Source organism: Hemitrygon akajei, chromosome 9, assembly GCF_048418815.1.
Source record: "Hemitrygon akajei chromosome 9, sHemAka1.3, whole genome shotgun sequence".
Taxonomy (NCBI): Eukaryota; Metazoa; Chordata; class Chondrichthyes; order Myliobatiformes; family Dasyatidae; genus Hemitrygon; species Hemitrygon akajei.
The window spans coordinates 178,680,152-178,752,240 of NC_133132.1; positions in this window are offsets into that span (position 1 = coordinate 178,680,152).

The window sequence follows — 72,089 nt, forward strand, 5'->3', positions numbered from 1 at the left end:
TATCTCCCCATTCGTAAACTCCACATTAACTCTGAACACCCCCTTCAGCACAGACACCTTCTTCCCTGAACCAAGTCTATTTTGGTAGCCGCCCCTAGCGCCTCTACAGTCGGGTTTCTCATAAATTCATCCACATCCATCTTTGCTGGTTTCCTGTCTGGCTACCTGCGTAACCAGATTTAAGTTTGGACTTACAGCCCGATTCACTGACCCTCCCCTTTGGTTTCAAATCCCGGGACGAGGCCCCACTTGTTACGTTCCCAGTAACCGGGTGACTTACCAGCAAAGATAGAGAGGTCCGCTGAAGTCTGATGATACTATTTTCAACGTTTTTATTTATAAAGGGGCACAAATGTATGGTTAATACAAAACATTCAGATCATATACATCGTCAAAATTCAATCTAAAGCACAGGTATAGTAATAATCAATCAGAAATAAGCTCTATCATTGTCTAGGGGAATACTGAGTCCAATGGAATATAAAAGTCACTCATAAATTTTCAGGCTTTTCCGTTTGGGAACCGCTGGCATTTCACGCGTTGGAGAGAGAGAGTGGTGAGAAAGAAGGAACACTTGCCCGTCGTCTTTACGAAGAAAATCCCTGTTGTTAGTTAAAACGTTTTTCCTTTGGTTTCAGCCACAGACTCCCGATCCGGAATCTAACGCACGTGGCTTCCTTCAAAATGGCTTCCCGCTCCGACGGGAAGCACTATCGTGTCTTCTTCGTGTGTCTCCTTGGTGCGTCTGAGGCCCCGCCTTGGCAGCCCACCTTTTATCTGGACTGGCAGGGTTGTAGATGTCAATCAGGGTGGGGGTGAGGCAATCTTTCCCCCATCACCCAGCCCACGTTGCCCTGAGGGTTTGCACGTAGTCCAGTCCCTTATTCCACAAAGGTGTCTCCCAAGACAATGGCTATGTCCATGGCTTTTGTCTGGCAGAGAGGCCAGCCCACATTCCAAACCGTAAGGCTTCTCTCTCTCTCTCGCGATTCTCACAAAGGAGGGGGCTGGGGTCATAACAATACAGAATGGGGAGCAGAATAATAAGTGTAATCCCTTCTGTCGGGGAAAATGTCCTTCCATATATCAATTAAACCAACATCCTCAAAAAGTGTATTAGCTTTCTAATGTAAAGATTTTGTTTCATAAGTTTTTCTATTGGAAGAGTCTAAGTTTGGTTGTAATTGTAAATGTAAGTCTCCCCCACATATCAGGAGACCTTTTGTTTCCGTTACCATAATATCAGTAATTTTCTGAAAGAAACCATTATCACTTCCCGGGGATGCATATATATTTAATAGAGTAACTGAATTTCTGTCTATCTTCCCCCTTACCAGAATATATCTGCCCTCTTTATCTCCCATTTTGAATACTTTTTCAAAATTTAGCTTACTTGAGTTAAGAATAGCAACTCCTCTCCTATGTCCTGATTTATATGAGGAGAAAAACAGATTAGTGAAACCCACTCTCTTTAGTTTTTTATGCTCATTATCACCTAAATGAGTTTCCTGTAAATATTCTACATGGGCTTGTTCTTTTTTCATTTTGGATAAAATTCTCTTACGTTTGATCGGATTTAATAGCCCATTAACATTAAAAGAAATGAATTTTACTTTGTCCTTAACCATCTGTATTTATCTGTCAATGTATCATTGAAATTAGAATAAAACTTAGTCAATCTACTCCCTGAACAAATAAGAACCAAGAAACACAAATAATAACAAAAATGGCAACGAACGTGTGATCTACTCCCTGAACAAATAAGAACCAAGAAACGCAAGTAATAACAAAAATGGCAATGAATGTGTGATTCCAATATAATAATAATATACAAAAATAAAGAGAAAACCCACCAAACCATTCCAAATGTACATAACATATGGAAATCAATAAGTGAAAAACAGAAAAATGCTGAATTAAAAGAAGAAATTGAAAGTCTAAGGAACATGAACAGGGTGCACATTGTCCCACTGGTAATATCTACAACTGGTATATTCAATTTAAAAATAAAACTGTAGTAATAATAAATAAATAAACAAACAATAAATATCCAGAAAATGAGATGAAGAGTCCTTGAAATTGAGTCCATAGATTGTTTGAACAGTTCAGTGATGGGGCAAGTGAGGTTATTTTGTCTAGTTCAGGAGCCTGATGGTTGAGTGGTGATCTTGAGCCTGGTGGTATGAGTCCTGAGGCTCCTAAAGGCAGCAGTGAGAAGAAAGCTTGTCCTGGGTGTTTGGGGTCCTGGATGATAAATAATGCTTTCCTGCGACAACACTCTGTGTAGATGTACTCAATGGTGAGGAGTATTTTACCTGTGATGGACATGGCCTTATTCATTATTTTTGTAGGATTTTCCATTTAAAGGTGTTGGTGTTTTTAAACCAGTTGTAATGCAGCCAATCAATATACTCCCCACCACACATCTATAGATGTTAATCAAAGTTTTAGATGTCATGCCAAATTCTTGCAAACTCCTAAGAAGAGGCTCTGCTGTGCTTTCGTCATAATGGTATTTATGTGCTGGGTCCAGGACAGACTGTTCAAAATAATAATACCGAGGAATATAAAGTTGTTCACCCTCTCTACCTCTGATAAGCCAATGAGGATTAGCTCATGGACCTCAGATTTCCTCCTCCTGAAGTCACTAATCAGCTTTTTGGTCTTACTGCCATTGAGTAAGAAGTTCTTGTGCCACCATTCAGCCAAATTTTCATACTCCCTCCTACATGCTGATTCATCTCCACCTTTGGTTCAGCCTATAACAGTGGTGTCGTTAGCAAACCAACAAGGAAGACTGCACTTACCTCAATGCTGAACTGACTACACAACCTACAGATACAATCTCAAAGACACAATAACTCATACTCTAAACATAGAAACAAAGAAAACCTACAGTACAATTCAGGCCCTTCAGCCCACAGAGTTGTGCCAAACATATCCTTACCTTAGAAATTACGAAGCTTATCCATAGCCCTCTATTCTTCCAAGCTCCATGTACCTGTCCAAAAGTCTCTTAAAAGACCCTATTGTATCTGCCTCCACCACCGTTGCCGGCAGCCCATTCCACACACTCACCACTCTCTGCATAAAAAACTTACCCCTGACATCTCCTCTGTACCTACTCCCCAGCACCTTAAACCTGTGTCCTCTTGTGGCAACCATTTCAGCCCTGGGAAAAAGCCTCTGACTATCCACATGATCAGTGTCTCTCATCATCTTATACACCTCTATCAGGTCACCCCTCATCCTCTGCCGTTCCAGGGAGAAAAGGCCAAGTTCACTCAACCTACTCTCATAAGGCATGCTCCCCAATCCAGCCAACATCCTTGTAAACCTCCTCTGCACCCTTTATAGAGCTTTCACGTCCTTCCTGTAATGAGGCGACCAGAACAGAGCACAGTACTCCGAGTGGGGTCTGACCAGGGTCCTATTTAGCTGCAACCTCTCGGAACCTCTTGGCGCCTAAATTCAATTCCACGATTGATGAACACCAATACACCTTATGTCTTCTTAAACAAAGAGGCAGCCTGCGCAGCTGCTTTGAGCATCCTATGGACTCAGACCCCAAGATCCCGATGAACCTCCACAGTGCCAAGAGCCTTACTATTAATACTATATTCAGCCATCATATTTGACCTACCAAAGTGAACCACTTTACATTTATCTGGGTTGAACAAAATCTGCCACTTCTCAGCCCAGTTTCGCATACTATCAATATCCCGCTGTAACTTCTGACAGGGTAAGCCAGTTCTGGATAAACAAAGCAATAACCCCTTGGATCCCATGCCTCCTTACTTTCTCAGTAAGCCTTACATGGGGTACCTTATCGAATGCTTTGCTGAAATCCATATACACTACATCTACTGCTCTTCCTTCATCAATAAGTTTAGTCACATCCACAAAAAATTCAGTCAGGCTCATAAGGCACGGCCTGCCCTTGACAAAGCAATGCTGACTATTCCTAATCATATTATAACCATATAACAATTACAGCACAGAAACAGGCAATCACGGCCCTTATAGTCCATGCCAAACGCTTACTCTCACCTAGTCCCACCTACCTGCAGTCAGACCGTAACTCTCCATTCCTTTCCTGTCCATATACCTATCCAATTTTTTTTTTAATGACAAAATTGAGCCTGTCTCTACCACTACTACTGGAAGCTCATTCCACACAGCTACCACTCTCTGAGTAAAGAAGTTCCCCCTTGTGTTACCCCTAAACTTTTGCCCTTTAACTCTCAATTCATGTCCTCTTCTTTGAATCTCCCCTACTCTCAATGGAAAAAGCCTATCCGCATCAACTCTATCTAGCCCCCTCATAATTTTAAATACCTCTATCAAGTCCCCCCTCAACCAACTACGCTCCAAAGAATAAATACCTAACTTGTTCAACCTTTCTCTGTAACTTAGGTGCTGAAACCCAGGTAACATTCTAGTAAATCTCCTCTGTACTCTCTCTATTTTGTTGACATCTGACCTATAATTCGGTGACCAGAACTGTACACAATACTCCAAATTTGGCCTCACCAATGCCTTGTACAATTTTAACATTACATCCCAACTCCTATACTCAATGCTCTGATTTATAAAGGCCAGCATACCAAAAGCTTTCTTCACCACCCTATCCACTTGAGATTCCACCTTCAGGGAACTATGCACCATTATTCTTAGACCACTCTATTCTACTGCATTCCTCAATGCCCTACCATTTACCATGCATGTCCTATTTGGATTAGTCCTACCAAAATGTAGCACCTCACACTTATCAGCATTAAACTCCATCTGCCATCTTTCAGCCCACTCTTCTAAATGGCCTAAATCTCTCTGCAAGCTTTGAAAACCTACTTCATTATCCACAACACCACCTATCTTAGTATCATCTGCATACTGACTAATCCAATTTACCACCCCATCATCCAGATCATTAATGTATTTGACAAACAACATTGGACCCAGTACAGATCGCTGAGGCACACCACTTGTCACTGGCCTCCAACCTGACAAACAGTTATCCACCACTACTCTCTGGCATCTCCCATCCAGCCACTGTTGAATCCATTTTACTACTTCAATATTAATGCCTAACAATTGAACCTTCCTAATTAACCTTCTGTGTGGAACCATGTCAAAGGCCTTACTGAAGTCCATATAGACAACATCCACTGCTTTACCCTCGTCAACTTTCCTCGTAACCACTTCAAAAAATTCAATAATATTTGTCAAACATGACCTTCCATGCACAACTCCATGCTGACTGTTCCTAATCAGACTCTGTCTATCCAGATAATTATATATACCATCTCTAAGAATACTTTCCATTAATTTACCCACCACTAACGTCAAACTTACAGGCCAATTATTTACTCTTAGAAACCTTTTTAAACAATGGAACCACATGAGCAATACTCCAATCCTCTGGCACCATCCCCATCTCTAATGACATTTGAAATATTTCTGTCAGAGCCCCTGCTATTTCTACAGTAACTTCCCTCAAGGTCCTAGGGAATATCCTGTCAGGGTCTAGAGATTTATCCACTTTTATATTCTTTAAAAGCGTTAATACTTCCTCTTCTTTAATCATCATAGTTTCCATAACTACCCTACTTGTTTCCCTTACCTTGCACAATTCAATATCCTTCTCCTTAGTGAATACCGAAGAAAATAAATTGTTCAAAATTTCCCCCATCTGTTTTGGCTCCGCATATAGCTGTCCACTCTGATTCTCTAAGGGATCAATTTTATCCCTCACTATCCATTTGCTATTAATACAACTGTAGCAACCCTTTGGATTTATTTTCACCTTACTTGCCAAAGCAACCTCAGATGTTATTTTAGCTTTTCTAATTTCTTTCTTAAGATTCTTTTTACATTCTTTATATTCCTCGAGCACCTCACTTACTCATCATTCCTCTTCAAATGTTCAAAAATCCTGCCTCTCAGGATCTTCTCCATCAACATACCAACCACTGAGGTAAGACTCCCTGGTCTATAATTTCCTGGGCTATCTTGACTCCCTTTCTTGAATATAGGAACAACATCCACAACCCTGCAATTCTCTGGAACCTCTCCCATCCCTATTGATGATGCAAAGATCATCACCAGAGGCTCAGCAATCTCCTCCTTCATCTCCCACAGTAGCCTGGGGTACATCTCATTTGGTCTCGGTGACTTATACAACTTGATGTTTTCCAAAATCTCCAGCATATCCCCTTTCTTAATATCTACATGCACAAGCTTTTCAGTCTGCTCCAAGTCTTCACTACAATCACCAAGATCCTTTTCCATAGTGAATACTGAAGTAAAGTATTCATTAGGTATCTTGGCTATTTCCTTTGGTTCCATACACACTTTCCCACTGTCGCACTTGATAGGTCCTATCTTTCATGTCTTATCCTCTTGCTCTTCACAATCTTGTAGAATACCTTAGGGTTTTCCATAAACCTGCCCGCCAAAGACTTCTCATGGACCCTTCTGCCTCTCCTAATGTCTTTTTTTAAGCTCCTTCCTGTTAGCCTTATACTCTTCTAGATCTCTAACATTGCCTAGCTCTCTAAAACTTTTGTAAGCTTTTCTTTTCTTCTTGACTGGATTTATTACAGCCTTTGTATACCACGGTTCCTGTAACCTAGCATTACTTCCCTGTCTCATTGGAATGTACCTGTGCGGAACTCCACACAAATATCCCCTGAACCTTTAACATATTTCTTCCGTACTTTTCCCTGAGAACATCTGTTTCCAATTTAAGCTTCTAATTTCCTGCCTGATATCCTCATAATACCCCTTACTCCAATTAAACACTTTTCTAACTTGTCTTTTCCTATCTCTCTCCAATGCTATCGTAAAGGAGATAGAATTATGATCACTATCTCCAAAATGCTCTCCCACTGAGAAATCTGACATCTGACCAGGATCATTTCCCAGTACCAAATCAAGTACAGTCTCTCTTCTTGTCTACAAATTGTATCAAGAAACCTTCCTGAACACACCTCACAAACTCTACTCCTTCTAAATTCCTTGCTCCAGGGAGATGCCAATCGATTTTATGCCAATTGATGGGAAATTAAAATCTCCCATCATGACAACTCTGTTATTATGGCACCTTTCCAAGATCTGTTTCCTTATCTGCTCCTCGATATCCCTGTTACTATTGGGCAGCCTACAAAAAACACCCAATAAAGTTATTGACCACTTCCTGTTCCTAACCTCCACCCACAGAGACTCCGTAGAAAAACCCTCCATGACATTCACCTTTTCTGTAGCCGTGACCCTATTGCTAATCAACAGTGCCACGCCCCCACCTCTTTTGCCTCCCTCCCCATCCTTTCCGAAACATCTAAAACCCAACACTTGAAGTAACCACTCCTGTCCTTGAGCCACCCAAGTCTCTGAAATGGCCACCACATCATAGCTCCAAGTACTAATCCACGCTCTAAACTCGTCCGCTTTGTCCAAAATACTCCTTGCATTAAAATACACACATCTCAAACCATCCATCTGAACACGTCCCTTCTCTATCACCTGCCTATCCTCCCTCACACACTGTCTCCAAGCTTTCTCTATTTGTGAGCCAACCACCTCTTCCTCAGTCTGTTCAGTTCTTTTCTCTTGGTATTATTTATTTAGATTTGAAAAATTGTTTATTATTTGCATGATTTGGCCTCTTTTGTACAATGGATATGCGTTAGCCTTTGTTAGAAGCATAGAAACATAGAAAACCTACAGCACAATACAGGCACTTCAGCCCACAAAGCTGTGCTGAACATGTCCTTACCTTAGAACTACCTCAACTTACCAATAGCCCTCAATTTTTCTAAGCTCCATGTACCCATCCAAGAGTCTGTTAAAAGACCCTATCATTTCTGCCTCCACCACTGCTGCTGGCAGCCCATTCCATGCACTCACCACTCTCTGCGTGAAAAACTTCCCCCTGACATCTCCTCTGTACCGACTTCCAAGCACCTTAAAACTATGCCCTCTTGTGCTAGCCATTTCAGCCCTGGGAAAAAGCCTCTGACTATCCATGTGATCAATGCCTCTCATTATCTTGTACACCTCTATCAGGTCACCTCTCATCCTCTGTAGCTCCAAGGAGAACAGGCCGAGTTCACTCAACCTACCAAAATGAACCACCTTGCATTTATCTGGGTTGAACTCCATCTGCCACTTCTCAGCCCATTTTTGCATCCAATCCATGTCCCGCTGTAACCTCTGACAACCTCCACACTATCCACAACATCCCAACCTTTGTGTCAGCATCAGATTTACTAACCCGTCCCTCCACTTCCTCATCCAGGTCATTTATAAAAATCACAAAGAGTATGGATCCTGAGAACAGGTCTCCATGCAGAACATGACACGTCTACTACAACTCTTTGCCTTCTGTGGGCAAGCCAGTTCTGGATCCGCAAAGCAATGTTCCCTTGGATCCCATGCCTCCTTACTTTCTCAATAAGCCTTGCATGGGGTACCTTCTGAAATGCCTTGCTAAAATCCATATACACTGCATCTACTACTCTACTTTCATCAATATGTTTAGTCACATCCTCAAAAAATTCAATCAGGTTCATAAGGCATGACCTGCCTTTGACAAAGCCATGCTGACTATTCCTAATCATATTTTCCTCTCCAAATGTTCATAAATCCTGCCTCTCAGGATCTTCTCCATCAACTTACCAACCACTGAAGTATGACTCAGTGGTCTATAATTTCCTGGGCTATCCCTGCTCCCTTTCTTGAATAAGGGAACAACATCCACAACCCTCCAATCCTCTGGAACTTCTCCTGTCCTCATTGAAGATGCAAAGATCATCGACAGAGCCTCAGCAATCTCCTCTCACACTTCCCACAGTAGCCTGGGGTACATCCCATCCAGTCCCAGTGTTATTCAAAAAGTTCCAGCACATCCTTTTCCTTAATATCTAGATGCTCAAGCTTTTTAGTCCGCTGCAACCCCAAGAATACCTTGGGGTTTTCCTTAATCCTGTCCTCCAAAGCCTTTTCATGGCCCCTTCTGGCTCTCCTAATTTCATTCTTAAGCTCTTTATAATCTTCTAGATCTCTATCATTACCTAGTTTTTTGAACCTTTCGTAAGCTCTTCTTTTCTTTGTGACTAGATTTACAACAGCCTTTATACACCATAGTTCCTTTACTATACCATCCTTTCCCTGTCTCATTGAAACATACCTGTGCAGAACCCCATGCAAAAATCCCCTGGACATTTACCACATTTCTTCCGTATATTTCCCTGAGAACATCTGTTTGCAATTTATGCTTCAATGTTCCTGCTTGATAGCCTCATATTTCCCCTTACTCCAATTAAACATTTCCCTAATTTGTCTATTCCTATCCCTCTCCAATGTTATGGTAAAGGAGATAGAATTGTGAATACTATCTCAAAAATGCTCTCCCACTGAGAGATCTGACACCCGATCAGGTTCATTTCCCAATACCAGATCAAGAACAGCCTCTCCCTTTGTAGGCTTATCCACATATTGTGTCAAGAAACCTTCCTGAACACACCTAACAAACTCTACCCCATCTAGACCCCTCACTCTAGGGATATGCCAATCAATATCTGGGAAATTAAAATCTTTCCCCGGAACAACCCTGTTATTATTACTCCTATCCAGAATCTGTCTCTCTATCTGTCTCTGCCATTAATGGGTGGTCTATAAAAACACCCAGTAGTTATTGACTTCTTCCTATTCCTAACTTCCACGCACAGTGACTCTGTGTTCACCCTTCCTTGACTTCCTTCTTTTCTGCAGCTGTGACACTATCTCTGATCAATAGCGCCACACTCCCACCTCTTTTATGCCTCCCTCCCTGTCCTTTCTGAAACATCTAAAGCCTCGCACTTCAAGTAGCCATTCCTGTCCCGCACCATCTAAGTCTCTCTTATGGCCATAACTTCATAGCTCCAAGTGCTGATCCATGCTCCAAGTTCATCTGCTTTATTCATAATACTCCTCACATTAAAATAGACACATCTCAAACCATCTGTCTTTCTCTGTTCACGAGCCAACCCCTCTTGCCTCCGTCACTTCAGTTCAGTTCCCACCTCCCAGCAATTCTCATTTAAACTCTCCCCAATAGCCTTAGCAAACCTCCACGCCAGGATATTGGTCCCGCTCAGATTCAAGTGCAACTCATCCTTTTTGTACAGGTCACACCTGCCCCAGATGTCCCAATGATAAAGAAATCTGAATCCCTGCCCCCTGCTCCAATCCCTCAGCCACGCATTTATCCTCTCCCTCATTCTATTCCTATACTCACTGTCACATGGCACAGTCAGTAATCCGGAGATTACTACCTTTGTCCTGCTTCTCAACTTCCTTCCTAACTCCCTGTCGACTGTTTTCAGGACCTCCTCCCTTTCACTACCTGTCTTTGATACCAATATGTACCACTACTTTTGGCTGTTCTCCTTCTCACTTCAGGATATCATGGACGCAATCAGAAACATCCTGGACCCTGGCACCTGGGAGGCAAACTACCATCCGTGTTTCTTTCCTGCCTCCACAGAATCGCCCGTGTAACCCCCTAACTATAGAGTCCCCATTCACTGCTGCCATCATCTTCCTTTCCCTACCCTTCTGAGCCACAGGACCAGACTGTGCCAGAGGCCGTTTCTTCCCGCAGCTAGGCCATTTCCCCCAACAGTACTCAAACAGGAGTACTTATTTTTAAGGGGGACAGCCACTGGGGTACTCTCTAGCATCTGCTTCTTATCTGTTTCCCCAGACCCCGGAGTGATTACCTGCCTGTAACTCTTCTCTATCACTTCCTCACTCTCCCTGACCAGATGAAGGTCATTGAACTGCATCTCCAGTTCCCTAACACCGTCTCTAAGGAGCTGCAGCTTGATGCACCTGGTGCAGATGTGGCCATCCGGGAGGCTGTTAGTCTCCAGAAACTCTCACATCTGATACTGAGCACAGAAAATGGGCTTCACTCACATTCTTTCTGCCTGTATTCTAACCAGATATCCTACCTCACATTGTCCCATTAATGCCGAAGCCCTGTTGAGCCAAAGCCTTCCTACTCTGCCTCCCACTCCTCTGACACCCGCTCTGTAAAGCTGTCTTCTTTTTAAATGCTTCCCACTGTTCTCACTGGCTGACCTCCACGTGCTTGCGCAGTTGTTCCCCGTTCAAACCGCTGAAGAAATAACTGTCACCTTTTCAACTCTGCTCGCTTTTAAACTCTTCCCGCTGTTCTCACTGCCTGACCTCCACGTGCTTGCGCAGTCATGCCCTGTTCAAACTACTGAAGAAATGACACGTTACATCTGTTTTTTTCATAAATTCTATTGTATTTCTTTATTAAGCATTGAATGCCTGCAAGAAAATGAATCCCAAGGTAATATATGGTGACAAAAAGGACGGGTTGCACTTGAATCCAAGGGTGGCATATACAGTGTTATGCAAAAGTTTGGGCACCCAGGTCAAAATTTCTGTTACTGTGAATAACTAAGTGAGTAAAAGATGACCTGATTTCCAGAAGGCATAAGGTTAAAAATGACACATTTCTTTAATACTTAAGCAAGAGTAGTTTTTTATTTCCATCTTTTTACAGTTTCAAAATAACAAAAAAGGAAAAGGGCCTGAAGCAAAAGTTTGGGCACCCTGCATGGTCAGTGCTTAGTAACACCCCCTTTGGCAAGTATCACAGCTTGTAAACGCTTTCTGTAGCCAGCTAAGAGTCTTTCAATTCTTGTTTGGGGGATTTTCGCCCATTCTTCCTTGCAAAAGGCTTCTAGTTCTGTGAGATTCTTGCATGCACTACTCTTTTGAGGTCTATCCACAGATTTTCGATGATGTTTAGGTCAGGGGACTGTGAGGGCCATGGCAAAACCTTCAGCTTGCGCCTCTTGAGGATTTTGACTGTGTTTAGGATCACTATCCTGTTGTAGAAGCCATCCTCTTTCCATCTTCAGCTTTTTTTACAGTGTGATGTTTGCTTCCAGAATTTGCTGGTATTTAATTGAATTCATTCTTCCCTCTAGCAGTGAAATGTTCCCTGTGCCGCTGGCTGCAACACAAGCCTAAAGCATGATCGATGCACTTCTGTGCTTAACAGTTGCAGAGGTGTTCTTTTCATGAAATTCTGCACCCTTTTTTCTACAAACATACCTTTGCTTATTGCGGCCAAAAGGTTCTATTTTAACTTCATCAGTCCACAGGACTTGTTTTCAAAATGCATCAGGCTTGTTTAGATGTTCCTTTGCAAACTTCTGATGCTGAATTTTGTGGTGAGGATACAGGAAAGGTTTTCTTCTGATGACTCTTCCATGAAGGTTATATTTATGCAGGTGTCGCTGCAATGTAGAACAGTGCACCACCACTCCAGAGTCTGCTAAATCTTCCTGAAGGTCTTTTGCAGTCAAACAGGGGTTTTGATTTGCCTTTCTAGCAATCCTACAAGCAGTCCTCTTGGAAAGTTTTCTTGGTCTTCCAGACCTCAACTTGACTTCCACCGTTTCTGTTAACTGCCATTTCTTAATTACATTGCGAACTGAGGAAACGGCTACTGAAAACATTTTGCTATCTTCTCATAGCCTTCTCCTGCTTTGTGGGCATCATTTATTTTAATTTCCAGTGTGCTAGGCAGCTGCTTAGAGGAGCCCATGGCAGCTGATCGTTGGGAAAAGGTTTGAGGAGTCCGGGTATTTATAAAGCTTTGAAATTTGCATCACCTGGCCTTTCCTAGCGATGACTGTGAACAAGCCATAGCCCTAACAAGCTAATTAAGGTCTGAGACCTTGGTAAAAGTTATCTGAGAGCTCAAATCTCTTGGGGTGCCCAAACTTTTGCATGGTGCTTCTTTCCTTTTTTTCACTCTAAAATTGTACAAAACAAAAATAATACACTAATCTTGCTTAAAATGTTGAAAAGAATATCTCATCTTTAACTTCATGACTTTTGGAGATCAGTTCATCTTCTACTCACTTAACTATTCACAGTAACAGAAATTTTGACCAAGAGTGCCCAAACTTTTGCATGCTACTGTAAGTACTTTGATAATAAATTTATTTTGAACTTTGAAAACGAGAGGGCAGCTTGATGAATGAATGGCTTCAGTGCCACAAATAATAAGGTAAGATACATACTGACACCCACTAATTGTTTGTCAGGTCAGAAAATGAGGAAATAGATGCTGTAATGATATCTGTAATATACCTAGTAATCAGGTTTTTTGAGAGAACAGTAGTTCTGATGACAGGCTATCAGCTTGAGACTATGATTCTGTTCCCCTCCACAGAAGTTGCCTGACCTGCTAAGTGCTCTGTTAAAACATAGAACATAGAACACAGAATACTACAGCACATTACAGGCCCTTCGGCCCATAATGTTGTGCTGACCCTCAAACCCTGCCTCCCATATAACCCCCTACCTTAAATTCCTCCATATACTGTCTAGTAGTCTCTTAAACTTCATTAGTGTATCTGCCTCCACCACTGACTCAGGCAGTGCATTCCACGCACCAACCACTCTCTGAGTGAAAAACCTTCCTCTAATATCCCCCTTGAACTTCCCTCCCCTTACCTTAAAGCCATGTCCTCTTGTACTGAGCAGTGGTGCCCTGGGGAAGAGGCGCTGGCTGTCCACTCCATCTATTCCTCTTAATATCTTGTACACCTCTATCATGTCTCCTCTCATCCTCCTTCTCTCCAAAGAATAAAGCCCTCGTTCCCTTAATCTCTGATCATAATCCATACTCTCTAAACCAGGCAGCATCCTGGTAAATCTCCTCTGTACCCTTTCCAATGCTTCCACATCCTTCCTATACTGAGGCAACCAGAACTGGACACAGTACTCCAAGTGTGGCCTAACTAGAGTTTTATAGAGCTGCATCATTACATCGCGTCTCTTAAACTCTATCCCTTGTCTTATGAAAGCTAACACCCCATAAGCTTTCTTAACTACCCTATCTACCTGTGAGGCAACTTCCAGGGATCTGTGGACATGTACTCCCAGATCCCTCTGCTCCTCCACACTACCAAGTATCCTGCCATTTACTTTATACTCTGCCTTGGAGTTTGTCCTTCCAAAGGAAGTTGAATTTCCCCATGGGGATGAATAAAGTATCTATCTATCTATCTATCAAAGTGTACCACCGGGCTGAAATCCATCTGCCACTTCTCAGCCCACTTCTGCATCCTATCAATGTCTCTCTGCAATCTTCGACAATCCTCTACACTATCGACAACACCACAAACCTTTGTGTTGTCTGCAAACTTGCCAACCCACCCTTCTACCCCCACCTCCAGGTCATTAATAAAAATCACAAGAAGTAGAGGTCCCAGAACAAATCCTTGTGGGACACCACTAGTCACAACCCTCCAATCTGAATGTACTCCCTCCACCATGACCCTCTGCCTTCTGCAGGCAAGCCAATTCTGAATCCACCTGGCCAAACTTCCCTGGATCCCATGCCTTCTGACTTTCTGAATAAGCCTACCATGTGGAACCTTGTCAAATGCCTTACTAAAATCCATGTAGATCACATCCACTGCACTACCCTCATCTATATGCCTGGTCACCTCCTCAAAGAACTCTATCAGGCTTGTTAGGCATGATCTGCCCTTCACAAAGCCATGCTAACTATCCCTGATCAGTCCATGATTCTCTAAATGCCTAAAGATCCTATCTCTAAGAATTTTTTTTCAACAGCTTTCCCACCACAGACGTAAGGCTCACTGGTCTATAATTACTTGGACTCTCCATACTACCTTTTTTGAACAAGGGGACAACATTCGCCTCCCTCCAGTCCTCTGGTATCATTCCCGTGGACAACGAGGACATAAAGATCCTAGCCAGAGGTTCAGCAATCTCTTCCCTTGCCTCGTGGAGCAGCCTGGGGAATATTCCATCAGGCCACAGGCACTTATCCATCCTAATGTATTTTAACAACTCCACCACCTCATCTCCCTTAATATCAACATGCTCCAGAACATCAACTTCACTCATATTGTCCTCACCATCATCAAGTTCCCTCTCAGTAGTGAATACCGAAGAGAAGTATTCATTGAGGACCTCGCTCACTTCCACAGCCTCCAGGCACATCTTCCCATTTTTATCTCTAATCGGTCCTACCTTCACTCCTGTCATCCTTTTGTTCTTCACATAATTGAAGAATGCCTTGGGGTTTTCCTTTACCCTACTCACCAAGGCCTTCTCATGCCCCCTTCTTGCTCTTCTCAGCCCCTTCTTAAGCTCCTTTCTTGCTACCCTATATTCCTCAATAGACCCATCTGATCCTTGTTTCCTAAACCTCATGTATGCTGTCTGCTTCCACCTGACTAGATTTTCCACTTCACTTGTCACCCATGGTTCTTTCACCCTACCATTCTTTATCTTCCTAACCGGGACAAATTTATCCCTAACATCCTGCAAGAGATCCTTAAACATTGACCACATGTCCATAGTACATTTCCCTGCAAAAACATCATCCAATTCACACCCGCAAGTTCTAGCCTTATAGCCTCATAATTTGCCCTTCTCCAATTAAAAATTTTCCTATCCTCTCTGATTCTATCCTTTTCCATGGTAATGCTAAAGGTCAGGGAGCGGTGATCACTGTCCCCCAGATGCTCACCCACTGACAGATCTGTGACCTGACCCAGTATGGCAATCCCCCTAGTTAGCCTGTCAACGTACTGTGACAGGAATCCATCCTGGATACACTTAACAAATTCTGCCCCATCTAAACTCTTGGAACTAATTAGGTGCTGATCAATATTCGGGAAGTTAAAGTCACCTATGATAAAAACCCTGTTATTTTTGCACCTTTCCAAAATCTTCCTCCCAATCTGCTCCTCGGTATCTCTGCTGCTACCAGGGGGCCTATAGAATACCCCCAATAGAGTAACTGCTCCATTCCTGTTCCTGACTTCCACCCATACTTACTCAAAAGAGGATCCTGCTACATTACCCACCCTTTCTGTAGCTGTAATAGTATCCCTGACCAGTAATGCCACTACTCCTCCCCTTTCTCCCCCTCTCTATCCCTTTTAAAGCACTGAAATACAGGAATACTGAGAATCCATTCCTGCCCTGGTGCCAACCAAGTCTCTGTAATGGCCACTACATCATAATTCCATGTATATATCCAAGCTCTCAGTTCATCACCTTTATTCCTGATGCTTCTTGCATTGAAGTACACACACTTTAGCCCTTCTACCTTACTACCTTTACACCCTACATTTTGGCAGGAATAATCCAAATAGAACATACAGGGTAAATGGTAGGGCATTGAGGAATGCAGTGGAACAGAGAGATCTAGGAATAACAGTGCATAGTTCCCTGAAGGTGAAGTCTCATGTAGATAGAGTGGTGAAGAAGGCTTTTGGAACGCTGGCCTTTATAAATCAGAGCATTGAGTACAGAAGTTGGGATGCAATGTTAAAATTGTACAAGGCATTGGTAAGGCCAAATTTGGAATATTGTGTACAGTTCTGGTCACCGAATTATAGGAAAGATATCAATAAATTAGAGAGAGTGCAGAGACAATTTACTAGGATGTTACCTGGGTTTCAGCATTTAAGTTACAGAGAAAGGTTGAACAAGTTAGGTCTCTATTCATTGGAGCGTAGAAGGTTGAGGGGGGATTTGATCGAGGTATTTAAAATTTTGAGAGGGATAGATAGAGTTGACGTGAATAGGCTGTTTCCATTGAGAGTAGGGGAGATTCAAACAAGAGGACATGATTTGAGAGTTAGGGGGCAAAAGTTTAAGGGAAACACGAGGGGGTATTTCTTTACTCAGAGATTGATAGCTGTGTGGAATGAGCTTCCTGTAGAAGTAGTAGAGGCCAGTTCAGTTGTGTCATTTAAGGTAAAATTGGATAGATATATGGACAGGAAAGGAGTGGAGGGTTATGGGCTGAGTGCAGGTAGGTGGGACTAGGTGAGATTAAGAGTTCGGCACGGACTAGGAGGGCCAGAATGGCCTGTTTCCGTGCTGTGATTGTTATATGGTTATATGGTCACCAAGTACTCCATAACCTCATCCTTAACAATTGACTCCAACATCTTCCCAACCACTGAGGTCAGTCTAACTGGTCTATAATTTCCTTTCTGCAGTCTTAAAGAGTGGAGTGACATTTGCAATTTTCCAGTTATCTGGCACCATGCCAGAGTCCAATAATTTCTGAAAGATCATTACCAATGCCTCCATGTCTCTACCACTACCTCTTTCAGAACCCTAGGGTGCAGGTAATCTGGTCTGGGTGACTTACCCTTGGGTCTTTAAGCGTTTGAACACCTTCTCCCTTGTAAAAATAATTGCACTTACTTTTCTTCCTTCACATCCTTCAACACCTGACACACTCCCAGAGAGTGAGCTTTGCACAGGTCAGGAAGTGTGCAGGCACAGTAGCTCGTCATGAAACAAGGACGCTGAGAAAGATTTGAAATAAAAGAGAGACATTGTCTAGCGGAGAGGTCGTCAGAGTAGTAGGGCTACAGGAATACCTGGAGGCACATGACAAGGTAGGCCAAAGCCAGCATGGTTTCCTGAAAGGAAAATCCTGCCTGACAAACCTAGTGCAATTCTTTGAGGAAATTGCAAGCAGGGTAGACAAAGGAGATGCAGTAGACGTGGTGTACTTGGATTTTCAGAAGGCCTTTGACAAGGTGCCGCACAAGAGGCTGCTTAGCAAGGTAAGAGTCCATGGAATTACAAGGAAGGTACTAGCATGGGTGGTGCATTGCCTGGTCAGCAGAAAACAGAGAGAGGGAATAAATGGATCCTATTTTGGCTGGCTGCCTGTCAGAGGGTAGTAAATCTGTGGAATTTGTTACCATGAACAGCTGTGGAGGCCAAGTCATTGGATATATTTAAGGCAGAGATAGATAGGTTCTTGATTAGCCAGGGCATCAAAGGGTATGGGGTGAAAGCAGGAGAGTGGGGATGACTGGAAAAATTGCATCAGCCCATGACTGAATGGTGGAGCAGACTCGATGAGCCGAATGCCTACTTCTGTTCCTATATCTTCTCATGATCTTATGGCTTTGGCTCATCAGGGCTTCAACAAGGAATGGCCTAGGCCAGGTAGGTTACTTTTTTCTCCCCCTCTAAGAAGAATAGTGGGTATGACTGCAAGGCTAGTTTTCTGTTCTGGGTGTCAGAGTGGGAGGTCCGGGATACTTCCAGCCTACCTGATGGCCACATCTGCGCCAAGTGCATCGAGATGTAGCCCCTTAGAAACCAAGTTAGGGAACTGGAGCTGCAGCTCGATGACCTTCCACTTGTTAGGGAGAGTGAGGGGGTGATAGACAGGAGTGATAGGGAGGTAATCACCCCAGGGCCACAGGAGACAGATAAGTGGGTGATCTTCAAGAGAGGGAGGGAGGGCACCAGGTAGTGGAGAGCACCCCTGTGGCTGTCCCCCTTAACAATAAGTACTCCATATTGAGTGCTGTTGGGGGGTGACCTACCAGGGGGACGCAACAGTGGCCGTGCCCCTGACACTGAGTCTGGCCCTATGGCTCAGAAGGGTAGGGAAATGAAGAAGGTGGCAGTGGTAACAGGGAACTCTATAGTTAGGGGGACAGATAGGCAATCCTGTAGACATGAAAAAGAAACAAGTAGTGGGTGTGTGGTGAGGGTGGTGGAGGCAGATACAACTGGGTATTTTGAGAGACTCAGATGGAGCTTAGCAAAACAGAGGGCTATGTGGTAGGGTAATTTTTGGCAGTTTCTAGAGTAGATTACATGGTCGGCACAACATTTAGGGCCCAAGGGCCTGTAATGTGCTGTAGAATTTTATGTTCTCTGCTCTATGTTCTCAATTTCTATCTTAATATTTACTAAGGAAACTGGCGTGGAGTCAATGGAAATAAGGCAAACATGTAGTGAGGTAATGAAACCCATACATATTGAAGAGGAGGATGTGCTTGCTATCTTGAGGCAAATCAGAGTAGATAAATCCCCAGGACCTGACAGGGTATTCCCTTGGACCATGAAGGAGACTAGTGTTGAAATTGCAGGGGCCCTGGCAGATATATTTAAAATGTGGGTATCTACGGGTGAGGTGCTGGAGGATTGGAGGATAGCTCATGTTGTTCTGTTGTTTAAAAAAGGCTCTAAAAGTAATCTGGGAAATTATAGGCCGGTAAGTTTGATGTCGGTAGTAGGTAAATTATTGGAAGGAGTACTAAGAGATAGGATCTATAAATATTTGGATAGACAGGAACTTATTAGGGAGAGTCAACATGGCTTTGTGCGTGGTAGGTCATGTTTAACAAATCTATTAGAGTTTTTCAAGGAGGTTACAAGGAAAGTGGATGAAGGAAAGGCAGTGGATGTTGTCTACATGGACTTGAGTAAGGCTTTTGACAAGGTCCCGCATGGGAGGTTAGTTAGGAAGATTCAGTCGCTAGGTATACATGGTGAGGTAGTAAATTGGATTAGACATTGGCTCAATTGGAGAAGCCAGAGAGTGGTAGTGGAGGCCTGTGGCTAGTGGTGGCCACAGGGATCAGTGCTGGGTCCATTGATATTTGTCATCTATATCAATGATCTTGATGATAATGTGGTAAATTGTATCAGCAAATTTGCTGATTATACAAAGGTTCGAGGTGTAGTGGACAGTGAGAAATGTTTTTAAAGCTTGCAGAGGGATGTGGACCAGCTGGAAAAATGAGCTGAAAAATGTCAGATGGAAGTTAATACAGACAAGTGTGAGGTATTGCACTTTGGAAGGAAAAACCAAGGTAGACCATGCAAGGTAAATGGTAGGGCACAGAGGAGTGCAGTAGGACAGAGGGATCTAGGAATACAGATACAAAATTCCCTAAAAGTGGTGTCACAGGTAGATAGGGTAGTAAAGAGAGCTTTTGGTACATTGGCCATTATAAATCAAAGTATTGAGTGTAAGAGTTGGAATGTTATGGTGAGGTTGTACAAGGCATTGGTGATGCCAAATTTGGAGTATTGTGTGCAGTTTTATTCACCGAATTACATGAAGGATATTAATAAGATTGAAAGAGTGCAGGGAAAGTTTACAAGGATGTTGCCGGGACTTGAGAAACTGAGTTACAGAGAAAGGTTGAATAGGTTAGGACTTTATTCCCTGGAGCGTAGAAGAATGAGGGGAGACTTGATAGAGGTATATAAAATTATGATGGGTATAGATAGAGTGAATGCAAACAGGCTTTTTCCACTGAGGCTAGGGGAGAAAGAAAGCAGAGGACATGGGTTAAGGATGAAGGGGGAAAAGTTTAAAGGGAACATTAGGGTAGGCTTCTTCACACAGAGAGTGGTGAGTGTGTGGAATGAGCTGCCAGATGAAGTGGTAAATGCGGGTTCACTTTTAACATTTAAGAAAAACTTGGACAGGTACACGGATGAGAGGTGTATGGAGGGATATGGGCCAGGTGCAGGTCAGTGGGACTAGGCAGAAAAATGGTTCGGCACAGCCAAGAACGGCCAAAAGGCCTGTTTCTGTGCTGTAATGTTCTATGGTTGTATGGTTCTATGATGCCATTCTTTACTAGCAGAGCCACACCTTCCCCTCTGCCGACCTTCCTATCCCTCCGATACAATGTGTATTCCTGGACATTTAGCTCCTAACTACAACCATCCTTCAGGGATAATTCATTGATGACCACAACATCATACCTGACAATCTGTAATGATGCAATAAGATCATCTACCTTATTTCTTATACTCCGTGCATTGAGATATCACACTTTGAGTACTGTATTTGCTCTCCTTTTTGATTCTGCATCCGTTATGCACTGATACTCACTCTGCTGACTGCAATTATGTCCTATCATCTGCCTGCTCATCCTGACAGTCTGACTGCACATTATCTTTGCTTTTTTACCATCCATCCTATCCTGAGTCCCATCACTCCTGTTCCCAACCACCTGCCAAATTAGTCTGAACCCTCCCCAACAATATTCTGAGAATATTTGTCCCCCTCAAGTTCAGGTGCAACCTGTCACTTTTGAACAGGTCATACCTTCTGGAGATCCCAAAGATAGATAGATAGATAGATAGATAGATAGATAGATACTTTATTCATCCCCATGGGGAAATTCAACTTTTTTTCCAATGTCCCATACACTTGTTGTAGCAAAACTAATTACATACAATACTTAACTCAGTAAAAAAAATATGATATGCATCTAAATCACTATCTCAAAAAGCATTAATAATAGCTTTTAAAAAGTTCTTAAGTCCTGGCGGTTGAATTGTAAAGCCTAATGGCATTGGGGAGTATTGACTTCTTCATCCTGTCTGAGGAGCATTGCATCGATAGTAACCTGTCGCTGAAACTGCTTCTCTGTCTCTGGATGGTGCTATGTAGAGGATGTTCAGAGTTTTCCATAATTGACCGTAGCCTACTCAGCGCCCTTCGCTCAGCTACCGATGTTAAACTCTCCAGTACTTTGCCCACGACAGAGCCCGCCTTCCTTACCAGCTTATTAAGACGTGAGGCGTCCCTCTTCTTAATGCTTCCTCCCCAACACGCCACCACAAAGAAGAGGGCGCTCTCCACAACTGACCTATAGAACATCTTCAGCATCTCACTACAGACATTGAATGACGCAAACCTTCTAAGGAAGTACAGTCGACTCTGTGCCTTCCTGCACAAGGCATCTGTGTTGGCAGTCCAGTCTAGCTTCTCGTCTAACTGTACTCCCAGATATTTGTAGGTCTTAACCTGCTCCACACATTCTCCATTAATGATCACTGGCTCCATATGAGGCCTAGATCTCCTAAAGTCCACCACCATCTCCTTGGTCTTGGTGATATTGAGACGCAGGTAGTTTGAGTTGCACCATATCACAAAGTCCTGTATCAGTTTCCTATACTCCTCCTCCTGTCCATTCCTGACACACCCCACTAAGATCCAGGAACCTGAAGCCCTGCTCCCTGCACCAGCTTCTCAGCCACGCCTTTATCTGCCAGATCATCCCGTTTCTCACTGGTGAGTGGCACAGGCAACAATCCAGAAATTACTACTCGGGAGGTCCTGCTTCTCATCTTCCTACCTAGCTCTCTAAATTCTCTTTTCAGGACCTCTTTGCAATTCCTTCCTATGTCACTGGTACCGTACCTTCCCTCCCTCTCAAAAATGTAAATGCAATGTGAGACATCCTGGCACCTGGGTGGCAACATACATGCCTTTCACATCCATAGAATCTCCTGTCTGTTCCCCTAACTATCAAGTCCCTTATCACTACCACTCCCCTTTTCTCTCTCTTTCCTACTACACAATGGACCCGGTCTCTGTGGCATTCCCCTGGGAGGTCTTCCCCACAAGAGTCTCCAAAATGGTATACTTATTTTTGAGGGGAATGTCCAAATTGTTGCTCTGTGCTAACTGCCTATTCATATTTCCATTTCTTCTGACAGTTACCCAGCTACTCTACTCTTCCAACTTCTGGGTGATCATGTCCCTATAACTCTGACTGGCTATCTCCTCAATCTCCCATACAAGCTGAAGGTCATCTAGCTGCTGTTCCAGGTCCTTAAAATGTTTTCAAGGAGCTGCAGCTGCATGCACTTGATGCAGATTCAGTTTGCTGGGAGACTCCGGGTCTCCCAGGACTCTAACATCCAGCATGAAGAACACACAACAGGCATTTACTACACTAGGTACAGTAACAGGGAAAAAAGAGAACCTTAACAGAAACTTACCCAGAGCCAGCACCTCTTTCGAGCTGAAATCTCTTTTGAGCCAAAGTCTGACACTCGTACTCTCACCACTGGCCTACTCCCAACAATGGCTGCCTGCTTGCCCCTTCTGTATTTTTAAACAAGTGTCGCCCATCTGCAAGAAATCTCGTTGCTGTGGTCTGGTCCTACTGATGATTGGGCCATTGGAATGAGCTTGAATGCCCACAAAGCTTTCCTTTTAAACTAGTGTCACTGACCTACAAGAAACCTCATCAATGTGGCATGCTCCAGTCACTGATTGGGCCACTGGAGAGCCAGCATGGCTTTGTGTGTGGCAAGTTGTGCCTTTCCAACTTGATTGAGTTTTTTAACAAGGTGATGTGACAGACTGATGAGGGCAGGGCAGTGGATGCTGTCCACATGGAATTTAATAAGGCATTTGATAAAGTTCCTCATGGGAGGGTAATCCAGAAAATTAAGTTGCTTGGGATCTGTGGCAAATTGGTTTGCACATGGAAGACAAAGGATAGTGGTTAAGGACTTATTTGAGCTGGAGGTTTGTAATCTGTGGAGTTCTATGGAGATCTGTACTGGGACCTCTGCTGTTTGTGATGTATATAAATGACCTGGATGAAAACGTAGATAGGTGCATTGGTAAATTTGTGTATGACGCCAAGATTGATGGAGTTGTGAATAGTGTAAAAGACTGGCAAAGAATATAGAACAATATAGATCAGTTGCAGGTATGGGCTGAGAAATGGCAGATGGAGTTTAACCCAGATAAATGTGAGATGTTGCACCTTAGTAGGGCATATACAACGAGACAGTACACTGTTAAGGGCAAGATCCTTAACAGTGTTGCTGAGCAGAAAGACCTTGCAATCCAAATTCATAGCTCCTTGAAAGTGGCTACAAAGGTCGATTAGGTGGTTAAGAAGGCATATGGAATGCTTGTTTTTATTACTTGAGTCATTGAGTTCAAAAGTCAGGAGGTTACATTGGAACTTTATAAAACTCTGGTTCGGCCACATCTGGAGTATTGCATACAGTTCTGCTCGTCCTACTATAGAAAGGAAATTGAGGCTTTGGAGAGGGTGTAGAAGAGGTTTACCAGGATGCTGCCTGGTTTAGAGAGCAGGTGCTATCATGAAAATCTGATTAAACTTGGGTTGTTTTGTCTGGAGTGCCAGAGGCTGAGGGGAAATTTGATTGAGATTTGTAAGATTATGAGAAGCATTAATAGAATGGACAAAAAGTATCTGTTTCTCTGAGTTTAGTGTCTGATACCAGCAGGCAGTCACCTGAAGGGGGCTCACGGATCACATACCAAATGCTAGAAGAACTCAGTAGGCCAGGCAGCATCTGGGAAAAGAGTACAATTGACATTTCTGGCCTGCTGAGTTCCTCCAGCATTTTATAGAAACATAGAAACATAGAAAATAGGTGCAGGAGTAGGCCATTCGGCCCTTTGAGCCTGCACCGCCATTCAGTATGATCATGGCTGATCATCCAACTCAGAACCCTATACCTGCATCCTCTCCATACCCCCGATCCCTTTAGCCACAAGGGCCATATCTAACTTCCTCTTAAATATAGCCAATGAACTGGCCTCAACTGTTTCCTGTGGCAGAGAATTCCACAGATTCACCACTCTGTGTGAAGAAGTTTTTCCTCATCTCGATACTAAAAGGCTTCCCCTTTATCCTTAAACTGTGACCCCTCATTCTGGACATCACCAACATCGGAAACAATCTTCCTGCATCTAGCCTGTCCAATCCCTTTAGAATTTTATATGTTTCAATAAGGTCCCCCCTCAATCTTCTAAATTCCAGTGAGTATAAGCCTAGTCGATCCAGTCTTTCTTCATATGAAAGTCCTGCCATCCCAGGAATCAATCTGGTGAACCTTCTCTGTACTCCCTCTATGGCAAGAATGTCTTTCCTCAGATTAGGGGACCAAAACTGCACACTAAAACTACTCCCAAAACTACTCTAGGTGCGGTCTCACCAAGGCCTTGTACAACTGCAGTAGAACCTCCCTGCTCCTGTACTCAAATCCTTTTGCTATGAATGCCAACATACCATTTGCCTTTTTCACTGCCTGCTGTACCTGCATGCCCACCTTCAATGACTGGTGTACAGTGACACCCAGGTCTTGTTGCATCTCCCCTTTTCCTAATCTGCCACTGTTCAGATAATAATCTGTTTTCCTGTTCTTGCAACCAAAGTGGATAACCTCACATTTATCCACATTAAATTGCATTTGCCATGAATTTGCCCATTCACCTAACCTATCCAAGTCACCCTGCATCCTCTTTGCATCCTCCTCACAGCTAACACCGCCGCCCAGCTTCGTGTTATCCACAAACTTGGAGATGCTGCATTTAATTCCCTCGTCTAAATCATTAATTTATATTGTAAACAACTGGGGTCCCAGCACTGAGCCTTGTGGTACCCCACTAGTCACTGCCCGCCATTCTGAAAAGGTCCCGTTTACTCCCACTCTTTGCTTCCTGTCTGCCAACCAATTCTCTATCCACATCAATACCATACCCCCAATACCGTGTGCTTTAAGTTTGCACACTAATCTCCTGTGTGGGACCTTGTCAAAAGCCTTTTGAAAATCTAAATATACCACATCTACTGGCTCTCCCTATCCACTCTACTAGTTACATCTTCAAAAAATTCAATCAGATTCGTCAGACATGATTTTCCTTTCACAAATCCATGCTGACTTTGTCCGATGATTTCACCTCTCCAAATGTGCTGTTATCACATCTTTGATAACTGACTCTAGCATTTTCCCCACCACCAATGTCAGACTAACCGGTCTATAATTCACCGGTTTTTCTCTCCCTCCTTTTTTAAAAAGTGGGGTTACATTAGCCACCCTCCAATCCTCAGGAACTAATCCAGAATCTAAGGAGTTTTGAAAAATTATCACTAATGCATCCAGTATTTCTTGGGCTACTTCCTTAAGCACTCTGGGATGCAGACCATCTGGCCCTGGGGATCTATCTGCCTTTAATCCCTTCAATTTACCTAACACCACTTCCCTACTAACATGTATTTCCCTCAGTTCCTCCATCTCACTAGACCCTCAGTCTCCTACTATTTCCTCCTTAGTGAAGACAGAACCAAAGTAGCTATTCAATTGGTCTGCCATGTCCTTGTTTCCCATGATCAATTCACCTGTTTCTGACTGTAAGGGACCTACATTTGTCTTGACCAATCTTTTTCTTTTCACATATCTATAAAAGCTTTTACAGTCAGTTTTTATGTTCCCTGCCAGCTTTCTCTCATAATCTTTTTTCTCCTTCCTAATTAAGCCCTTTGTCCTCCTCTGCTGGTCTCTGAATTTCTCCCAGTCCTCAGCTGTGCCGCTTTGTTTTGCTAATTTATATGTTTCTTCTTTGGACTTGATATTATCCCTAATTTCCCTTGTCAGCCACGGGTGCACTACCTTCCCTGGTTTATTCTTCTGCCAAACTGGGATGAACAATTGTTGTAGTTCATCCATGCGATCTTTAAATGCTTGCCATTGCATATCCATTGTCAACCCTTTAAGTATCATTTGCCAGTCTATCTTAGCTAATTCACGTCTCATACCTTCAAACCCTTCTTTAAGTTCAGAACCCTTGCTTCTGAATTAACTAAGTCACTCTCCATCTTAATGAAGAATTCCACCATATTATGGTCACTCTTACCCAAGGGGCCTCGCACGACAAGATTGCTAACTAACCCTTCCTCATTGCTTAATACCCAATCTAGAATGGCCTGCTCTCTAGTTGGTTCCTCGACATGTTGGTTCAGAAAACCATCCCGCATACATTCCAAGAAATCCTCTTCCTCAGCACCCTTACCAATTTGGTTCACCCAATCTATATGTAGATTGAAGTGTGTGATTTTGTGTGTGATGCTCCGATTTCCAGCATTTGCAGATTTTCTCTTGTTTGTTATTGGAGCCTCGTCAATGCCTGGAATGTACTGCCTGGTATGGTGGCAGAGGCAAATACATTAGAGGCTTTTAAAAGACGTTTGGATAGGCACATGGATATAAGGATGATAGAGGGATATGGACATGGTGTACGTAGTTCGGTTAAATATACTATTAACCTTTTTTTATCTGTTTTATTATAGCGCCCTATAACCGAATTTAAAGTTTTCTTAGGGATTTAAAGCTAAACTTAAGATGCCACTGTTTTTTCTCTCTAAGAGATTATATTATTTTGGTTCTTTTTCTGTTTAGTACATGAAGGAATGTAAACACTCTCCTTTGTCGAGACGTTACTGTCTTTCTTGCAAGGTCATTTTTTTTTGTGTACTGGCTGGGGGGAGGGAGAGATGAGACCGACAGAGCGGCCCATGACTTCACATAAATCTTAGTTCGCTTGCTTTTTCTTCGGGATTTTAGGAGGGTGGGTGGGTTTAGAGTTAGGAGTTTTTTCCAATTGGGTGGTTCCGGAGCATGCGTGTTTTCTATATGGCTGTATTCTTCATCACCGCTATCTTTGATAATCCCGCATTGATATGCGCTCTGCGCATGTATAAAGTAAATTGGAATAAAATTATAGTATGGCAGTTAATCGGATTAATGTAATAAGTTGGAATGTACGTGGTTGGAATCATCCTATTAAACGAAAAAATACTTTTAAAATTATTAATCGATTCCAACCTGATATAATTTTTGCTCAGGAGACGCATATCAAGACGGGAGATCAAAATAGATTCTTTCGATGGTGGAATGGAATACAACACCATGCTACTTCTCAGTGCAAAACTAAGGGCATGTCTATCTTTATTAAATCTAATATTGAATATTAAGATTCAAGAGGATATTGAATCAGATTCTAATGGTAGATTTTTAATTGTTAAAGGAGTGATTTGTAATAGAAAGGTTGTTTTGGTCAATTTGTATGGTCCTAATTTAGATGATCCTTCTTTTAAAAAAAAAATTTGCTTTACTGCCAGATTTAAATGAGTATATGTTGATAATGGGTGGGGATTTTAACTGTTGTTTAAATCCTATGATTGATAAGAGCTAACTAATCAACGACTTCCAAATCGTTCTATGTCAGTTATTAACTCCTTTTTGACTGATTTTGGGTTGATCAAATTATGGAGGCATTTACACCCTGATAACAGAGAATATTCTTTTTTTTCACATGTTTATAAAAAATATTCGAGGATTGATTATATTATAGTTGAGCCCCGTCTTTTGCTTAATGTTAAAAACTGTGAATATGATGCTATTGCTATATCTGATCATGCGCCTTTGAGTCTGTCCTTTGAATTTGATGATGTCATTTTTGCCCATCCACCATGGAGCATGTCTCAGACTTTATTGCAAAACTCTGACTTTATCAGTTTTATCAAAAGCCAGATAAAAGATTTTTTTCTTTTTAATGTTATAGAAGGTATGTCTAAATTAATTATATGGGATGCATTCAAAGCATTTTTACGTGGTCAGATTATTTCTTATTCAACTAAACTTAAAAAACAGACTAAAGCAGAATTAGATAAAATTTCAAAACAATTTAAAGATTTAGATAATAGCTATGCGACTTCCCCTAATGTTGACTTATTTAAAAAAGGGTGGAACTTCAATCACAATATAACCTATTATTAACTCATCCAATTGAAGGTTATCTACTTAAGTTAAAGAGCCAATTTTATATGTTTGGACATAAAAATAATAAACTACTTGCATTGCAATTAAAATCAGCTGGAACCAAGAGGCAAATTTTGAAAATTCATAGAAAAGATGGTACCCTGGCTTGGGATTATGAAGAAATTAATAACATTTTTCAAGATTTTTATACTGAACTTTATAAATTTCAATGTCCAGTAGACTCTTCTGAAATGAATGCTTTTTTACAAAAGATTGCTTTTCCTAAAATTTCTGCTGAGGATCAAAAAACTCTCGATGCCCAAATTACTGAATCCGAAATTTATAAAGCTATTTTTTCAATGCAATCTGGTAAGGCCCCAGGACTTGATGGTTATCTTGTAGAATTTTATAAAAAATTTGGAAAATTGCTTTCTCCATATATGTTGAAGGTGTTTAAAGAATCTTTTGTGAAAAGTGATTTACCCTCTACTTTTTATGAAGCTTCTATTTCTTTTATTCTCAAAAAGGATAAAGATCCTACTGATTGCGCCTCATACAGACCTATTTCATTATTGAATGTTGATGCTAAGATTCTCTTAAAGATAATGGCCAATTGGTTGGAAAGTATTTTGGGTAAAATCATTTTTAAAGATCAAACAGGCTTTATAAAGAGTCGTTATTCTTTCTCAAATGTTCGGAGATTATTTAACATTATATATTCACCTTCTTCTAAAACTCCACAATGCGTTATATCTTTGGATGCTGAAAAAGCATTTGATCAAGTCGAATGGAAATATTTATTTAATGTTTTAGAAAAATTTGGTTTTGGTATTAATTTTAATAATTGAATTAAAATGATATATAAAGCTCCTATTGCTACTGTTGTCACTAATAACTGTAGGTCTCCATTTTTTCAGCTATCACGGGGGACAAGACAAAGTTGTCCATTAAGTCCTTTGTTATTTAACTTAATATTAGAACCCCTTGCTATTGCTCTTCGTGAAGCCGAAAATATTCATGGGATTTTTGTGAATGAGACCATGCACAAGAGCTCTCTTTACGCTGATGATTTATTGGTATATATATATCTAAGCCTGAAGAATCTATTCCTGCTTTGCTAAAATTATTTGACAAATTTGGAGACTTTTCAAGATATAAAATAAATTTTAGTAAAAGTGAATTACTTCCTTTAAATGAATCTGTCTCTATGTATGATAATATTCCTTTTAAAATTACAGATTCTTTTAGATATTTAGGTGTTATAATTACTAAAAAATATAAGGATCTTTATGAAGCCAATTTTCCTCCTTTAGTGGACTCTATGAAGTATTCCTTTAGTAGATGGAGCACCCTTACATTTTCACTTGTTGGTCGTATTCATGTAGTTAAAATGATGATTTTACCAAAATTTTTATATTTATTTCAGAATATTCCTGTTTTTTTGACTAAGAAGTTTTTTGATCAGATTGATTCTGTTATTCTATCTTTTATTTGGGATAATAAAAGACCAAGAATTGGTAAATGTCATTTTCAAAAGTTGAAAAAGGACTGAGGTCTCGCTTTGCCTAATCTAAGAACGTATTATTGGGCTGTTAATTTGCGGTATATGTCCTTTTGGTTATATTGGGGTAATAGGAATGATCGGCCAATTTGGATAGACCTGGAACTGACAGCTGTGAAACAGTTTTATTTAACTTCATTATTAGGAGTTGCTCTACCTATACAATTAGCTAAAGTTGCTAATTTAAACCTACATTTGTATATCCTGTGGTTAAGCACTCTTTACAAATTTGGATCCAGTTCCACAATATTTTTAATCTTAAAAAATTTAAACTTTGTAGTATAATTTATCGTAATTATTTTTTTAAACCTTCTTGGAGTGATACAATTTTTTTTACTTTGGAAAAATAAAGGTATTAATTTTTTTTTGGATTTATTTAAAGGCAGATTGATGTCTTTTGAACAATTAGTCAATAAGTAGTCATATTCACATTTTTTACAATATCTTCAAGTTAGACATTTTTTACAAAAATATTTAAGTAATTTTCCTTACATATTGGAGGCTGACTTGTTAGATACCATTATGAATATGAACCCCTCGTTGAAAGGTTCTATTGGAAGAATTTATAATTTATTATTACAATGGAATAAGTGTCCTTTACTTGAGATTAAACAGGATTGGGAGAAGGAACTCAATTTGACTTTTATATGGGAGGATTGGACATGGATTCTGAAGCTGGTTAACTCTTCTTTCTTCATTCACTGATTCAATTTAAAATTGTACATCGTTACCATTTGACGAAGGAGAGACTTTTTAAAATATTTCCCAATGTTGACAAGTATTGTGATAGATGTAAAACTGAGATAGTTACACTGACACATATGTTCTGGTCATGTTCTATATTAAAACAGTTTTGGAAGTCAGTCTTTTCGACAATTTCTAAAGCACTCAGAATCAATTTACAACCTAATAAATTGACGGTGCTTTTTGGAATAATTCCTCAAAATATCTATTGTATTTCTGTGTCTGACCAACATGTTATTGTGTTTGTTACATTGATAGCTAGAATGGCCATCTTGTTGAAATGGAAGGATATATCAGCTCCTACTTTGTCAAAATGGTTCTCTCAAGTGATGCTGTGTCTTAGCTTGGAGAAAATTAGAAGTCGAACCTTAACTGATAGATTTCCTCCACGATCTAAATGTAAATTTTTTTTGATATATCTTTTTTTTCTTGTTGGCGGTTTGATGTTTATTTTTAGAAGCTTTTTGTATGATGCATGGCTCCAGGATTATACCTCCAACGGGTTTCTTTTTTTTATCCTCACTTTTCTTGCTTAGTAGGGTTTTTTTTTAAATTCACAAAATTTTCAATCCGTAAGATAATTTCCTCTTTATGAGGCATTGTAAGTGTTGTTACTTCGATGTACTTGTGCTATTTTTGAATGATAATAATAATAATAAAAAGATTTGAAAAGAAAGTAGGTAGGTGGGATTAGTGTTTGGGTATTTTTGATTTGCTTTTTAGCTGGTTCAGCACAACATTGTAGCTTAAATGCCCTGTTCCTGTGCTGTTCTCTTCTATATTAGTCTTAGGAGAGCTGTGTATTAACTGAAAGGATACAGAATATTAGCTTCATTGTACATGTACATTGAATCATTGAAGCATATTGTGAATTGCATTGTTTGCATCAACAACCAACACAGTCCGAGGATTGTGCTTGGGACAGCCCACAAGTGTCACCACGCTTCTGGTGTCAACATAGCAAGCCCACATCTTACTTGCCCTAACCCGCACACTTTATAATGTGGGTGGATATCACAGGAAACTCACACAGTTACAGGGAGAATGTATAAACTCCTTACAGACAATCGCATTAATCAAACCAATCTTACAGCTGGTCACCCCTGCCAGATGAGAATGCAAAAGTTACTCCACTGAAATATATATGCATTACACATTCAGCAGTCCCTTCACGTTAAGATGTATACAGGATCCCATATTAAAGACTGTGAAAATCATCAATAAAAGACACAGAGATGTTGCTGAATTTTAAAACATCTTATCTAAGCTGCAATTGTGACAGATGGTGTTTGGCTGTACTTGTCTAATCATTTTCAGCCTAAAAATATGAAACAGAAAAGTCCCTCCACATCTAAACTCTAATCTTCTTCCCTCATAGTGTGCATCAGAAAATAATAAATCACACTTGGAGGTATAAGATTTGATGGACAATGGAATGAGAGTTCTTAGTTGAAAATGAATTTACATCATTCCTGCATTCTGAGTCAGAATGCATCGAATGTTCCATAAAACTGGGAGACTGAAGCCAGCCTGGATTCAAAATGTCAGAATATAACAAAGAAATCCCCAAGTTATGTAAGCTTGGTTTCCAAATCCAGAAAAAAACTAGTGTTTATCCCAGTGTGTCTGGTTTGCTAATATTGTATTAAATATGCTTCGAAAGAATAAGCTAAATCCTGGACCTAAGCCTACAGAGGTAATGAAACAAGCTATTGTTTTGTAACTGGAGATTAAAGAATGCTGTTTCAATCCTATTTGCAGTTTCATTTTGCACAGGCAGAATTATCCATTTCAGCCAAGCAAGGCTAAAGCTTTTAATGACAAGGATAACAATAGCACAGTAACCAATACTAATCATGGAATTAGCTCATCCTTCCTTAATACCACTTTAAGGCAGAGAGAATATTATCACAATTTTTAAAAAAATTTCTTTCATAAAAGAAAACTTTTGAAATATAAGTTAGTCTTCATGGGTGCATCAATAAGGTGTAGAGTCAGAGAGTGCTACAACACAAAATTATGCTCTTCAGCTCATCCAGTCCATGATGAACTGATATTCGGCCTAGTCCCATTAGCCTACACCTAGACCATAGACTTCCACATCCCTCCTATCCACGGACCTATACAAATTTCTCTTAAATGTTGAAATCAAATCCTCATCCACCACTGCTGCTGGCAGCTCATTTCACATTCTCACCACCCTCTGAGTGAAGAAGTTCCCCCTCAGGTTCCCCTTTGATATTTCACCTTTCATCCTTAACCCATGTCCTCTAGTTGTTGAAACACAGAAAACATACAGCACAATAACAACCCTTTGGCCCACAATGCTGTGCCGAACATGCAGTTACTTTAGAAATAATCTAGGGTTACCCATAGTCCTCAATTTTTCTAAGGTCCAATATCTGACCAGGAGTTTCTTAAAAGACTCTATTGTATCCACCTCCACCATAGTTGCTGGCAGCCCATTCCACACACTCACCACTCTCTGCATAAAGTATTTACCCCTGAACTGAAGCCTGTATGTAACACCAGGTCAGGGTCTTCAAAAGAACCCTGAAAGGAAAAAATAAAGATATTAAAGGTAGAAATAGAGCTGCTTCCAAAGATGCAAGCAAAGGAGTCGCTGTTAGAACATACATAAGTACATAAGAAATAGGAGCAGGAGTAGGCCATCTGGCCCATCGAGCCTGTCCCATCATTCAATAAGTTCATGGCTGATCTGTCCGTAAACTCAGCTCCATCTACCTGCCTTTTCCCCATAACCCTTAATTCCCTTACTATGTAAAAACCTATCTAACTGTATCTTAAATATATTTAGTGAAGAAGCCTCAACTGCTTCCCCGGACAGTGAATTCCACAGATTCACCACTCTCTGGGGAAAACAGTATTTCCTCATCTTTATCTTAAATCTTCTCCCCTGAATCTTGAGGAAATGTTAGGCGCCATCATTCCTCCTAAGCACCACCCCCACATCCTTCCTGTCATGAGCTGACCGGAAGAGAGCACAGTACTCCAAGTGGGGTCTAACCAGGGTCCTATATAGCTGTAACATTAACTCTTGGCTCTTGAACTCAATCCTATGGTTGATGAAGGCTAATGCACTGTATGCATTCTCTTTTTCTTTGTAATTTATTTTTTATTGAAGTTCATCATCAAACAAACATTTCCATAAGATGTATTTCAGATATTGTACATATAGTCATGTATGCCACAAATCTCCACATAATATTTATCTGAGGTATATACTTATAAAAAAGAGAGAAAAGAAAGAACAAGCGAAAGGAGAAAATTATGTACAAGTAGGGGGTGATCTTTTTTTTTTAACATCATATTCATTGATTTGTGAGGATAAAATCAGGCCTATGAGGCATTATGTAGTTAAACCATTTTTCCCAGTATGAATCAAATTGTTCCAGCTTATGATTAACAGATGCTGTTATCTTCTCTATTCTGTAAATGTCCATTGTAATTTCCATCTATGCATTTAAGGTTGGGCTCTCCTGTGATAACCATTTCCGAGTAAGAGTCTTTTTACCAGCCACCAGCTAGTAAAAAGAGATAAATTAAATATTTATCTCTTTTCAACCATTCTTGACGTATATACCCAAAATATATGGTCTTACTTTCTAACGGTATTTCATATTTAAAGATGTCTTGTAGGGCATTGTGTATCCCACTCCAATAGTCTTTGATAACGGGGCATTCCCAGAAAATGTGATAATGGTTTGCATTTTGATTTCCACAATTTCTCCAACAAACAGGGAGGTTACTAACAGAATGGGATTTCTGAGAGAGTGTAATAAAATATCTTATCAAGTTTTTCCATCCGAACTCCCTCCATTTCTATGAACTGGCACACTTCCATTGATATCTCCATATTATTGTCCATTCTTCCTCAGATATAATTATCCCTCCTTCCTTCTCTGATTTTGTTTTAATGTATGAAGTCGAATGTGTCTTAAGATTTGACAAACCATTATATACGCTTGAAATGATTCTACTACTGTTATCTGAATTATATGCTTTTCTAAATAGCTCTATTAAATATACACTTGTGTTGGTTACATTTTTAACCATCCTATTAACATATTGTCGCATCTGTAAATACAGATAAAAGTCTTGTTTTCTAACAGGTGTTTCTCTTTAAGCATTTCAAAACTGAACAGTGTTCCTTCTTTCATTACATCGCAAAGAACTGTTATTCCTTTAGCTGTCCAGTCCTTAAATCTAGCATCCAGTTCATTAGGCGTAAAATCCGAGTCATATGCATACCATTTAAGAATTGTAATATCTCCCTCTAGTTTATATTCTTTTATAATAGTTTTCCATATATTAAGAGTCCATTTCACCCATTGGTTATCAATAGTACTTATGTACCTTTGTAGGTTGTTATCAGCCAAAATTGCCTGTACGGGGATGGGAAGCACCCGCTCCTCAATGTTTTTCCATTGAGCATCATATGATGGGTTGCACCAACATATCACAACTCTCAACTGTGCTGCAAAATGATAATCTCTAAGAGAAGGTAGGCCCCATCCCCCCTTTTCCTTGGCTAATTGCAAACTTTTGAGATGAACTCTAGGCCTTTTACCTTACCAAATATATCTTGATAACATTTTGTTCCATTCATTGAATTGATTTTGATTAATCTCTATTGGTAGGATCTTAAAGAGATATAATAGCCTGGGCAGTATATTTACTTTAATAGATTCAATCCTTGAACTGAGACTAAAAAAAGGAATCAGATTCCATCTTGTTATATCTTCCTTTTTTTTATACATAGTCTGATAATTGTAGTCTGATAATTTTGCCAAATCTTTTGGCGTAATGATGCCCAGATATTTGAAAGACTCTGTTTGCCATGCCCAGGGGTATCGACTTTCAATTTCTCTTCGTGTGCTATAGTTATATGAAAGTAATTGGGTTTTATCATTGTTGATTTTGTATCTTCATAATTGCCCATATTGTTCAAAGGATTGCATTAATTTAGGTAAAGAGTATATTGGTTGCCCTAAATAGATCAAAATGTCATCCGTGAAACATGCCAATTTATGCTCTGTCCCTTTAATAGTAATTCCCCTGATATCTTCATTTTGTCTGATGTATTGAGCTAATGGTTCCAGATATAATACGAAGAGTAGCGGTGACCATGCACAACCCTGTCTCGTGACCCTTTCTAGGGTAAGACTATTTGATAAATATCCATTGATTTTAATCCTAGCAGTAGGATTGTCATATAGTATCTGTATAGTTTTAATAATTGTGTCTTGGAAACCAAATCTATGTAAAACTCTGTAAAGAAAATTCCAATTAACCGAATCAAATGCTTTTTCAGCATCTACGCTTATCACTATAGCTTCAATTTTTTTTTTGTATGTGATCCATAATGTGAAGTGCCCTTCATATATTGTCTTGTGTCTGAAGTTGTCGTATAAAACCTGTCTGATCGTTACGTATCAGTATGGGTAGAAACTCCTCTAATCCTTTGGCCATGATGGAGGTAAATAATCTATAATCTACATTAAGAATGGATATTGGACTAAATGACCCGCATTCCATTTTATCCTTGCCTTCTTTCAGTATAGCTGAGATTATCGCTTCCTTCCAACTGGGTGGCATTTGTGCCTTTTTTAGAGCCCAGTTCAGTGTGGGGAGTGAAATAGGAATTAACTCATTTTTACATTCTTTGTACCACTCTGTCGTATACCCATCTGATCCTGGTGACTTGCTTAATTTAAGCCTACTAATTGCAGCTTTTAATTCAACTTCAGTTATGTCAGCAGTCATCATTCTATTTTGTTCTTTGTTTAAAGTGGGTAACTCTAGAGAATTCAAGAAGGTGTCAATTTGGGTTATGCTTCCCCCTGGAACTTTGGAATTTAGAGTTTTGTAAAACACTTCAAAAGCTTCTTGAATTTCACTTAGCTTATTTTTTATCATTTTCATTCTTGGGTCCCTAATTCTATGAATTGTATTTTCTGCTATCTTTTTTTTTCAGTTTCCACACCAGTATTTTCATAGATTTTGATCCACTTTCATAATGTCTCTGTTTCAGAAACATTAAGTTTTTCCTGATTGCTTGCGTAGCCAAACTATTTCATTCCTAATTCTTTTAATTTCTCCTAATGTATCCTGTGCCAAATTCAATTTGTGTTTTTTTCTCTAGTTCCTTCAGCCTATTTTGTAATTCCTCTAATGTTTTATTCCTTTTTTTTTTCTTATATGAAGATATTGCTACAATTTTCCCTCTTAAGACTGCCTTCAGAGTATCCCATAAAATGGGATGTGAAACCTCTCCATTATCATTAAATTCTAAGTAGAGACCAATTTCTTTTTTTTAATTTGTTCCTTAAAGTACAGATCATTGAGTAGACTTGAATTTAGTTTCTAAATAGTATTCTTTGGTTGTAGGTCAAAATCAACAGATAAATATATAGGTGTATATATATATATAAGTGCATGGTCACTTACATCTATTGTCCCAATTCCACAGGTGTTTATTTTGTCCTTGTCTTTTCCAAATGTTATGAAATAGTCTATTCTTGTATATACAGAATGGGCAGCAGAATAATGAGTGTAATCCCTTCTGTCGGGGAAAAGGTCCCTCCAGATATCAATTAAAACAACATCCTCAAAAAGTGTATTGACTTTCTTATGTAAAGATTTTGTTTCATAGGTTTTTCTATTGGAAGAGTTTAAGTTTGGTTGTAATTGTAAATTTAAGTCTCCCCCACAGATCAGGAGTCCTTCTGTTTCCGTTACCATAATATCAGTAATTTTCTGAAAGAAACCAATATCACTTCCTGGGGGTGCATATATATTCAACAGAGTAACTGAAATTCTGTCTATATTCCCCCTTACCAGAATATATCTGCCCTCTTTATCTCCCTTTTTGAATACTTTTTCAAAATTTAACTTATTTGAGGTAAGAATAGCAACTCCTCTCCCATGTCCTGATTTTTATGAGAAGAAAAACAAATTAGTGAAGCCCATTCTCTTTAGTTTTTTATGCTCATTATCACTTAAATGAGTTTCCTGTAAATATACTACATGGGCTTGTTCTTTTTTCATTTTGGATAAAAATTCTCTTACGTTTGATTGGATTTAATAGCCCATTGACATTAAAAGAAATGAATTTTACTTTGTCCTTAGCCATCTGTATTTATCTGTCAATGTATCATTGAAATTAGAATAAAACTTAATCGATCTACTCCCTGAACAAATAAGAACCAGGAAATGCAAATAATAACAAAAATGGCAACGAACGTGTGATTCCAAGGCCGAGGTCTCTAGTAGATGACCCTGCGTTGAGGTAGAGGAAAAGTCTAGCTGTGGGGTATAACCCCTCCTACTTGTGAGTTGAGGACCCCATTGCAGTATTCATAAAAGTCAGTGAACAAATCCATTACACAGAAAAGATTTCCCTGTGTACTCCTATATATACATCTATATATATATATATATATATATATACACACACACATATATTTTACATACATACACATATATGCACACATATATATATCCTCATTTTGGTGGGAGAAAAAGAGTAAGTGAGCGAATAAAGAATAGCAACTAAGTAATATAAAATCCACATTATAATAAGTATTTCTCGAGATAGGTATATCACCGTCTACTTTTGCTTCTGTTTAGCTTCTCAACATTTTTAAAATTAGCCAAACCTTATGGCTCTTCTGAAGGGGGTGAGGACTGTCTTTGGGAAACTCCCGGTCTCTTCCTGATATATTTCTCTCGTCCTCCTCCTGTCTCCTGCCTTCTCAATTCTCGCACTATTTCCGAAGCAAAGCGGGATTAGAAGGTTGGCGTCATTCAATGTCTGTAGTGAGATGCTGAAGATGTTCTATAGGTCAGTTGTGGAGAGCGCCCTCTTCTTTGTGGTGGCGTGTTGGGGAGGAAGCATTAAGAAGAGGGACGCCTCATGTCTTAATAAGCTGGTAAGGAAGGCGGGCTCTGTCGTGGGCAAAGTACTGGAGAGTTTAACATCGGTAGCTGAGCGAAGGGCGCTGAGTAGGCTACGGTCAATTATGGAAAACTCTGAACATCCTCTACATAGCACCATCCAGAGACAGAGAAGCAGTTTCAGCGACAGGTTACTATCGATGCAATGCTCCTCAGACAGGATGAAGAGGTCAATACTCCCCAATGCCATTAGGCTTTACAATTCTTAGAGATAGTATTTATAATTATCTGGATAGACAGGATCTGATTAGGAGTAGCCAGCATGGATTTGTGCGTGGAAGGTCATGTTTGACAAACCTTATTGAATTTTTTGAAGTAGTTACGAGGAATGTTGACGAGGGTAAGGCAGTGGATGTAGTCTATATGGACTTCAGCAAGGCCTTTGACAAAGTTCCACATGGAAGGTTAGTTAAGAAGGTTCAGTCGTTAGGTATTAGTGCTGGAGTAATAAAATGGATTCAACAGTGGCTAGATGGGAGATGCCAGAGAGTAGTGGTGGATAATTGTTTATCGGGATGGAGGCCGGTGACTAGCGGGGTGCCTCAGGGATCTGTTTTGGGCCCAATGTTGTTTGTAATATACATAAATGATCTGGATGATGGGGTGGTAAATTGGATTAGTAAGTATGCTGATGATACTAAGGTAGGAGGTGTTGTGGATAATGAGGTGGGTTTTCAAAGCTTGCAGGGAGATTTATGCCGGTTAGAAGAATGGGCTGAACGTTGGCAGATGGAGTTTAATGCTGAGAAGTGTGAGGTTCTACATTTTGGCAGGAATAATCCAAATAGAACATACAGGGTAAATGGTAGGGCATTGAGGAATGCAGTGGAACAGAGAGATCTAGGAATAACAGTGCATAGTTCCCTGAAGGTGGAGTCTCATGTAGATAGGGTGGTGAAGAAGGCTTTTGGAACGCTGGCCTTTATAAATCAGAGCATTGAGTACAGAAGTTGGGATGTAATGTTAAAATTGTACAAGGCATTGGTAAGGCCAAATTTGGAATATTGTGTACAGTTCTGGTCACCGAATTATAGGAAAGATATCAATAAATTAGAGAGAGTGCAGAGACGATTTACTAGGATGTTACCAGGGTTTCAGCACTTAAGTTACAGAGAAAGGTTGAACAAGTTAGGTCTCTATTCATTGGAGCGTAGAAGGTTGAGGGGGGATTTGATCGAGGTATTTAAAATGTTGAGAGGGATAGATAGAGTTGACGTGAATAGGCTGTTTCCATTGAGAGTAGGGGAGATTCAAACGAGAGGACATGATTTGAGAGTTAGGGGGCAAAAGTTTAAGGGAAACACGAGGGGGTATTTCTTTACTCAGAGAGTGATAGCTGTGTGGAATGAGCTTCCTGTAGAAGTAGTAGAGGCCAGATCAGTTGTGTCATTTAAGGTAAAATTGGATAGGTATATGGATAGGAAAGGAGTGGAGGGTTATGGGCTGAGTGCGGGTAGGTGGGACTAGGTGAGATTAAGAGTTCGGCACGGACTAGGAGGGCCGGAATGGCCTGTTTCCGTGCTGTGATTGTTATATGTTATATGGTTATAATTCAACCGCCAGGACTTAAGAACTTTTTAAAAGCTATTATTAATGCTTTTTGAGATAGTGATTTAGATGCATATCATATTTTTTTACTGAGTTAAGTATTGTATGTAATTAGTTTTGCTACAACAAGTGTATGGGACATTGGAAAAAAAGTTGAATTTCCCCATGGGGATGAATAAAGTATCTATCTATCTATCTATCTAATTCCTCAGCCAGGCTTTCCCTCGTTTTGGTCACGCTGACGGGCAACCCTCTGGCCTTCATGTCTATCGTCGCCTCTTCCACTGTCTGGTACAACCGCGTTCCATCATCATAAAACACTCAAAGTTTAGCGGGGTACAGAGTTTGAAATCTAATCTTTTTTTGCTTTAGTACTAGCTTTACTTCAGTGTATTCTTTGCATTTCTGCAGGACTGCAGGGGGTAACCTTGGTCGAAATATATTAATTTATTGTCTAAAATCACTCTCTTCTTACACCAGGCCCTTCATAGAATCTCTGCCTTGGTGCTGTACCGAAGGAATTTAATTATTATTGAACGTGGCTTATCCCGGGTAGGTTTCGGGTCTAGGGCATGATGGGCTCTTTTGATTTCCAGCTCTATAGCCGAGGGAAGATCCAGCACATCTCGCAGTAACTTTCCAACAAACTCCGTCATAGACGAGCCCTCCGCTCCTTCGGGAACGTTGTAGATTCTGATATTTTTCCACTGTGATCTTCCCTCCAGGTCAAGCAGTTTACCTTCTTGGTGATTTAATATTTTTATTGTCTTACTCAGTATCCGTTCCACGTTTTGAATGCGATCTTCCACTTTCTCAATTCGAGTCTCTGCCACTGCTAATTTTTGATTGACGCTGGCGAGCTCTGACTTAATATCACGGAGCTGCTGCTTTATTCCTTTCCAGAACTCCCTTATCTCTTTAAGGATTTCGATCATATTCGCCGCTTCGCTTGAACGAGGCCCAGCGTCCGCCTCACTAGCACGCGGTCGGGTAGGAGAGCCACTCGCTGTACTCCTCTCAGCTGCAGGGTAATTTTTTTATTTCCCTTCTTTTTCCCCATTCTTGCCCCTCTTTTCAGTTCAAATATTTTTCAAAAAATACAATATTTGATGGGTTAACAGGGCTTAATACACATTTTTCCAGAGGAGTTAGTGACTTAAGCTGCCATTCTCAATGATGACATCACCGGAAACCCCAATACCAGGGGCTCTTAACTTGGTAATCAGCCTCATGTGGGGCCACTTGTCAAAGGCCTTCTGAAAGTCCAAATATACAAGATCCACTACATCTCCTTCATCTATCCTACTTGCAATCTCCTCAAAGAATTCCAACAGATTCATCAGGTTGGATTTTCTCTGAAAGAAACCATGCTGACTTTCTACTATCTTGTCTTGTATCACCAAGTACTCCATAACCTCATCCTTAACAATTGACTCAAACCACTGAGGTCAAGCTAACTGGTCTATAATTTCCTTGCTTCTGCCTTCCTCCTTTCTTAAAGAGTGGAGTAACATTTGCATTTTTCCATTTCTCATACCACCACAGACTTCACTTTCTTCTTATCAAATTTCAAATTGAACTCAATCATATTGTGATCACTGGTTCCTAAGGGTTCTTTTACCTTAAGCTCCCTAATCACCAGTACATAACACCCAATCCAGTATAGCCAATCCCCCAGATGGCTCAATGACAAACTGCTCTAAAAAACCATCTCTTAGGCATTCAACGAACTCACTGTCTTGAGATGCATTACCAACCTGATTTTCCCCAATCTCCCATGACTACCATAACATTTCTCTTTTAATTTGCCCTTTCTATTTCCTGTGGTAATCTGTGGTCTACCTCCAAGCCACTGTTGGGAGGCCTGTATATAACTGCCATCAATGTCCTTTTACCTTTGCAGTTTCTTAACTCAACCAACAAGGATTCAACATCTTCTGATCCTATGTCACATCTTTCTGCTGATTTGATGCCATTCTTTACAAGTGGAGCCACACCACCCCTTCTGACTACCTTCCTATCCCTCCGATATAACCATATAACAATTACAGCATGGAAACAGGCCATCTCGGCCCTTCTAGTCCGTGCTGAACGCTCACTCTCACCTAGTCCCACTGACCTGCACTCAGCCCATAACACTCAATTCCTTTCCTATCCATATACCTATCCAATTTTATTTTAAATGACAATATTGAACCTGCCTCTACCATTTCTACTGGAAGCTCGTCCCACACACTGAGTAAAGAAATTCCCCCTCATGTTACCCTTAAACTTTTGCCCCCTAACTCTCAACTCATGCCCTCTTGTTTGAATCTCCCCTACTCTCAATGGAAAAAGCCTATCCACATCAACTCTATCTATCCCCCTCATAATTTTAAATACCTCTATCAAGTCCCCCCTCAACCTTCTACGCTCAGCCTAACTTGTTCAACCTTTCCCTGTAACTTAGGTTCTGAAACCCAGGTAACATTCTAGTAAATCTTCTCTGTACTCTTTCTATTTTGTTGACATCTTTCCCATAATTCAGTGACCAGAACTGTACACAATACTCCAAATTCGGCCTTACCAATGCCTTGTACAATTTTAACATTACATCCCAACTCCTATACTCAATGCTCTAATTTATAAAGGCCAGCATACCAAAAGCTTTCTTCACCACCCTATCCACATGAGATTCCACCTTCAGGGAACTATGTACCATTATTCCTAGATCACTCTGTTCTACTGCATTCCTCAATGCCCTACCATTTACCATTTAATATATAACATGCAACCTTTGACATTCAACACCCAACTACAATCATCCTTCAGCCACGATTCAGTGACATGATGGGCTGAATGGCCTAAATCTACTCTTATGTCTTATGGTCTTCTCACCATGGCCTAAAGTCTGGGTCTTGTTGAAGAGTCTCGCCCCAAAATGTCAACTATACTGTTTTCCATCAGTGCTGCCTGGCCTGCCGAGTTCTTCCAGCATTTTGTGTGTTTGGCTTTGATTTTGAGCATCTGCAGCTTATGGTCTAACTTCCTTTTCAGGAGAGGGACAGTTTATATTTATTTTGTCACAGCATTAAACAATAAAATAACAGTCACTGGATTTCATGGAAGCAGCTCTCTGTTAAGTCTTTTTCCAACAGAAACTCATCCCCTTACCTAAAGGAGATATCATAATAAAATAAAGTTCATCAACAACTTTATAAACCAGGAAGTGGAGTGTGGTTATGGTTGTAAATTGTAGGAGAATGAGAGGAGATTTGATGGACATACATAAAATTATAAGGGGTGTAACTCTCACTTCGGCTAGTGGCTTAATATAGGGGGTGTTAGTCCCCGGCCCGGCCACACTTAAGAAATCTCATTTGGGTGGATGCTGCATGATGTGTCCCCTGTTACAAATCAATACCCCAAAATAGCAAACAGTACACAATACGCAATTAAACGATTAAGCTTCATAATTCTTACTTTGACTATATGGTTAGAAAATAAATGAAAAAAAGGGCCCAATCTTATTAAACAGTCTGTTGCACAATGTTGGAGCTCACAAATATGGCCATCCATCCACCATCGACCTCTTCCGATCGTCGCTGCCTTTCGGACCCTCGCTCCAAGTCCACCCCATCCAGCGGTCTACCAACTCTCTCCATTCGCATCTTCTCTCTCCTCATCTCTCTCCGGCCAAAAGACTGCAAAAATCTCTCTTCCAGCTCACAAGAAAGAACAACAGCATTCCTAACCCCGTTATCTCTAGTCATAACCCAAACATTGCTACTATAGAGAAACCATTACATTATCAGTGAAACCTTACAGCATGTTACAGAGGTGTAGATTGGGTGAATGTAAGCAGGCTTTTTCCTTCTGGGGTTGAGTGAGGCTAAAACTGGAGGTCATGGGTTAAGGGTGAAATATTTAAGGGGGACATGTGTTACCTGTCCCATGAGTTTCTTGAGCATGATGTAATTGTCTCGTGATATTGGTATGATGTAATTGTCTCCTGATAGTAGGGTGATGTGATGTCACGTGATGGCATGTCCCAGCCGGTATAAAAGGGGAGAACGTAGTTTCTTGTGCAGTTGTTTTGCCGGGGAGTCGCAGTCGATTATTACATAATCGTAGAAGGAGGGAGAGTGAAGAATTACCAGCTTCATGCGAACCCAAAAAATTGGGTTGAAATCAATGGCATTCTGTGTGCCTCGAAGTGATTGATGTGAATTGTGGCACACACTTTTGGTTAACCCCTGCATGGTCTTGGGTGTTGTGTGGTGACCACCTCCGGCGAAAGGGCAGTTACTCTGAGAAATCTTATTCTTCAGGATCTCTTTGGAAAAGGCATTTTTCGGCTGGGATCTGCATCAGTAATTTCATCTTTTCTTCAAGCATCGATCCATCACTAGTTTGGGAAGCCTCTCCTCTCACTTACTTTATGAATCATATGGACTTATTAAACCACCACTTTAAGATTGTGCTTGAATAAGATTTGTTAAGAATTATCTTTAAGTTTGACTGTTTGATAACTATAGATGCATAACACTGTTAACTTCCGTTTAAGGTAGTCGTTTGTTTACTTTCGATGTTTTGGAGTAGAGGTTAATAAATTTCACTGTTTATTTATAAAAACCTGACTCAATTTCCTATCTATCGCTGCTGGTGAGTAACACATGAGTGGAAACTTCTTCCCTCTGAGGGTGGTGAGTGTGTGGAATGAGTTGTCACCATAATGGAGGAATGGAGGGTTTATGGGCTGAGTGCAGGTAGGTGGGACTAGGTGAGAGTAAGCATTCAGCACGGACTAGAAGGGCCGAGATGGCCTGGTTCCATGCTGCAATTGTTATATGATTATAAGTGGTAGATGCGATTTCAGTTTCAACATTTAACAGAAGTTTGGATAACTACATGGATGGGAGGGGTACTGAGGGCTAAGGTCCCAGTGCAGATCATTGGACTCAGCAAATTAAGAGTTCCGCACAGACTGGATTTGCCAAAAGGCTGGTATCTGTGTTATATTGATCAATGGCAATAAGGCATTTAGAAAATAGTATAAGTAAACAAAACTATCAAACAGACAAGAAGTTAATATAGGAGAGAACGGAAGAAAGGTGACACATTAGAACAAGTTTGAATAGGGTGTTCTTAACAAAAAATTTCTCTACATATCCTGGCAGCCTAAAGGATAAGTGCCATAACACATAATGAAATATTTCTTTCAAATTTTAAATTATTGTACAAAAAAGACACTGAATGGGAAGGAGTGGGAGACATAGTTCATGGCACTTGTAACTTAGACCTTTAGAATCTGCCAGTGACAAAGCCATGAGTGGGCTCAAAAATGTCTTGAGCCTGATTGAAATAAACACTACCCTGGAATAAAGCATTCATTTCTTTCTGACAAATGTAGAACTCTCCTTTTACCTTTTCCAAGTAAGCAATGATTAAATAAGTAATTGTTAAATGCAGCTTTTTCAACTGGTGCAGAGCATACAAAACATTATCTGCTGCAGTTTTCATTTGACATGTGTTAGGTTATTACTCTGAGAAACAAATGTATTTAAATTTGTGACTATTCTATTTAGCTAGAAACAGCATCCAGAAAAATCTATGCTCTTCAATAGAAAATGCTTTGGTGCAGAGAGTTACATAGAAAACATAGAGTATAATACAGGCCCTTCGGCCCACAAAGCTGTGTCTAACTTGTTTTTAACTTAGAAATTTCTTAGGGTTACCCATAGCCCTCTATTCTTCTAAGCTCCATGTACCTATCCGGACCCTCTTAAAAGACCATATTGTATCCACCTCCACCACCATTGCCGGCAGCTCATTCCACGCACTCACAACTATCTGCATAAAAAACTTAGCCCTGACATCTCCTCTGTACTTTAAGCTGTTCCAAGCAGCTTAAAATTCTGCCCTCTCATGTTAGCCATTTCAGCCCTAGGAAAAAGCCTCTGACTATCCTATATAGCTGCAACATTACCTCTCAGCTCCTATATTCAATCGCACGATTGATGAAGGCCAATGCACCATATGCCTTTTTAACCACGGAGTCTACCTACACAGCAGCTTTGAGTGTCCTATGGACTCGGACCCTAAATTCCCTCTGATCCTCCACTCTGCTAAGAGTCTTACCATTAATATTATATCCTGCCATCATATTTGACCTACTAAAATGAACCACCACGCTTATCTGGGTTGAACTACATCTGCCACTTCTCAGCCCAGTTTTGCATCTTATCAATGTCCCTCTGTAACCTCTGACAGCCCTCCACACTATCCACAACACCACCAACCTTTGTGTCATCAGCAAACTTACTAACCCATCCTTCCACTACCTCATCCAGGTCATTTATAAAAATCACAAAGAGTAGGGGTCCCAGAACAGATCTCTGAGGCACACCACTGGTCACTGACCTCTATAACCTCACTTTGCCTTCTGTGGGCAAGCCAGTTCTGGATCGAGAAAGCAATGTCCCCTTGGATCTCATGCCTCCTTACTTTCTCAATCAGTCTTGCATGGGGTACCTTATCAAATGCCTTGCTGAGATCCATATACAGTACATCTACTACTCTACCTTCATCAATGTGTTCAGTCACATCTTCAAAAAATTCAATCAGGCTTGTAAGGCACAACCTGCCTTTGACAAAGCCAAGCTGATGATTCCTAATCATATTATGCATATCCGAATGTTCATAAATCCTGCTTCTCAGGATCTTCTCCATCAACTTACCAACCACTGAAGTAAGACTCACTGGTCTATAATTTCCTGGGCTATCTCTACTCCCTTTCTTGAATAAAGGAATAACGTCCGCAACCCTCCAATCCTTCGGAACCTTCCCCAATGATGATGCAAAGGTCATTGCTAGACGCTCAGCAATCTCCTCCCTCACCTCCCACAGTAGCCTTGGGTACATCATGTCTGGTCCCAGAGACTTATCCAACTTGATGCTTTCCAAAAGATCCAGCACATCCTCTTTCTTAATATCTACATGCTCAAGCTTTTAGTCACCCCTACAATCATCAAGATCCTTTTCCGTAGTGAATACTGAAGCAAAGTACTCATTAAGTACCTCTGCTATCTCCTCCAGTTCCATACACACTTTTCCACTGTCACACTTGATTGGTTCTATTCTCTCACATTTTATCCACTTGCTCTTCACATACTTGTAGAATGCCTTGGGATTTTCCTTAATCCACTCTTCTCAGGGCCCCTTCTGGATCTCCTAATTTCATTCTTAAGCTCCTTCCTGCTAGCCTTATAATCTTCTAGATCTCTATCATTACCTAGTTTTTGAACCTTTCGTAAGCTTTTCTTTTCATTATGACTAAATTTGCAACAGTATTTATACACCACGGTTCCTGTACCCTACCATCCTTTCCCTCTCTCATTAGAACATACCTATGCAGAACTCTATGCAAGTACCCTCTGAACATTTGTCACATTTCTTCCTTACATTTCTCTGGGAGCAGCTGTTCCCAATTTATGCTCCCAAGTTCCTGCCTGATACCCTCATATTTCCCCTTACACCAATAAAATGGTTTCCTAACTTGTCAGTTCCTATTCCTCTCCAATGCTATGGTAAAGGAGATGGAATTATGATCACTATCTCCAAAATGCTCTCCCACTGAGAGATCTGACACCTGACCAGGTTCATTTCCCAATACCAGATCAAGTGCAGCCTCTCCTCTTGTAGGCTTATCTACATATTGCGTCAAGAAACATTCCTGAACACACCTAACAAACTCCACCCCATCTAAACCCCTTGCTCTTGGGAGATGCCAATCTATATTTGGGAAATTAATATTTCCCACCATGACAACCCTGTTATTATTGCATCTTTCCAGAATCTGTCTCCCTATCTGATCCTCGATGTCCCTGTCACTATTGGGTGGTCTATAAAAAACACCCAGTTGAGTTATTGACCACGTCCTGTTCCTAACTTCTACCCACAGAGACTCTGAAGACAATCCTTTCATGACTTCCTCCTTTTCTGCAGCCGTGACACTATCTCTGATCAACAGTTACATGCCCCCACCTCTTTTATCTCTTTCCCTGTCTCTGCTGAAACATCTAAAGCCTGGCACTTAAAGTAAACCATTCCTGCCCCTGAACTACCCAAGCCACTGTAATGGCCACAACATCATAGCTCCAAGTACTGATCCACGCTCTAAGCTCACCCTCTTTGTTCATTAAGGTTAACCTCCAGGTTGAGTCGGTGGTGAAGAAGGCGAATGCAATGTTGGCATTCATTTCTAGAGGAATAGAGTATAGGAGCAGGGATGTGAAGTTGAGGCTCTATAAGGCACTGGTAAGGCCTTACTTGGAATACTGTGTGCAGTTTTGGGCTCCTTATTTAAGAGAGGATGTGCTGACATTGGAGAGGGTCCAGAGAAGATTCACTAGAATGATTTCAGGAATGAGGGGGTTAACATATGAGGAACGTTTGACCACTCTTGGACTGTACTCCTTGGAGTTTAGAAGAATGAGGGGGGACCTCATAGAAACATTTCAAATGTTGAAAGGCATGGACAGAGTGGATGTGGCAAAGTTGTTTCCCATGGTGGGGGAGTCTAGTACGAGAGGACATGACTTGAGGGTTGCAGGGTGCCCATTCAGAACAGAGATGCAAAAAAAAAATTTTTAGCCAGAGGGTGGTGAATCTATGGAATTTGTTGCAACAGGCAGCACTGGAGGCTAAGTCATTTGGTGTATTTAAGGCAGAGATTGATAGGTATCTGAGTAGTCAGGGCATTTTAAATCGAGGCAAGAGGCAGAGAGGAAAGAGGTAAAAGAAGCTTGGAGAGAAGCTGTTTTTTTCAACTGATCAGGGCAAAGAGGCTAGACTGCGCAGGCGTGTGAAACTCGGCCTCTGAGATCAGCGGGGGAATTTTAAAAGCGAGCAGAGGCTGAATATGAGTATTACTTCAGGTGAGGAAAGGCCGGGTAAGCTCCTTTAATTAATTTAATTAGCTTAGGAGTAGGTAATGGAGGCAGCAGTTAGGGCAGTTGAGTGCTCCATTTGCAGTATGTGGGAAGTCAGGGCAAGCACAACTGTCCCTGATGACTACACCTGCAAAAGGTGCATCCAGCTGCAGCTGCAGTGTTAGGGAACTGGAGCTGGAGCTGGATGAGCTTTGGATCATTTGGGAGGCAGAGGCAGAAATAGACAGGAGTTTTAGGGAGATAGTTGCCCCTAGGAGTCAGGAGACAGGTAGTTGGGTGACTGTCAGGAGAGGGAAGGGGAATAGTCAAGAGGAGCAGAGCATCCCAGTGGCCGGTCCCATCAACAATAAGTATACCATTTTGGATACTATTGGTGGGGATGACCTACCAGGGATAAGTTGCAGTGGTTGCATTTCTGGCACCGAGACTGGACCCTCAGCTCAGAAGGGAAGGAGGGAAAAGAGGAGAGCAGTAGTGATAGGAGATTTGATAGTCAGGGGAACAGATAGGAGGTTCTGTGGAAGAGATCGAGAATCCCGGATGATCTGTTGCCTCCCTGGTGCCAGGGTCTGTGATATCTCAGATCAAGTTCTCAGTATTCTCAAGAGGGAGGGTGAGCAGCCAGAAGTCGTGGTCCATGTAGGGACCAATGACGTGGGTAGGAAGAGTGAGGAGGTCCTGAAAGGTGAGTTTTGGGAGCTAGGTGCCAAGTTAAAGGACAGGACCTCCAGGATTGTAATCTCAGGATTGCTACCAGTGCCACGTGCAGGTGGGTTTAGAAATAGTAAGATAGTGCAGATCAACACGTGGCTGAAGACATGGTGCAGGAGGGAGGGCTTCAGATGTATAGATAATTGGGCAGTTTTCCAGGGAAGGTGTGACCTGTTCCAGTGGGACGGTTTACATCTGAACTGGAGGGGGACAAATATTCTTGCAAGTAGGTTTGCTAGAGAGGCTCCAGTGGATTTAAACTAGATATGTGGGGGGAGGGGAACCAGAGTGTAGGAACAGATGTATGGGAGAAGGAAGAAAAAGAAGACAGTAAAGTTCTTTGTACTGTTAGAGATAAACAGAGAGGAAGAGGTGGAGAATTTCTTAAATGCATTTATTTTAATGCTAGGAGCATTGTAAGAAAGGTGGATGAGCTTAGAGCATGGATAGATACCTGGAAATATGATGTTGTAGCTATTAGTGAAGCATGGTTGCAGGAGGGGTGTGATTGGCAACTAAATATTCCTGGATTTCATTGCTTCAGATGTGATAGAATCGGAGGGACAAGATGGGGAGGTGTTGCATTGCTTGTCAGAGAAAATATTACAGCAATGCTCTGGCAGGATAGATTAGAGAGCTCGTCTAGGGAGACTATTTGGATCGAATTGAGGAATGGAAAAGGTGTAGAAACACTTATAGGGGTGTATTATAGACCACCTAATGGGGAGCGAGAATTGGAGGAGCAAATTTGCAAGGAGGTAGCAGATATCTGTAGTAAGCACAGGGTGGTGATTGTGGGAGATTTTAATTTTCCACACATAGACTGGGAAGCCCATACTGTAAAAGGGCTGGATGGTTTGGAGTTTGTAAAATGTGTGCAGGATAGTTTTTTCAAGTCAAGTCAAGTCAACTTTTATTGTCATTTCGACCATAACTGCTGGTACAGTGCAAAGTAAAATGAGATGTTTTTCAGGACCATAGTGTTACATGACACAGTACAAAAAACTAGACTGAACCACATAATAATAAAAAAACACACAGAAAAAGCTACACTAGACCACAGACCTACACTGGACTGCATAAAGTGCACAAAAACAGTGCAGGCATTACAATAAATAATAAACAGGACAGTAGGGCAAGGTGTCAGTCCAGGCTTCGGGTATTGAGGAGTCTAATAGCTTGGGGGAAGAAACTGTTACATAGTCTGGTCGTGAGAGCCCGAATGCTTCGGAGCCTTTTCCCAGATGGCAGGAGGGAGAAGAGATTGTATGAGGGGTGCATGGGGTCCTTCATAATGCTGTTTCCTTTGGAGATGCAGCGTGTAGTGTAAATGTCAGTGATGGCAGGAAGAGAGACCCTGATGATGTTCTCAGCTGACCTCACTATCCGCTGCAGGGTCTTGTGATCCAAGATGGTGCAATTTCCAAACCAGGCAGTGATGCAGTTGCTCAGGATGCTCTCAATACAACCCCTGTAGAATGTGATGAGGATGGGGGGTGGGAGATGGACTTTCCTCAGCCTTCGCAAAAAGTAGAGACATTGCTGGGCTTTCTTTGCTATGGAGCTGGTGTTGAAGGACCAGGTGAGATTCTCCGTCAGGTGAACACCAAGAAATTTGGTGCTCTTTATGATCTCTACCGAGGAGCCGTTGATGTTCAGCGGGGAGTGGTTGCTCCGTGCCCTCCTGAAGTCAACAACCATCTCTCTTGTTTTGTTCACATTCAATGACAGGTTGTTGGCTCTGCACCAGTCCGTTAGCCACTGCACCTCCTCTCTGTAAGCTGACTCCTCGTTCTTGCTGATGAGACCCACCACAGTCATGTCATCAGTGAACTTGATGATATGGTTCGAGCTGTGTGTTGCAGCACAGTCGTGGGTCAGCAGAGTGAACAGCAGTGGACTGAGCACACAATCCTGGGGAGCCCCCGTGCTCAGTGTGATGGTGTTGGAGATGCTGCTCCCAATCCGGACTGACTGAGGTCTCCCAGTCAGGAAGTCTAGGATCCAGTTGCAGAGGGCCCAGTTCAGGCCCAGTAGGCTCAGCTTTCCAATCAGTTTCTGAGGGATGATTGTGTTGAATGCTGAACTGAAGTCTATGAACAGCATCCGAACGTATGTCTTTTTTGTCCAGGTGGGTTAGGGCCAGGTGGAGGGTGGTGGCAATGGCGTCATCTGTTGAGTGGTTGGGACGGTACGCAAACTGCAGGGGGTCCAGTGAGGGGGGCAGCAGGGTCTTGATATGCTTCATGACGAGCCTCTCGAAACACTTCATGCTGATGGATGTAAGTGCAACGGAATGGTAGTCATTTATAGACAATAGACAATAGGTATAGAAGTAGACCATTCGACCCTTCAAGCCTGCACCACCATTCTGAGATCATGGCTGATCATCTACTATCAATACCCGGTTCCTGCCTTATCCCCATATACCTTGATTCCCCTATCCATAAGATACCTATCTAGCTCCTTCTTGAAAGCATCCAGAGAATTGGCCTCCACTGCCTTCTGAGGCAGTGCATTCCACACCCCCACAACTCTCTGGGAGAAGAAGTTTTTCCTTAACTCTGTCCTAAATGACCTACCCCTTATTCTCAAACCATGCCCTCTGGTACTGGACTCTCCCAGCATCTGGAACATATTTTCTGCCTCTATCTTGTCCAATCCCTTAATAATCTTATATGTTGCAATCAGATCCCCTCTCAATCTCCTTAATTCCAGCGTGTACAAGCCCAGTCTCTCTAACCTCTCTGCGTAAGACAGTCTGGACATCCCAGGAATTAACCTCGTGAATCTACGCTGCATTTCCTCTACAGCCAGGATGTCCTTCCTTAACCCTGGAGACCAAAACTGTACACAATACTCCAGGTGTGGTCTCACCAGGTCCCTGTACAAATGCAAGAGGATTTCCTTGCTCTTGTACTCAATTCCCTTTGTAATAAAGGCCAACATTCCATTAGCCTTCTTCACTGCCTGCTGCACTTGCTCATTCACCTTCAGTGACTGATGAACAAGGACTCCTAGATCTCTTTGTATTACTCCCTCACCCAACTCTACACCATTCAGATAATAATCTGCCTTCCTGTTCTTACTCCCAAAGTGGATAACCTCACACTTATTCACATTAAACGTCATCTGCCAAGTATCTGCTCACTCACCCAGCCTATCCAAGTCACCCTGAATTCTCCTAACATCCTCATCACATGTATAGGAGTTGGGATGTAATGTTAAAATTGTACAAGGCATTGGTGAGGCCAAATTTGGAGTATTGTGTACAGTTCTGGTCACTGGATTATAGGAAGGATGTCAACAAAATAGAGAGAGTACAGAGAAGATTTACTGGAATGTTACCTGGGTTTCAGCACTTAAGTTACAGGGAAAGATTGAACAAGTTAGGTCTTTATTCTTTGGAGCGTAGAAGGTTGAGGGGGACTTGATAGAGGTATTTAAAATTATGAGGGGGGTGGATACAGTTGACGTGGATAGGCTTTTTCTATTGAGAGTAGGGGAGATTCAAACAAGAGGACATGAGTTGAGAGTTAGGGGGTAAAAGTTTAAGGGTAACACGAGGGGCAATTTCTTTACTCAGCGAGTGGTAGCTGTGTGGAATGAGCTTCCAGTAGAAGTGGTAGAGGCAGGTTCGGTATTGTCATTTAAAGTAAAATTGGATAGGTATATGGACAGGAAAGGAATGGAGGGTTATGGGTTGAGTGCGGGCCAGTGGGACTAGGTGAGAGTAAGCATTTGGAATGGACTAGGAGGGCCGAGATGGCCTGTTTCCATGCTGTAATTGTATATGGTTATATAAGCTGAATAGTCTAAGGGTAGATAAATCTCCCGGACCAGATGGAATGCACCCTCGTGTTCTGAAGGAAGTAGCAGTGGAGATGGTGGAGGCATTAGCAATGATCTTTCAAAAGTCGATAGATTCTGGCCTGGTTCCGGAGGACTGGAAGATTACAAATGTCACTCTGCTATTTAAGAAGGGGGCAAGGAAGCAAAAAGGAAATTTTAGACCTGTTAGCTTGTCACTGGTGGTTCGGAAGTTGTTGGAGTCGATTGTCAAGAATGAGGTTACGGAGTACCTGGAGACATATGACAAGATAGGCAGTACTCAGCATGGTTTTCCTAAAGGAAAATTCTGCATGACAAATCTATTGCAATTTTTTGAGGAAATTACAAGTAGGTTAGACAAGGGAGATACAGTGGATGTTGTGTATTTGGATTTTCAGAAGGCCTTTGACAAGGTGCCACACATGCGGCTGCTAAACAAGATAAGAGTCCATGGAATTACGGGAAAGTTACATACGTGGAGAGCATTGGCTGATTGGCAGGAAACAGAGAATGGGAATAAAGGGATCCTATTCTGCTTGGCTGCCAGTTACCAGTGGTGTTTCACAGGGGTCCATATTGGAGCCGCTTCTTTCTATGTTGTATATCAATGATTTGGATTATGGAATAGATGGCTTTGTGGCTAAGTTTGCTGATGAAACAAAGATAGGTGGAGGGGCCGGTAGTGCTGAGGAAACAGAGAGTCTGCAGAGAGACTTGGATAGATTGGGAGAATGGGCAAAGAAGTGGCAAATGAAATACAATGTTGGAAAGCGTATGGTCATGCACTTTGGTAAAAGAAACAAACGGGAAGCGTATTTTTTAAATGGGGAGAGAATTCAAAGTTCTGAGATGCAATGGGACTTGGGAGTCGTTAGCACAAAGTATACTGCAGATGCAGTAGTCAAATCAACACATACAAACAAGCTGGATGAACTCAGCAGGTCGGGCAGCATCCGTTGAAATGAGCAGTCAACGTTTCGGGCCGAGACCCTTCGTCAGGATTGAAGAAGGAGTGGACTGGGGCCCCATAAAGAAGGTGAGGGGGAGGGTGGAAAACCAATCAGAGGAAAGATCAAGGGGTGGGGGAGGGGAAGCAGGAAGGGAATAGGTAAAAGAGGTGAAGAAGGAATCTAAGGGGGAAGCACTATGGGTAGTAGAAGAAGGCAGAATCATGAGAGAGGTGATAGGCAGCTAGAAGAGGAGACAGAGTGAAAGTGGGATGGGGGAAGGGAGAGGGAGGGAACTACTGGAAGTTGGAAAATTCGATGTTCATACCAAGGGGCTGGAGACTACCTAGACGGTATAGACTTGGGAGTCTTCGTGCAGGATACCCTTATGGTTAACGTCCAGGTTGAATCAGTGGTGAAGAAGGCGAATGCAATGTTGGCATTCGTTTCTAGAGGAATAGAGTATAGGAGCAGGGATGTGAAGTTGAGGCTCTATGAGGCACTGGTAAGACCTCACTTGGAGTACTGCGTGCAGTTTTGGGCTCCCTATTTAAGAAAGGATAGACAATAGGTGCAGAAGTAGACCATTCGGCCCTTCGAGCCTGCACCGCCATTCTGAGATCATGGCTGATCATCTACTATCAATACCCGATTCGTGCCTTGTCCCCATATCCCTTGATTCCCCTATCCATAAGATACCTATCTAGCTCCTTCTTGAAAGCATCCAGAGAATTGGCCTCCACTGCCTTCCGAGGCAGTGCATTCCACACCCCCACAACTCTCTGGGAGAAGAAGTTTTTCCTTAACTCTGTCCTAAATGACCTACCCCTTATTCTCAAACCATGCCCTCTGGTACTGGACTCTCCCAGCATCTGGAACATATTTTCTGCCTCTATCTTGTCCAATCCCTTAATAATCTTATATGTTGCATTCAGATCCCCTCTCAATCTCCTTAATTCCAGCGTGTACAAGCCCAGTCTCTCTAACCTCTCTGCGTAAGACAGTCCGGACATCCCAGGAATTAACCTCGTGAATCTATGCTGCACTTCCTCTACAGCCAGGATGTCCTTCCTTAACCCTGGAGACCAAAACTGTACACAATACTCCAGGTGTGGTCTCACCAGGTCCCTGTACAAATGCAAAAGAATATCCTTGCTCTTGTACTCAATTCCCTTTGTAATAAAGGCCAACATTCCATTAGCCTTCTTCACTGCCTGCTGCACTTGCTCATTCACCTTCAGTGACTGATGAACAAGTACTCCTAGATCTCTTTGTATTTCTCCCTTACCTAACTCTACATCATTCAGATAATAATCTGCCTTCCTGTTCTTACTCCCAAAGTGGATAATCTCACACTTATTCACATTAAACGTCATCTGCCAAGTATCTGCCCACTCACCCAGCCTATCCAAGTCACCCTGAATTCTCCTAACATCCTCATCACATGTCACACTGCCACCCAGATTAGTATCATCAGCAAACTTGCTGATATTATTCTCAATGCCTTCATCTAAATCATTTATGTAAATCGTAAACAGCTGTGGTCCCAATACCGAGCCCTGTGGCATCCCACTAGTCACCACCTGCCATTCCGAGATACACCCATTCACCACTACCCTTTGCTTTCTATCTGCCAACCAGTTTTCTATCCATGTCAATATCTTCCCCCCAATGCCATGAGCTCTGATTTTACCCACCAATCTCCTATGTGGGACCTTATCAAATGCCTTCTGAAAATCGAGGTACACTACATCCACTGGATCTCCCTTGTCTAACTTCCTGGTTACATCCTTGAAAAACTCCAATAGATTAGTCAAGCATGATTTGCCCTTGGTAAATCCATGTTGGCTCAGCCCAATCCTATCACTGCTATCTAGATATGCCACTATTTCATCTTTAATTATGGACTCTAGCATCTTCCCCACTACTGATGTCAGGCTGACAGGACGATAGTTCTCTGTTTTCTCCCTCCCTCCTTTCTTAAAAAGTGGGATAACATTAGCCATTCTCCAATCCTCAGGAACTTATCCTGAATCTAAGGAACATTGGAAAATGATTACCAATGCATCCGCAATTTCCAGAGACACCTCCTTTAGTACCCTAGGATGCAGACCATCTGGACCTGGGGATTTGTCATCCTTCAGTCCCATCAGTCTACTCATCACCGTTTCCATCCTAATGTCAATCTGTTTCATTTCCTCTGTTGCCCTATGTCCTTGGCCCATCCATACATCTGGGAGATTGCTTGTGTCTTCCCTAGTGAAGACAGATCTAAAGTACTTATTAAATTCTTCTGCCATTTCTCTGTTTCCCATAACAATTTCACCCAATTCATTCTTCAAGGGCCCAACATTGTTCATAACTATCTTCTTTCTCTTCACATACCTAAAAAAGCTTTTGCTATCCTCCTTTATATTCCTGGCCAGCTTGCATTCATACCTCATTTTTTCTCCCCGTATTGCCTTTTTAGTTAAGTTCTGTTGTTCCTTAAAAATTTCCCAATCATCTGTCCTCCCACTCATCTTTTTTTTTAATGCTATGCAATCTCTGACTTCCTTTGTCAACCACTGTGGCCCCTTTCCCCCCTTTGAATCCTTCCTTCTCCGGGGGATGAACAGATTTTGCACCTTGTGCATTATTCCCAAGAATACCTGCCATTGCTGCTCCATTGTCTTTTCTGTTAGGATATCCGTCCAGTCAACTTTGGCCAGCTCCTCCCTCATGGCTCCATAGTCTCCCCTGTTCAACTGCAACACTGACACCTCCGATCTGCCCTTATCCTTCTCAAATTGCAGATAAAAACATCATGTTATGGTCACTACCTCCTAATGGCTCCTTTACTTCAAGATTGCTTATCAAATCCTGTTCATTACACAAGACTAAATCCAGAATAGCCTTGTCCCTGGTCGGCTCTCATACAAGCTGTTCCAAGAATGCATCCCGTAGGCACTCTACAAACTCCCTATCCTGGGGTCCAGCACCAACCTGATTCTCCCAGTTCACCTGCATGTTGAAATCCCCCATAACTACTGCGACATTACCTTTGCCACATGCCAATGTTAACTCCCTATTCAACTTGCACCCAATATCCATGCTACTGTTTGGTGGCCTGTAGACAACACCCCTTTGGGTCCTTTTGCCCTTACTGTTCCTCAGTTCTATCCACACAGACTCTACTTCTCCTGATCCTATGTCCCCCCTTGCAAAGGACTGAATCTCATTCCTCACCAACAGGGCCACCCCACCCCCTCTGCCCACATTTCTGTCCCTACGATAGCATGTATACCCTTGTACATTCATTTCCCAGGTCTGATCTCCCTGCAGCCATGTCTCCGTAATCCCAACAACATCATAGTTACCCATTCGCACCTGAGCTTCAAGCTCATCCGCCTTATTTTTGACACTTCGTGCATTCAGATATAGAATTTTTAGCCCATTTCTCCTCTCCCTGTTTAAATCGCTGCCTATTGTGCTTAACCCAGCTCCCTGAACTCCCATCGGGCTATACGCCCCTTGAATTTTGTTGTCCTTCCTAAATTTACTTATTCTTTCTGCACATTTAACTCCGTGTTCCGTCAGACCATCCCTCTGTACATGTGTCCTCCTTATCACTTGTTCCGCCTCACCTTTCTCTACTTCACACTTAATATTCCAGAACCGTGTAGTCCCCACCTGTCCTTTATTCTTCATCTCGCTATCCTCTCTCACATTCTGGATCCCTGCCCCGTGCAAATTTAGTTTAACCCCCCCCGAGCAGCACTAGCAAACTTTCCTGCAAGAATCTTAGTACTGCTCCAGTTCAGGTGTAAACCGTCCCGTCGGAACAGATCCCACCTTCCCTGGAACAAAGCCCAATTATCTAAAAACCTGAAGCCCTCCCTCCTGCATCATCCTCTCAGCCACGTATTAATCTGTATAATCCTTCTGTTCCTTGCCTCACTCGCACGTGGCACAGGTAGCAATCCTGAGATTGTTACCCTGGAGGTCCTGCCCTTCAGCTTCGTACCTAACTCCCTGAACTCACTACGCAGGACCCCCTCACTCATCCTACCCACGTCGTTGGTCCCTACATGGACCACAACATCTGGGTTCTTGCCCTCCCTCTCGAGAATAACCTGCACCCGATCTGAGATGTCCCGGACCCCGGCACCAGGGAGGCAACATACCATCCGAAACTCCCGATCTTCCCCACAAAATCTCCTCTCCGCCCCCCTGACTATAGAATCCCCTATCACTACCACTCTCTTCTCTTCCTAGTCGAGGGTCCAACCTCAGTGCCAGAGACAGGACCACTGCAATTTATTCCTGGTAGGTCATCCCCACCAATAGTATCCAAAACGGTATACTTATTGTTGATGGGAATGGCCACAGGGGTGCTCTGCTCTCTCTGTCTGCTCCCCCTGCCTCTCTTGACTGTCACCCATTTGCCTACCTCCTGACTTTTCGGTGTGACTACCTCCCGATAACTCTTATCTATCTCTGCCTCCCGAATGATCCATAGTTCATCCAGCTCCTGCTCCAATTCCCTAACTCGGTCTGATAGGAGCTGCAGCTGGATGCACCTTTTGCAGGTGTGGTCATCAGGGACAACTGTGTTGACCCTGACCCACGTACTGCATACGGAGCACACCACTGCTCTAACTGTCTCCCCCATTACCTGATCCCAGATTAGTCAGAATAAATGAAAAAAGTACCTACTGACCTTACCTTTTTTACCTCAGCAAGCACGTACTCAGGCTCACTGATTTCCTCTCACCAAAGTCCCCTTGCGCCGAAGCCCGCTGAGCCAAAGCCCAGCACTCTGCTCCCGCACCAACGCTGCCCGCTCCTGAAAGTGGGCCTCTTTTTAAACCCTGCGCTCGCCGCTGATGCCACCCGCGCCTGCGCAGTTTTACCTTCTTCCTCAGGTACTCTCCAGGTAGGTCCGACGGTCTCGGCCTACCTACAATAGCTGATCCTCCAATCTCCAGTCGTCTGTCAACCTCAAGCACTCCTTACTCCCGCTCCGCTGCCCGCACCGACGCTGATGTGCTGATATTGGAGAGGGTTCAGAGAAGATTCACTAGAATGATTCTGGGAATGAGAGGGTAAACATAAGAGGAACGTTTGACCGCTCTTGGACTGTACTCCTTGGAGTTTAGAAGAATGAGGGGGGACCTCATAGAAACATTTCGAATGTTGAAAGGCATGGACTGAGTGGATGTGGCAAAGTTGTTTCCCATGGTGGGGGAGTCTAGTATGAGAGGGCATGACTTAAGGATTGAAGGGCGCCCATTCAGAACAGAGATGCAAAGAAATTTTTTTAGTCAGAGGGTGGTGAATCTGTGGAATTTGTTGCCACAAGCGGCAGTGGAGGTCCAGTCATTGGATGCATTTAAGGCAGAGATTGCTAGGTATCTGAGTAGCCAGGGCATCAAAGGTTATGGTGAGAAGGCAGGGGAATGGGACTAAATGGGAGAATGGATCAGCTCATGATAAAATGACGGAGCAGACTCGATGGGCCGAATGGCTGACTTCTTCTCCTTTGTCTTATGGTCTTATGGTCCAAATAGTTGTTTAGGGAATTGTTTAGGGAATAATGACAAAAAAAAATGTCTGTACATGTTCAGTATAGACACAACCATCATAGCTCTTCTGGGTACGCTGATGCTGCCTCGGCACCAGCCGATGCCGATTCTCCCATCATCTTTAAGTTTCTGAGGCTGTAGCGCTTTACATCCCTTACACCTAGCCAGCCATCCCTTACTAGCCTTAAACTCCATCCTCTCGTTCACTACACAAGGAGCGAACGAACGAGATGCGAGGCAAACAATGCTCAAACAATGAGTGCTGGAGAGAGACTGAGGATCTGTGAAATGGAGGGAGGCTACAGCAGGGTATGCCTAAACATCACTTCATCTGTGTGGATTCAGCGTAGTGCTGGGCACACGGCAAATTCTAGTTTTGCTTTTTGGAACATTCTGTAATTTTTTTCCGAATATTTTTAATCCACAATTGGTTGAATCTGCGGATGCGGTTCCACGGATATGGCGGGCCGACTGTATATGGATTTCAGTAAGGCATTTGATTAGGTATCCCATGCAAGGCTTATTGAGAAAGTAAGGTGGCATGGGATCCAAAGAGACCTTGCTTTGTAGATCCAGAATTGGCATGCCCACAGAAGGCAAAGTGTGGTTGTAGATGGTTTGTATTCTGCATGGAGGTTGGTTATCAGTGGTGTGCCTCAGGGATCTGTTCTGGGACCCCTCATTTTTGTGATTTTTATAAATGACCTGGATGAAGAAGTAGAAGGGTGGATTAGTAAGTTTGTTGATGACACAAAGATTAGGGGTGAATAGTCTTGAGGGTTGTCAGAGGTTACTGTGCGACATCGATAGGATGCAGAATTAGGCTGAGAAGTGGCAATGGACTTCAATCCAGATAAGTGTGAAGTGTGGAGAATCTTTGGGTCTATGTCCATAGGGGACTCAACGCTGCTTCACAGGTTGACAGTGTTGTTAATGTAATGACTTCTTTGTAATGATCACTGCTGAGGTAGTGGTTTCTCTGCAGCAGCCATGTTTGGGTTATTGCTGGAGATAACAGGACTGTTAGCCAATCGGGGATCGTTGTTTTGTCTTGTGTATCTGGAAAGATGTTATTTTTGCAGTCTTTTGTCAAGGAGAGATGAAGAGGGAAGACATGAGTGGAGAAAGCTGATAGAACGCCGGATGGAGTGGACTGGGATCTGAGGGTCTGAAGGTCAGTAACGTTTGGAGGAGATCAATGGTGAAAGGATGACTACCGAGTGAGCTCGAACTGGAATTTTGACTTTGATTTGGGCCCTTATTTTTGTTTTGTTTATTTTCATTACTAGCCTTATTTTCAGATTAAGATTCATAAAGGCTATTACTTAATTGCATACGGTGTACTCTCTGAATTTTTGCGTTGTGGGTTTGTAACTGGGGGTACATTGCACAGCATCCACACAAACGTGATTACCCAGTTTGGTGGGGCCAAAGGTTGATTCCCCTAGATGGACACGAGCTGGGCAAGCCTAAGGATTACATTAAGAAGGCGTATGGTGTGTTGGCATTCATCAACCATGGGATTGAATTCAAGAGTCGTGAGTAAATGTTATGGCTATATAAAATCTTGGTCAGACACCACTTGGAGTACTGTATTCAGGTCTGATCACCCCACTACAGGAAGGATGTGGATACTATAGAGAGAATGCAGAGGAGATTTACAAGGATGTTCCCTTGATTGTAGGGCATTCCTTATGAGGATAGGTTGAGTGTACTTGGCCTTTTCTCCTTGGAATCATGGAGGATGAGAGGTGACCTGATAGAGTTGTGTAAGATGATGAGGGGCATTTATCATGTGGATAGCCAGAAGCTTTTTCCCAGGGCTGAAATGGCTAACACGAGGGGGCTTAGTTTTAATGTGCTTAGAAATATGTATCGAGGGGATGTCAGGGGTAAGTTTTTCACACAGAGAGTGCTGGTTGCGTGGAATGCACAGCCAGCAGGAGTGGTGGATGCGGATACAATAGACCTCTCAGATAGAAAAATAGAGAGCTATTTGGTAGGGAAATTCTAGGCAGTCTCTAGAGTAGTTACATAGCTGGCACAACATTGTGGGCCAAAGGGCCCATAATGTGCTGTAAATCTCTGTGTTCTATGTTTAGAAAAATAAAAGGAAATAAATAAAGAAAAAATTAACAGTATATGTATTTTGAATAGATTAAAAATCATGCATAAACAAAAATAATATATATTAAAATGTGAGGTAGTGTTCATGGGTCCAATGTCCATTTAGGAATCAGATGGCAGAGGGGAAGAAGCTGTCTCTGAATCGCTGAGTGTGTGCCTTCAGGCTTCTGTACCTCTACCTGATGGCAACAGTGAGAAAAGGGCATGCCCTGGCTGCTGGGGGTCCTTAATAATGAATGCTACACATTGGCTAAAAAATTCCTTCTTCCCTCTGTTCTGAAAGGTCATCCTCAATTTTGAGGCTGTGCTCTCCAGTTCTGGATACCTCCATCTCGGAAACATCCTCTCCACATCAACCCCACATGAACCTTCAAACATTCAGTAGGTTTCAATGAGATCTGCCTGCATTCTTCTGAATTCCAGAGAGGACAGGCCCAAAGCTGCCAAACACTTATCACTCTTCATATGTTAACTTATTATATGTTAATAAGGTTGAAAGAGTGCAGGGAAGGTTTACAAGGATGTTGCTGGGACTTGAGAAACTGAGTTACAGAGAAATGTTGAATAGGTTAGGACTTTATTCCCTGAAGCATAGGAGAATGAGGGGTGATTTGATAGAGGTGTATAAAATTATGATGGGTAAAGATAGAGTGAATGCAAGCAGGCTTTTTCCACTGAGGCCAAGGGAGAAAAAAAACCAGAGGTCATGGGTTAAGGGTGAAGGGGAAAAAGTTTAAAGGGAACATTGGGGGGCTTCTTCACACAGAGAGTGGTGGGAGTGTGGAATGAGCTGCCAGATGAAGTGGTGAATGCAGGCTCACTTTTGACATTTAAGAAAAACTTGGACAGGTATATGGATGAGAGGGGTTTGGAGGGATATTGCCCAGGTGCAGGTCAGTGGGACTAGGCAGAAAAATGGTTTGGCACAGCCAAGAAGGGCCAAAAGGCCTGTTTCTGTGTTGTAAAGTTCTATGGTTCTATATTCTATTTCCCTTGAAATAAATGCCTACAATGTATTTGCTTTCCTTACCACAGACTCAACCAGTAAATTAACCTTCTGGGAGTTTTACACAGAACTCCTAAGTCCCTCTACACCTCTGAAATTTGATTTTTTTCCCATTCAGAAAATAGAATGCACTATTACTCCTTTTACCAAAATACATTATAATGTGAGTGGGAGGATAGACAGATGCTAGAGAAGGGATACACTCAGAATGATGGTTTGAGATGTGTCTGTTTTAAAGCAAGGAGTATCATGAACAAAGCGGATGAGCTCAGAGCGTGGATCAGTACTTGGAGCTATGATGTTGTGGCCATTACAGAGACTTGGATGGCTCAGGGGCAGGAGTGGCAACATAGAGTGCCAGGCTTTAGATGTTTCAGAAAGGACAGGGAAGGATGCAAAAAATGTGGTTGCATAGCACTTCTGAGTCTCTGTGGGTGGAAGCTGGAAACAGGAAGGGGTCAATAACTCTTCTGAATTTTTTTTATAGAACACACAATAATAACAGGGACATAGAGGAGCAGATAGGGAGACAGATTCTGGAAAGGTGTAATAATAACAGGGTTGGCGTGGTGGGAGGTTTTAATTTCCCAAATATTGATTGGCATCTCCCTAGAGCAAGGGGTTTAGATGAGGTAGAGTTTGTTAGGTGTGTTCAGGAAGGTTTTCTGACACAATATATAGATAAGCCTACAAGAGGAGAGGCTGTACTTGATCTGGTATTGGGAAATGAAACTGGTCAGGTGTCAGATCTCTCAGTAGGAGAGCATTTTGGAGATAGTGATCACAATTCGATCTCCTTTACCATAGCATTGGAGAGGGATAGGAACAGACAAGTTAGGAAACCATTTAATTGGAGTAAGGGGAAATATGAAGCTATTAGGCAGGAACTTGGAAGCATAAATTGGGAACAGATGTTCTCAGGGAAATGTATGGCAGAAATGTGGCAAATGTTCAGGGGATATTTGCATGGCGTTCTGCATAGGTACGTTCCAATGAGACAGGGAAAAGATGGTAGAGTACAGGAACTGTGGTGTACAAAGGCTGTGGAAAATCTAGTCAAGATGAAAAGAAAAGCTAACGAAAGTTTCAAAACACAAAGAAATGATAGAGATATAGAAGATTATAAGGCTAGCAAGATGGAGCTTTAGAATGAAATTAGGAGAGCGAGAAGGGGCCATGAGAAGTCCTTGGTGAGCAGGATTAAGGAAAACCCCAAGGCATTCTACAAGTATGTGAAGAGCAAAAGGATAAGACATGAGAGAATAGGACCTATCAAGTGTGACAGTGGAAATGTGTGTATGGAACCAGAGGAGATAGCAGAAGTAATGAATACTTTGCTTCAGTATTCACTACAGAAAAGGACCATGGTGATTGTCAGCCATGGTTGCCTACCCCTGTAAGTTGAGAGCTTCTTCTTCAATGGGACACATCTATACTGCGCCTTGCGAACTATTCTCAGAAACATCAGCCTCTTCTGCTCTGCCATCATCCCCACCAGTGTCCTTCAATCCAGATGGGCAACCTCCTCTCTCATGCCTCTGTAATTCCGTTTATTCCAATGTGATACTGATATATGCTTCTCCCTATCAAATTGCAGTATGAATTCAATTACCTGCACCCCAGAGTTCTGAAAGAGGTGGCTGAAGAGATCATGGAGGCATTAGAAAATTGCACATGTCACTCCTCTCTTCAAAAAAGGAGAGAGGCTGAAGAAAGTAAACAATAGGTCAGTTAGTTTGACCTCAGTGGTTGGGAAGATGCTGGAGACAATGATTAAGAATGAGATCTCAGGGTACTTGCAGGCACATTATCAAATAGGCCATAGTCAGCATGGGAAACAGTAGTAAATCAAGGCAACTGGACTTGGTGTGCTGCCTAGGAGACATTTCACCACTCATCCAAGAAGTTTCTTCAGCTCTGATCCATGGTGGGTAGGTTTCCGGTTTATAAATTCTGTGTGTTGTTTAAAGGTACTGTATAACAATCACATGAGGATCATTAAAGGTCATAGAGGCAATGAGAGGGTCATTAGTCTTATCTTGTCATGAATGTTGGTGTGAACTATTATTGAGTTACTGGGGTAGAAGTGTTAGGACTGCATTGAAAGTACCTGATAGGCAGTGTCATATAGTTCAGGGATTGGTTTTCCAGTTTGACAAAGATGGCTTCTTTAACCCCTCTTTCAAACAAACCTGTCCTCCCTGTCCAAAAACTTCCCTCTCATTACCCTCACGTTGATTTACTACTGCTTGGTATACAAAGACCTGGATGACTAAAATGGGGACACCTCTTTTTCCCTTATTAGGAAGTGAGGGAGGGGGACAGAGAGAGAGAGAGAGAGAGAGAGACAGACAGACAGACAGACAGAGAGAGAGAGAGAGAGACCCTAATCCTAATCTCTTTGGGGTACTGCAAGTCTGTGTCTTTATTGATGCTTTGCTGCACGCTTGAGTGCTCGGTGGGGGGGGTGGGGGTGCCAGTGCTTTTTGCTAGTGGGTTGGGTCCTTGCTTTATTGCTGCTTATGCATGGGAGGGGGGAGCTGAGGTGGGGCTTTGAGGTTCTAATATTCATTCTTTGGGGCATTTCTCTGTTTTTGTGGATGTTGGTGAGGAGGAAGAATTTCAGGATGTATATTATATACATTTCTCTAACAGTTAATATACCTATTAAATGTAACAATTGATTGAGATCCTTCATAGTTTGATGAAGATCCTCATTGATTGAGATCCTATCCTCATGGTTTCCTCAAGGAGAAATCTTGCCTGACAAATATATAACCATATAACAATTACAGCACGGAAACAGGCCATCTCGGCCCTTCTAGTCCGTGCTGAACGCTTACTCTCACCTACTCCCACCTACCTGCACTCAGCCCATAACCCTCCATTCCTTTCCTGTCCATATACCTATCCAATTTTTTTTTAAATAACAAAATTGAACCTGCCTCTACCACTTCTACTGGAAGCTCGTTCCACACAGCTACCACTCTGAGTAAAGAAGTTCCCCCTCATGTTACCTCTAAACATTTGCCCCATAGCTCTCAACTCATGCCCTCTTGTTTGGATCTCCCCTATTCTCAATGGAAAAAGCTTATCCATATCAACTCTATCTATCCCCCTCATAATTTTAAATACCTCTATCAAGTCCCCCCTCAACCTTCTACGCTCCAAAGAATAAAGACCTAACTTGTTCAACCTTGCTCTGTAACTTAGCTGCTGAAACCCAGGTAACATTCTAGTAAATCTCCTCTGTACTCTCTCTATTTTGTTGACATCTTTCCTATAATTCGCTGATCAGAACTGTATACAATCGAAATATGGCCTCACCAATGCCTTGTACAATTTTAACATTACATCACAACTCCTATACTCAATGCTTTGATTTATAAAGGCCAGAATACCAAAAGCTTTCTTCACCACCCTATCCACATGAGATTCCACCTTCAGGGAACTATGCACCATTATTCCTAGATCACTCTGTTCTACTGCATTCCTCAATGCCCTACCATTTACCATGTATTTCCTATTTTGATTGGCCCTACCAAAATGTAGCACCTCACACTTATCAGCATTAAACACCATCTGCCATCTTTCAGCCCACTCTTCTAACTGGCCTAAATCCCTCTGCAAACTTTGAAAACCTACTTCATTATCCACAACGCCACCTATCTTAGTATCATCTGCATACATACTAATCCAATCTATTACCCCATCATCCAGATCATTAATGTCTATGACAAACAACATTGGACCCAGTACAGATCCCTGAGGCACACCACTAGTCACCGGCCTCCAACCTGACAAACAGTTATCCACCACTACTCTCTGGCATCTCCCATCTAGCCACTGTTGAATCTATTTTACTACTTCCATATTAATACCTAATGATTGAACCTTCCTAACTAACCTTCCATGCGGAACCTTGTCAAAGGCCTTACTGGAGCCCATATAGACAACATCCACTGCTTTACCCTCCTCAACTTTCCTAGTAACCTCTTCAAAAAATTCAATAAGATTTGTCAAACATGACCTTCCACGCACAAATCCATGCTGACTATTCCTAATCAGACCCTGTCTATCCAGATAATTATATATCCCATCTCTAAGAATACTTTCCATTAATTTACCCACCACTGACATCAAACTGACAGGCCTATAATTGCTAGGTTTACTCTTAGAACCTTTTTTAAACAATGGAACCACATGAGCAATATGCCAATCCTCCGGCACCATCCCCGTTTCTAATGACATTTGAAATATTTCTGTCAGAGGCCCTGCTATTTCAACACTAACTTCCCTCAAGGTCCTAGGGAATATCCTGTCAGCACCCAGAGATTTATCCACTTTTATATTCTTTAAAAGCGCCAGTACTTCCTCTTCTTTAATTGTCATAGTTTCCATAACTACCCTACTTGTTTCCCATACCTTACACAATTATAACCATATAACAATTACAGCACGGAAAATGGCCAACTTGGCCCTTCTAGTCCGTGCCGAACGCTAACTCTCACCTTGTCCCACTGACCCGCACTCAGCCCATAACCCTCCATTCCTTTCTTGTCCAAATACCTATCCAATTGTACTTTAAATGACAATATCGAAACTGCTTCTACCACTTCTACTGGAAACGCGTTCCACATAGCTACCATTCTCTGAGTAAAGAAATTCCCCCTCGTGTTACCCTTAAACTTTTGCCCCCTAATTCTCAACTCATGTCCTCTTGTTTGAATCTCCCCTACTCTCAATTGAAAAAGCTTATCCATGTCAACTCTATCTATCTCCCTCATAATTTTAAATACCTCTATCAAGTCCCCCCTCAACCTTCTACGCTCCAAAGAATAAAGATCTAACTTGTTCAACCTTTCTCTGTAACTTAGGTGCTGAAACCCAGGTAACATTCTAGTAATTCTTCTCTGACCTCTCTCTATTTTGTAGACATCTTTCCTATAATATTCAATATAATAATTCAATATCCTTCTCCTTAGTGAATACCAAAGAAAAGAAATTGTTCAAAATCTCCCCCATCTCCTTTGGCTCCGCACATAGATGTCCATCCTGATTCTCTAAGGGACCAATTTTATCCCTCACTATCCTTTTGCTATTAATATAACTGTAGAAACCCTTTGGATTTATTTTCACCTTACTTGCCAAAGCAACCTCGTATCTTCTTTAGCTTTTCTAATTTCTTTCTTAAGATTCTTTTTACATTCTTTATATTCCTCGAGCACCTCATTTACTCAATGCTGCCTATATTTATTGTAGATATTTCTCTTTCTCCGAACCAAGTTTCCAATATCCCTTGAAAACCATGGCTTTCTCAAATTTTTAACTTTCCTTTCAACCTAACAGGAACATAAAGATTCTGTACCCTCAAAATTTCACCTTTAAATGACCTCCATTTCTCTATTACATCCTTCACATAAAACAAATTGTCCCAATCCACTCCTTCTAAATCCTTTTGCATCTCCTCATAGTTAGCCTTTCTGCAATCAAAAATTTCTACACTGGGTCCAGTCCTATCCTTCTCCATAGTTATATTGAAACTAATGGCATTGTGATTACTGGACCCGAAGTGCTCCCCAACATATACCTCTGTCACCTGACCTATCTCATTCCTTAACAGGAGATCCAACACTGACCCTTCTCTAGTTGGTACCTCTATATATTGCTGCAAAAAACTATCCTGCGCACATTTTACAAACTCCAAAACATCCAGCCCTTTTACCAAATGGGCTTCCCAGTCTATGTGTGGAAAATTAAAATCTCCCACAATCACAGCCATGTGCTTACTACAAATATCTGCTATCTCCTTATAAATTTGCTCCTCCAATTCTTGCTCCCCATTAGATGGTCTATAATACACCCCTATAAGTGTTACTACACCTTTCCCATTCCTCAATTCCATCCAAATAGTCTCCCTAGATGAGCCCTCTAATCTATCCTGCCAAAGGACTGCCGTAATATTTTCTCAGACAAGCAATGCAACACTTTCCCCTCTTGCCCCTCCAATTCTATCACACCTGAAGCAACGAAATCCAGGAATAATTAGTAGCCCATCACACCCCTCCTGCTACCATCTTTCACTAACAGCTACAACATCATATTTCGAGGTATCAATTCATGCTCTAAGCTCATCCACCTTTCTTCCAATGCTCCTGGCATTAAAATAGATGCATTTAAGAAACTCCCCAACTCTTACTCTCTGTTTATCCCTAACGGCGCAAACAAATTTATTACCTTTTTCTTCCTTCTCCCCTACATCTTCGGTCTCAGTGCTCCCCTTCTCTGTCACCTGCCTATCGTCCCTCACACACTGCCTACTAGCTTTCTCTATTTGTGAACTAACCTCCTCTCTCCTAGTCTCTTCAATTTGATTCCCACCCTCAACCATTATAGTTTAAAGTCTTCCCAGTAGCCTTAGCAAATCTCCCTGCCAGGATATTGGTCCCCCTGGGATTCAAGTGCAACCCGTCCTTTTTGTTCAGGTCACACCTGCCCCAAAAGAGGTCCCAATGATCCAGAAATCTGAATCCCTGCCCCCTGCTCCAATCCCTCAGCCATGCATTTATCCTCCACCTCATTCCATTCCTACTCTCACTGTCGCATGGCACAGGCAGTAATCCCGAGATTACTACCTTTGCAGTCCTTCTTCTCCACTCCCTTCCTAACTCCCTATATTCTCCTTTCAGGACCTCTTCCCTTTTCCTACCTATGTCATTGGTACCTATATGTACCACGACCTCTGGCTCCTCAACTTCCCACTTCAGGATATCTTGGACGCGATCAGAAACATCCCGGACCCTGACACCAGGGAGGCAAACTACCATCCGGGTCTCTTGACTGCATCCACAGAATCACCTATCTGACCCCCTAACTATCGAGTCCCCTATTACTACTGCCTTCCTCTTCCTTTCCCTACCCTTCTGAGCTACAGGGCCAGACTCTGTGCCAGAGGCACAGCCACTGTCGCTTCCCCCAGGTAAGCTGTCCCCCCCCAACAGTACTCAAAAAGAAGTACTTATTGTCAAGGGGTACAGCCACTGGGGTACTGTCTAGTACCTGACTCTTCCCCTTCTCCCTCCTGACTGTGACCCAATTGTCTGCCTCCCGTGGTCCTGGTGTGACCACCTGCCTGTAACTCCTCTCTATCAACTCCTCACTCTCCCTGACCAGACGAAGGACATAGAAACATAGAACATAGGTGCAGGAGTAGGCCATTCAGCCCTTCAAGTCTGCACTGCCATTCAGTATGATCATGGCTGATCATCCAACTCAGAACCCTGTACCTGCTTTCTCTCCATACCCCCGATCCCTTTAGCCACAAGGGCCATATCTAACTTCCTCTTAAATATAGCCAATGAACCAGCCTCAACTGCTTCCTGTGGCAGAGAATTCCACAGATTCACCACTCTCTGTGTGAAGAAGTTTCTCCTCATCTCGGTCCTAAAAGACTTCCCCTTTATCCTTAAACTGTGACCCCTCGTTCTGGACTTACCCAACATCGGAAACAATCTTCCTGCATCTAGCCTGTCCAATACTTATAGAATTTTATACGTTTCAATAAGATCCCCCCTCAATCTTCTAAATTCCAGAGAGTATAAGCCTAGTCGATCCAGTCTTTCTTCATATGAAAATCCTGCCATCCCAGGAATCAATCTGGTGAACCTGCTCTGTACTCCCTCTATGGCAAGAATGTCTTTCCTCAGATTAGGGGACCAAAACTGCACACAATATTCTAGGTGCGGTCTCACCAAGGCCTTGTACAACTGCAGTAAAACCTCCCTGCTCCTGTACTCAAATCCTCTTGCTATGAATACCAACATACCATTTGCCTTTTTCACCGCCTGCTGTACCTGCATGCCCACCTTCAATGACTGGTGTACAATGACACCCAGGTCTTGTTGCATCTCCCCTTTCCCTAATTGGCCACCGTTCAGATAACAATCTGTTTTCCTGTTCTTGCTACCAAAATGGATAACCTCACATTTATCCACATTAAATTGCATCTGCCATGAATTTTCCCACTCACCTAACCTATCCAAGTCACCCTGCATCCTCTTAGCATCCTTCTCACAGCTAACACCGCCGCCCAGCTTCGTGTCATCCGCAAACTTGGAGATGCTGCAATTAATTCCCTCATCAAAATCATTAATATATATTGTAAACAACTGGGGTCGCAGCACTGAGCCTTGCGGTACCCCACTAGTCACTGCCTGCCATTCTGAAAAGGTCCCGTTTACTCCCACTCTTTGCTTCCTGTCTGCCAACCAATTCTCTATCCATATCAATACCATACCCCCAATACCATGTGCTTTAAGTTTGCACACTAATCTCCTGTGTGGGACCTTGTCAAAAGCCTTTTGAAAATCTAAATATACCCCATCTATTGGCTCTCCCCTATCCACTCTACTAGTTACATCTTCAAAAAATTCTGTAAGATTCGTCAGACATGATTTTCCTTTCACAAATCCATGCTGACTTTGTCCGATGATTTCACCTCTTTCCAAATGTGCTGTTATCACATCTTTGATAACCGACTCTAGCATTTTCCCCACCAACAATGTCAGACTAACCGGTCTATAATTCCCCGGTTTTTCTCTCCTTCCTTTTTTAAAAAGTGGGGTTACATTATCCACTCTCCAATCCTCAGGAACTAATCCAGAATCTAAGGAGTTTTGAAAAATTATCACTAATGCATCCACTATTTCTTGGGCTACTTCCTTAAGCACTCTGGAATGCAGACCATCTGGCCCTGGGATTTATCTGCCTTTAATGCCTTCAATTTACCTAACACCACTTCCCTACTAATATGTATTTCCCTCTGTTCCTCCATCTCACTAGACCCTCGGTCCCCTACTATTTCCGGAAAATTATTTATGT